Source organism: Xiphophorus maculatus, chromosome 6 (assembly GCF_002775205.1).
Source record: "Xiphophorus maculatus strain JP 163 A chromosome 6, X_maculatus-5.0-male, whole genome shotgun sequence".
Lineage (NCBI taxonomy): Eukaryota > Metazoa > Chordata > Actinopteri > Cyprinodontiformes > Poeciliidae > Xiphophorus > Xiphophorus maculatus.
The window spans coordinates 3686910-3746458 of NC_036448.1; the positions used below are offsets into that span (position 1 = coordinate 3686910).

General features: G+C 41.6%; 3 protein-coding genes across 4 annotated transcripts; 2 read left to right on the top strand and 1 right to left on the bottom strand.

The window, feature by feature from the left end:
• The first annotated feature begins 530 nt into the window (after positions 1 to 530).
• On the top strand, positions 531 to 21422 carry LOC102225882 (phosphatidylinositol 4,5-bisphosphate 3-kinase catalytic subunit alpha isoform). Its single transcript, XM_005802385.2, has 21 exons — positions 531 to 849; positions 3617 to 4021; positions 4110 to 4319; positions 5294 to 5544; positions 5633 to 5878; positions 6080 to 6165; positions 7543 to 7648; positions 8968 to 9120; positions 9989 to 10123; positions 10234 to 10358; positions 11141 to 11222; positions 11318 to 11482; positions 11583 to 11686; positions 12899 to 13070; positions 15478 to 15584; positions 16424 to 16545; positions 16816 to 16894; positions 17048 to 17218; positions 18113 to 18230; positions 18327 to 18478; positions 18749 to 21422. Exons 2-21 carry the CDS (start codon positions 3670 to 3672, stop codon positions 19017 to 19019), a joined length of 3207 nt encoding a protein of 1068 aa, XP_005802442.1. The 5' UTR covers positions 531 to 849; positions 3617 to 3669; the 3' UTR covers positions 19020 to 21422.
• A 2576-nt stretch (positions 21423 to 23998) lies between these two features.
• Positions 23999 to 28025, bottom strand: LOC102235219 (calcium-activated potassium channel subunit beta-3). 2 transcript variants are annotated; one of them, XM_023335480.1, is made up of 4 exons: positions 27965 to 28025; positions 26119 to 26322; positions 25093 to 25264; positions 23999 to 24872 (listed from the first exon to the last, which is right to left on the bottom strand). In XM_023335480.1, the coding sequence occupies exons 1-4, from the start codon at positions 27982 to 27984 to the stop codon at positions 24504 to 24506; spliced, it is 765 nt and encodes a 254-aa protein (XP_023191248.1). In that variant the 5' UTR covers positions 27985 to 28025; the 3' UTR covers positions 23999 to 24503. The 2 variants fall into 2 exon arrangements, with proteins under 2 accessions (XP_023191248.1, XP_023191247.1); XM_023335479.1 differs by lacking the exon at positions 27965 to 28025 and having other exon boundaries at positions 26119 to 27416.
• A 1271-nt stretch (positions 28026 to 29296) lies between these two features.
• LOC102235481 (major facilitator superfamily domain-containing protein 8-like) lies at positions 29297 to 47277 on the top strand. The gene is made up of 12 exons (XM_014470011.2): positions 29297 to 29380; positions 31428 to 31524; positions 32722 to 32907; positions 33130 to 33192; positions 34133 to 34252; positions 34465 to 34544; positions 34903 to 35164; positions 37997 to 38070; positions 41463 to 41676; positions 43396 to 43518; positions 43682 to 43812; positions 44643 to 47277. Exons 2-12 carry the CDS (start codon positions 31449 to 31451, stop codon positions 44721 to 44723), a joined length of 1410 nt encoding a protein of 469 aa, XP_014325497.1. The 5' UTR covers positions 29297 to 29380; positions 31428 to 31448; the 3' UTR covers positions 44724 to 47277.
• The last annotated feature ends 12272 nt before the right edge of the window (positions 47278 to 59549 follow it).

Genomic DNA, 59549 nt, shown 5'->3' on the forward strand with positions numbered 1-59549 from the left:
GTTCATGGTTTTGGTTGGTTCAGAACATTAATTAAATTAATAATTTAATTCGGAAATATTTTGTTACTGTTTTTACATGTATTTTTTTTAGAATTAAAAAATAAACATAGACACTGGATGAGCACACTCTCTGTCAGACTGAATGATTGTGAGATTGAAGTTATGTTTTTAAAAATAAATGTCCACATATAGTCAGTAAATTCTCTCTTACTAAGCAATAAGCTCAAAGATTTTGTTAGTCCTTTACGTTTTCTGTAAGCAAAAACATAACAACCAGTAAAATGAGTTGTTTGTTTAATTCACTTTCTTCCACCATCATCTAAAAAAACCAGCATGGAATTTGTTCATCGTGTCCTATTTTGTTTTTAAAGTCAAATCACGGTACATAAATTTGATCCTGACGGTGTTTACAAACATCATCCTAAAAATATATATTCCAACACTAGGCGTTGAAATATTCACCGAACGGGTCGGCTCTTCTAGAACACAGTTGAGCCGAACGATCCGGATCTCAAAAAAAGGAGCCGAAATTCCCACCAGTCCAGGCTAGCTGTGTGGAGATAGCGCGCTATGAAACAGAACAGTTTGTTTTCAGGACAGCACAATGACGAACAATATGAAGTATGATCAATTAATATCGCTCCAACATGCTGCTAACATCACCGGCAGCTAGGACCGGGGCTTTCTGCTCCACGGTTGTCGTGTACATGGACAGAGGATAACATTAACGTCGCTGCGTGAGACTTCCCGAGTGGGCACGGATGGGATTAACTGGGCTAGCCGCAGCTAATGACGGTGCTGGCTGACTAGCTTCGCGGCTAACCGGTTTGAGTTTGCGGTCCAACTCAGGTACTGTTACCTCGTTTCTCCTTTATTTTGTTCGCTTTCGCTGTCCACCCAAACGACGGTAAAGCCCCTCACACCCAGCCAAGTTTGAGCTCGCGCACATTAAAAATATTAACGTTAGACTAAAATTAGCTCATGTATGAGGCGAGGTTGTCATATTGCCAATGACATTGATCTGCTTAGCGAGCTCGGCTAGTCTGGTCATCTAGCTCCCCGAGAAACGACACCCAGCTAAAGTTTAAGGAAGAAAACGGCAGAAGTGGAGAAAGCGTTTCGTCCAGCTGCCAAAGCTAAGCCGCAGCCGTGTTAGCCTCTGGCCAGCATGCAGCTGAGCTTCAGGAGCTACTGAGTTTGTTTACATGCTGTTTGAAGTTCCTTAAATCCACTTTCCTGGGCACTTTTCGGAGCTTTTGCGTAAACGCGCATAACCATTCTGCGTTGTGTTTTACATATCCAAAACATGTCAGCAGTTTGTTATCGGCACGGTTAGGTCATCTACTCCCAGGTGCCAGCTAAATTAGGTGAAACAAAATCTAAATGACTTAAATTAGCAGAAGGAGCGCTCTCGAGATGATCAATATATAATAAAGCAGCTTTGAAGAATTTGATAAACCCGTTTGGGATATTTTATGGGATTCATAGCTCCTTTTCTTAATAAAAAAAACACATAAAATGGACAAAACTAACACAAATGTGCGATGTTATTATGTAAGCAGTATTTATTCTTAAGTTTTGTAAGTCTGTAAAAAAAAAGTCACATGACCTCCTCCGACCACGATATTCATAGCTTTCAGGGCAAAAATGACTAAAGTCCAGAACATCAGAATACAGTGGATCTTTGCCAGTTTTAGTTTGAGATTATATCTATAATTTTCCATATCATCCATAGATTAACAGAACCCTGTATGTCACAGTTGGGATTAGAGATTCACCAATCGTAAAGTTTGTGGCCAATCTCTCATCTCCAAAACTGTACACCGTATATAACAGTTTTAGCAAATAGATTTTTTTTTTTCTTGGAAGGTATTTAAAATGTACATTTTCCTCACTTTTGTGTGTGAGAATTCAGTTCACTTCAACAGTACTTTTATTCATCCCAAACGGAAATTAAATGACTGAATGATAACTTCAAACTATCTTCAGAGTCGTTTTGGCTGGTGAAGCTGCACACAGGGAGGTTTTCCAGTAGCAGTCGGTCTCGCAACGAATCTGAAAGGGCCTCTGACTACAGACTGTTGCTGTATGACTGCCTCGTGACTGTCATGACATGCTAACAGCTCAGCAGAGATGATATTCCACAGTAACATGTCATGGATAACACCTGCAGTTGTTAGCAAGCTACGCTAATCCACCTGGTTCGCTTTTGCCACCCCTCTTTAATGATTGATGGAGGGGAAGTTTTCAACTTCCTGCTTCTCTCTCTGCATCCATAAAGTTTCCTTTTCAACTCCTCTGGGATTTGGGGTCATAGTTCAGGTATTATTTTAGCTTTTCAGATGCTAATCAGCTGCTCGCAGTTGTAAAAACAATCTTTTGTTGCCCACGGTTACGCATCACAGCACCTTTCCAAAAGTAAAAAGAAAAAAAAAAATGTAATGGCTGTCTGCGTTAGACTTAGACTTAGACTGACTTTATTGTCATTTTGCATGCACAGGGTGTATACAGAACGAAATTTCGTTGCATACGGCTCAGGACAGTGTTTTGAGCTTCCAATGTTGTGAGGTTACTCCAGAATAAAATAAAATACCGTATTAAATATGAATATAAATATAAAGTGCAGGACTGACAGTAAAATAGAAGTTATTTAGCTCTGTACATGTGCAAGGTATAAAGTGGAGACCAGATTTTGAGTGCAGTCCAGTTTACACAGTTAAACAGGATTATCTCAAAACAAACATGACATGAATATAGAGGAGGACATTTTAACATTTTAGCATGAATTAGGCATGTTAGCATGAACAACAGCATTGTGTGTATTCCCTGCAGAATGAAAGAAACTCATCTGAGCTCTGAGGTCTCCAATAAGCTGCCAACATTTCTAAACCCAACATTCTCCTTTCAGAAAGAACCTGGTCAGACAGAACATTTTACTGTAACACATCCACCACCCAAAGGTTCAGGCTTGGGACTTTTGTATGTTAAAAAAAAAAAAAAAAAAGATTAATTACGTAATTAATTAAAGTCTATGTAATGAATTAAAATCCCTGCCCTAAATATTTTTCATTCTAACATACGATTTCTTATCTTTCTATGCAGCACACTCGCATCGGTTCAGTGAAAGTAATGGGTAAAAACAAAAATGCTGTTTGATTCCTGCCTACATCTACAAGGTTTTCATTTACTTAAAATCAAGAAAATTTAAGAACAACTCTGAAAATCCTCTTTATAAGACTGTCATAGAAAAACAGAGTGTCTTCAGTCAGAGGCTTCTTCAAACTCACCGTAATACAGACTACTACAGGAGATCTTTCCTGCCTTCAGCCAGGAAGGATCTTGAATTAATATGATAAATTAAGAACATTTCATTTTCCTTTGAGATCAATAAAGTATTTCTGAATTTGAATTGAATTTCTCCAAACAGTACGCCTTTATTCCTCTATTTCTGAGTTGTTTTTTTGGGGGGGTAAATGTTAATAATATACCCGGAGGTGAACGTGTATTATCTGGGGAAAATGTTAGTATAATATCTGCCGTGTTTAAAAGGTCAGCCGTCGTTCTGTGATTTCTTACATAATTGTCTTTTCTTTTTCTTTTTTTCCTTGCCTCACAGTCAGCTGATAGCTCTCATCTGGAAATCGCCGGGCAGGATTCGCCGGGACCGCCATGCCTCCCCGGCCCTCTTCTGGAGAACTATGGGGGATGCACTTGATGCCCCCCAGCATCCTAGTGGACTGCCTGCTGCCAAACGGCATGATCCTCACGTTGGAGTGCCTCCGGGAGGCTACGCTCATTACGGTCAAGCACGATCTCTTCAAGGAAGCCAGGAAGTACCCCCTCTACCATCTGCTGCAGGAGGAGAGCTCCTACATCTTCGTCAGCGTCACGCAGGAGGCCGAGCGCGAGGAGTTTTACGACGAGACCAGGAGGCTGTGTGATCTCAGGCTCTTCCAGGCTTTCCTCAAAGTTATCGAGCCAGTGGGCAACAGAGAGGAGAAAATCCTCAACAGAGAAATAGGTGGGCCTCCCGTCGGCGCTGCCGGGGTGCGCAACATGCGGCCGTTGAGCATGTATCTGATTGCGATCTGTTCTCCGTTTGTCTGCAGGCTTCGCCATCGGAATGCCCATATGCGAGTTTGATTTGGTGAAGGACTCCGAAGTGCAGGACTTCAGAAGGAACATTTTAAATGTTTGCAAAGAAGCCGTGGACCTCAGAGACAGCAACGGCTCCCACAGCAGAGCGCTGTACGTCTACCCGCCTAACGTGGAATCGTCCGCAGAGCTTCCCAGGCACATCTACAATAAACTAGATAAAGGTGAGACGCTCCACCGAGCGGTCACTGCATCCTGGAGAATTCAACACGTCGGACACGCCTTGCGTCCAGTGTCCTTTGTCGTTTCATTAATTTTGTAAATCTTTGGCGAATTAATGTCAGTTGTTGTCCTCTGTGATTCTTCTTAAGGGGCATTATTATGCAAACTCTTTTTTGAGGTTTATATGACATTATGTTGTTATTCCCTTATCAAAAAACATTCCTGGAATATGGCCTTACATTCACGCATGTTTGAGGAATCCCGGAGTCTCCCATGGCAACCATTCAGGGTGCATTAGCGCTGGTTCATACAAAGCACTGCCTGTTTACCCACAGCTCTGCCTTGGAGCTGGACTCCCTCCTCACAGAACCAGTCTGAAATTTATGTTCCTAAAATTAAGGCCTTTAAATGTCTTAAATTCATCCTTTTTTAAAAAAGTAAGTTGGGCTGAAATACATCAATCAGAGGTCTTACAGGACCGTTTAATCTCGTATATCTTCACCTTCCTAAAAATGATGGCCTACGTGATTTTTGCCAAAAGATATCTTAGGGGGGAAAAAAATCACTTTTGGCAAAAAAAAGACTTAGAATGGTGACTATATGTAGTTTTTTTTACTTGCTGGACTTTCCTGTCACACAATAGTTAGTGTTGAGCGCAGACATCTTTATTGTGTTCAGCAGGTGGATGGTTGATGCCACCAGCTGTTAACATACTCTGGACAGCTAGCTAGGCCAATTTCTAGGCATCAGATGCAAAGTCAAATTTCTGTTAAGTCATATTTGATATAAGCGGCATTTCCGTAGCAACTGAAGGTAACATAGTTAGTTGATTGTGCTATTAAATGGCATTATGTGTCTAGAAAATAGATAAACCCTCATTGTTTTCAAAAAGCTAAAATATAACAATTCAAAAAGAACACTGGAAATTCCCGTTTTACCGAACGGCTTCTGCTGTGCTTTATTTTCTGTCCTTCAGGCCAGATTATCGTGGTGATCTGGGTCATCGTTTCTCCCAGCAACGACAAGCAGAAGTACACCCTGAAGATCAACCACGACTGCGTGCCCGAGCAGGTGATCGCCGAAGCCATCCGGAAGAAGACGCGCAGCATGCTGCTCACTCAGGAGCAGCTGAAGATGTGCGTCCAGGAGTACCAGGGGAAGTACATCCTCAAAGTCTGCGGCTGCGACGAGTACTTACTGGAGAAATACCCCCTGAGTCAGTACAAGGTATCCCACTCTACGCTTTTCAGCCCTCGTTAACGACTGAGTAGGAACTTTGAATTAGCTTCATTTTACCTGTCGCTGTCCTCTACAGTACATCCGCAGCTGCATCATGCTGGGAAGGATGCCCAACCTGATGCTGATGTCCAAAGAGAGCCTGTATTCCCAGCTGCCCATGGAGAACTTCACCATGCCGTCGTACGCCAGGCGGATCTCCACGGCGACGCCCTACATGAACGGCGAGACGGCCACCAAGTGTCTCTGGACAATCAACGGGACGCTGAGGATTAGGATCCTCTGCGCTACCTACGTCAATGTAAACATCAGAGACATAGACAAGGTAGAGCTGCTGGTCTGTCTCTTCTTTTAGCAGATAGAAAACATTTTTGGTAATCCCAGTGAAGCTAAAACGGGGAAAGTTTCATGTCAGACAGCGAGGGAAAAAAATACACTCTTTTTATGTAGTGTATGTAAACTTCTGGTTTCAGCTGTTTTGGTTAGTTTATTACCTGCTTCAAATTTCTCTCGTTTCCTGCTGTAGATCTACGTCAGGACTGGGATCTACCATGGTGGGGAGCAGCTGTGTGACAACGTCAACACTCAGCGCGTTCCCTGCTCTAATCCCAGGTAAGGAGGCGTAAACGACAGCACTTCTGGGATTCTGCGCCGTGCTTCGGCGTTAGCTACGTTTCCATTACAAACGTGCACAAAACTTTGTCAATATTCAGCTAATGTCAATAGACTTAGACTTAGACTTGTACTTTATTGATCCCTTGGGAAGACTCCCTCAGGAAACTGAAGTTACCAGCAGCTCCCAGGCTAATTGAATAGCCTGAATAGCTGACATTCAACATTGAATGTCAGCTATTGACATTAGCAAGCTTTTATTAAATAAAGAGACGCAATTTAAATCACACGTGACTAAATTTGCTCACGTGGTAAGTCATTAAAAAACAAGCCATGCCAATGCCAACTACTTCCTGTCGTGTTCTTGGTCTTTTCTGCCAGTAGTAACCTCTTGTTGTTGATTAAGACTTGTGATTCAGTCACAGTTCATCGAAATACGCTATTTTTGATATGGCTGAAAAAAACCACCTAACGCAAATATTTTTTAATCAAAAATGTGATTTTTTTTTTATTTTTTAAATTGGCGTATTTCCATTAAGCAAATTTATATTTGTAATTCCATTTGCGCAATTATAGAGACTTTGCAACATGATGTCACACGCACAGGGGAAAAAAACTGCTTGCCCACAATGACTACCATTGGTTCTAGCTGCCAAGGTCTCAACAAAACACGCTAAATGGATATTTCAAAGAAAAATTCTACAACACCTTTACACTAGATAACAAAGTGTAAAGGTATCACATTTCTTAAGTCATATAGAAGGTTTTAATTAAGGAAAATAGCAATGGAGAAGGAAGTAGGTCAGTTATGGTAACTTGACTTTGACAACTTTAACATGTAGATGTGCTGCAGAATTCTGTGTTTTGGTTCAGTTAAAAGAAAAAGGCGACCCGAACGCCAACTCTCCGACCAATCATCAGTAGAGCAGCTGTTTAAATTAGCTAATCAACCACAGCTGTGTTCAGACGATCTCTTATTAATAATCGCAAAATACACATCAAGCATGAAAACATAAAAGTGTAACGGACTGAATGTTTCGGTTTTTGAGAGGGAAATGATTGCATGTTTTTTGGTGTTGAGTCCTGACACATACGGGGAACTGTTGTCTGTCAGTTACTATGGCAATGGGACTTTCTGTAGCATAGCCAACACAGAGAGCAAAAAAAAAAAAAAACAATATGAGAAATTTTGAGATATTTTTCAATGTTTCTCTGCGTTATCTTTCCTTTTCTGTGGCGCACTGCACTAAATTAATGATACCTACATCTCCAGGTCTCGTTTTGTTAACGGAGTCGCTCTACGGTGGCAGCGCGGCTGTGAATGGCAAGTAGTAATTGGATCGTAGATGTTGAGGGAACGTCTCCTTTCGATTTCAGGTGGAACGAGTGGCTGACCTACGACATGTACGTCACAGAAATCCCCAGAGCCGCTCGACTCTGCCTCTCCATCTGCTCTGTCAAAGGAAGGAAGGGAGCTAAAGAGGTCAGCCGAGAAACACACAGAAACGTTGACCCTGGGGATTTCTTGGTCATGAATGATTTGATCGAAGAATTGTTGTTAACAATTGTTTTAGAATATGGATCTGAATGTGTGTGTGTCTGCTTGAGCCGCTGGCCGAATGTGGTCTAAATAAACTTCATCCGTTTACCAGTTAGCTATTTTGCTGGGCCTTTATGCGATCAAGAAATAGCTTGTCAAGTGGAGGAAAAATAATCCATTTTTAAGGACATTTTTTATTTTTAAGAAGTAAAAATCTGAAAACATGGCATGCATTCAACTGCCGGAGTCAGTCCTTTGCCTGTAGAAGTTCAAATCTAGACACGCAACAAAAGGGAATTCAACAAAGAACTTTGCAAAAAAAATCTGAAACCTGTCCTGAATCCACAGAGAATGTGTGTAAACATCAGCTTTCATGTGCTGCCATAGATTTTGAACCACATTTAACTCCGTTCTTTGACTAGGCCGTTCTAACACCGGAATGTGCTTCGATCTAAACCACTCTGTCGTAGTGCTGGCTGCATGTGTAGCAGGGCTGCACAGATTCAGAGCGGCCATTAAACTGTTTCGGATGTCATACAGATTGGGATATTGTCTTCTAAATGACAACCTGAAAGCCAGGTGACATTTTTCCTTCCACTCAACATTATTCACTATTTTTTGTTGGCCTGCTACATGCAATAAAACGTCAAGAAAATGCAAGGAAGTTTGTGATTTGGATTTAATATAATGTTCAGGGAAAATAAATATTTTTTTTTGCAAAGATATCTGCATGTCTGAAGTGAACGTGTATATTAGCATATAAAAGGAATTTGAAAAGATAAAATATGGATTTATGTTCTGGGTAAACCTCTGTAGATGAAAACAAGAAGAGTCATATTCATGAATCGATTTTCCGTAATTTAAGGAGCGGCTCAGACAGGCCTTTGTTTTTGGATGGGCTGTAGTTTTCCACAGCGGAATGAAAGGAGCTAAAGATACGCTGCCAGTTATCTGCAGCTCTCCATTTCTCCTCCACCGTCTCACTGCAATAAATTACTGTCAGGACGTTCGAAAGCAACACCTAAACAACCTCTCTCTGTTTTGCCGGCCTGCTTTTCATTCAGACACACGTTTTGACAAAAGGCTCTATACGTTTAACATCTGTTCCTCCTCAGAGCCGACCATCTCGCTCCAATCAGAAGCCAATAAAAGAAGTGTTTTAATGTTTGAACGTTTAAACAGGGATTGTGCTCCGTAGCCCCCGAGCCAGAGCCGTTTGGAAACATTTTCCTACTTATCTCGTCATCGGCGTTTTCCTGCAGGAACATTGTCCCCTGGCCTGGGGCAACATCAACCTGTTTGACTACACACACACGCTGGTAGCGGGGAAGATGGCTCTTAACCTGTGGCCTGTCCCACATGGCCTGGAGGATCTGCTCAACCCCATCGGTGTCACAGGCTCCAACCCCAACAAGGTGAGCGATACGGTTCTTTGGCCTGTGGATACAGTTATAATTCTGACCTTATCCGTAGCGGTTGTTTTGAAAGAAATGGAAATGATGGGCATAAATGTGATTTGTTCATGTCTTTTATGACATGTGTCGGCTGCTTACATTTGAGCCTGATGACTGGATTTCATACGATGGGGGGACGGAGGATGTTTTTTCAAAACTGGCCTTAAGGGGGCAGTATTATGTACAAATTTACCTTTTTTTAGTTTTACATCATGTTGTAATGTTATTCACTCATCAAAAACATACCGGGAGTGTTGCCTTGATGTTTGTTTAATTGTTTAATCTCCCATAGCAACCATTCAGCTGTAAAACACACCTTGGTGGACCTAGCCCCGCCTTTGAGAAAGAAGCTCCTCCTCTGAGTTGTAGTTTCCAAGCTTCAGAGCTTCTGCATTACAGATTCCTCCACTCGGCTCCTTCAGACTAGCCAGCAGCAATTAGCAAACACTTGGTGCAACTGAGCATCTGCTCAGCTGATTATATGAGCCACTTCTCAGTGCAACACTGATAAAAATGTAGTTAAAGGTTTAATAGAGGAGCCATGTTGTGATGACTTCCTGAAGGAGAAAGAGCAGGGGCTTCTTAAAGAGACAGTTGCCCAATTTCAAGGCGTTAAATTAGGAAGTTAAATTTCTTTTAAGTTATATTTGATACATACAGCATTTTTATAACAACTTAAGGAAACATAGTTACTTGATTGTGCTATAAAATTTTATGATGTGGCTGGAAAGCACATAATGCTGCCCTTTAATGAGTAACGCGTTGACGCAGACACCTGCCTGACTGTAGTGAACTCTCTGACTGAGCCCCTTCCCCCTCCCTCACACAGGAAACCCCTTGCTTGGAGCTGGAGTTCGACCACTTCAGCTGCCCAGTCAAGTTCCCCGACATGAGCATGATCGAGGATCACGCCAACTGGAACATTTCCCGGGAGCTCGGCTTTAATTACTCACACCCCGGCTTGGTAAGATAATAACGTCAGGAGAAGCTGGCAAACGCAGGACCGTACAGTAGATTCAGCGTGTTGGTGAAGGAGTTTGGGGTATTAAAGTGTTTGACATCTGGTTTCCGCAGAGCAACCGGCTGGCACGAGACAAACCCCTGACTGAGAGCGATAATGAGCAGCTGCGCCAAGTGTGTAACCGGGACCCTCTGTCTGAGATCACTGAGCAGGAGAAGGACTTTCTGTGGAGTCACAGGTATATCTATCTGTCTGTGCTCTACGTTGAAATGTTAGAAATCTGCTGGTAACCTGTTTTCATCGGTTACCAGTGGTCTTTGGTGTGGAAATCTGCAGCCATTTTCAGTACAATTCGAAAGGCGTTTTTCAGTGAAACATGGCAGCTGTTCATTCAGAACGCCACATTGAGGGAGTTGGACCTCAGGCATTAGATTCTGATGGAGAAACCTGTTCTGTTCATCATGGGAAATGTTAGCAGCTTCTTTTAGGGATGCAGCGATTTGAACATTTGGGCTGATATCGACAACTGATATGAACATATTTATGGCCAATGCCTAATATTTACCAATATCACATTTATGTTATCTCTTTCTACATGGTGCTTGTTATGTTTCCTTTTAGTTTGTGCAGTGTGAACACTGTTCACATCGCACAAATCACATGACCAGCAACCAGATGTTGAAACTGGCACAAAGCAGGAAAAAGACGGGAACAGGAAGTGGTTAGACCATCATGGCAGGTCGTGTTTTATAATGACTTAACGCGTGAACAAATGTATTCATGTGAGTTTAGTTGCCTTTCTTATTGAATGGAATTAGACAGTTTTTAATTTTTTACTTGTGTGTGAAAAACCCCCCAACTTATTTACGGTTGTAAAAGCTGGCTAAAATCTGAATCTTACGACTCGGAAATGAACCACAATCTCTGCTTTTTAAAAAAAATGTTTTGTTTTTTTTTAAGTGATGGAAAATACATCAAGTTGCACATGTGTGACTAACCTCAAACCTTCTTTTCTTCCAGACATTACTGCATCAACATCCCAGATATCCTTCCCAAGATCCTCCTGGCTGTGAAGTGGAACTCTAGAGACGAGGTCGCGCAGGTGAGTGGATGTTCTCACACGCGGACAGACCCGACCGGCTGGAGAGTTTTCAGACAGGCTTGAGTTTAAACCGTTTTATTTCTTTGTAATCCCAGATGTATTGCCTTCTCAAAGACTGGCCTGCCATTAAGCCAGAACAAGCCATGGAGTTGCTGGACTGCAACTTCCCCGACCCCATGATCCGAGAGTTCGCCGTGAAGTGCCTTGAGAAATACCTAACCGACGACAAACTGTCGCAGTACCTCATCCAGCTGGTCCAGGTGAGTCAGGCTGAGGAGGACCGGTTCCCTGCCGCGTCGCCGTCACCAGGAGCCGAGGAGCAGGATGCTGACGTTGTTTTTCCACGTCGTCTGTGTCCAGGTTCTGAAGTACGAGCAGTACCTGGACAACCCGCTCGCACGCTTCCTGCTGAAAAAGGCTTTGACCAATCAGAGGATAGGACACTTCTTCTTCTGGCATTTAAAGTGAGTTCATTTCTGCCTGGAAGTATGTGAACAATTAATCGCACGCTAAATAAAAACAAGCTCAGTAATTTCCGAAGGGTAATTTTGTTTGCGGAGTCTTTATAATCCATTACATTGATGCTTTTTTTGTGTGTGTGCTTTTTATTTTCTCTTTATTTGGTGGTTTTGGTTGTTGTGGTTTATGTTTTGGATACTTTAAATGTCTTCCAGGTCCAGTTTTGGAGTGATCTGTGCAAACTTTAACTTTTTTAGTTTTTGAGAGGGTAAACTTGCATTATGCCGTTATAAATATATTAGTTGAAAATAGTCTCAAAACGACATTATTATCATTTGTCACAATAACTCCTGGGTCCAGGGCTAAATCAGGGTGTCCAAAGTGTGGCCCTTTAAAATTATTTTGTTCAGCCCTCCTGACCACAAGTCAACTATGGTTAAAAAAAGATACACATCAAATGGTGATCCAAAGAATTTTGGAAATCATTTGTTTTTCTGTTAATATGGCAACAGTCTGAATCCCTTTTTATGTTTCAGATTTTTGATATACAGATTTCATAAAACTTTTGTTTATTGTTGAGCAGGTAAAAAAAAAATCGCAAATAACTCATTTTTGCATTCTTTATTTAATCAATTTTGTATTATTAATCATATCATTTACAGTTTGTTGTGATAAATTTCTTGTCATGATAGGAATTTTGATTTATTGTTGCCATGGTAAATTTCTATTAAAAACTGTCCGTATTGTCGGTATTATTTGTACTACTTTCTCCAGTAGAGTATTAATAAATATTGATAAACTTGAAAATATAATTTAATGCAGTTACTGTGCAGTTTAATGTGACTGGCCTCCACAAAGTGGAAAGTTTTCCAAGGGAAGTGGGGCTACGATTGCTGTGACACATAGTTGCAGCCATACCGTTTCCTTAAAAAGAAGTAAGAAATTGTTCTTATGGTCATTTCTTTATTATCACAATCATACCACAAAATATCATAATGAAACTTTAAGTCCATATCATCCCCCTCTAGTTAAAGTTTGCCAGTTTTCGCATCTGGGGCCAAATATTTTGACAAAATGTGTTTTTTTGTATGTCACCTAGCGATCCAAAGGCAGTTTTCCAAATCATCCGTCCACGATTTCCACGCTGGACACGATAGCATCATCTCCTAACCTCCTAAAACTTCCTTCCTCTTTTTTTTCTTCTTGTGTGTGTGAAGATCAGAGATGCACAACAAGACGGTGAGCCAGCGCTTCGGCCTCCTGCTGGAGTCGTACTGCCGGGCGTGCGGCATGTATCTGAAGCACCTGAGCCGGCAGGTGGAGGCCATGGAGAAGCTCATCAATCTCACCGACCTGCTCAAGCAGGAGAAAAAAGACGAGGCGCAGAAGGTAACCCGACAGCCAGCAGCTGCTTCCCTTTCATCCACGCAGGGTGCAGGTTCAACCTCCGCAACATCTGGGCCGATCCAGAGGCATAGATGCCACAAGAGTTTGAGATCTCCGCTAACTGGAGGATAGACGGTTCTTGAATGGGAACAGTAAATATTATTAGATTTGTGCAGGCTTTAGTGTATTGAATTTTCAGTGAGTATTGAACATTGAATATTCTTAGCCTCACTCCACTCAAGGCTAGGTGGGGGTAATACCAGGTTTTCACGCTGTTCACACAAAAATATAAAACAAGGATGTATGACATGATTAGATTTTAGGACTGCATGATGTTCTAAAACAAATCATGCAATAATATTGGCAAATATTGCGATATCAAGTGCATTATATGTCGGTTTTCTCTCCATCTTTCTAGTCCGTGCTTCCAACTCTGACGCTTAGCATTTTCACTGTAGTTTGAGCTTCTGCTGCTGCGAGACTTGGCATTGGAGACATGGACTGAAAGTTTTATCACAATATTTTGTGGTGCTATTGCGATAACGATAAAAGTGACATTTCAGACCATTAATTACTTATTTTTTTTTATAATGGCTGTGACTACATGCCACAGTAATTATAGAACCACAAACACAAATGCAGCACTTGAAAAACATTCCCATTTATTATGAGCTTCTTTAGGACACCCGTCACATAAAGAAGTGTGATTTGTATTGCTAAATAGGACTTAATCATATTTTCAAATTCACTGTTATTCATTAACACTCTTATCAAATAAACAGCAGAAAATACTGAAACCTACAATACGGACAGAGTCTTTCTACAGACATGAATATCATATTTATATGTTTAACGTAGAAACGATGGCCACTTTAGATAGTTTGATCTCACGATGCACCAATCTGATGTTTAGTATAGACTGCCTGAATTCATTTAAAATGTTCTTATTTTTTTAAACACAGGCATAAATGTTGTGAATTAAGAATGTATTTGGTAACTCTGCACCAGTGCAGCTCATTTCAATACACCAGTAGCTCCACTAGTTTAAGAACTAGAACTTTGGTTTGGAAATCGTAAAATATATTGGCCAACAAATTCCTCAGTCCTTTGCGATATGATATCGAAGTGCCGATATACTTGCAGTATATTGTCCAGCCCTAATCTAATTGTTTACATTTAAAATGGATAACAATTATTCCACTGCTAAAACAACATACCACATTTTCCGGACTGTAAGTCCAGTCAGTCACAAAATGCGACATGAAGTGAAAAAACATACACAAGATGCTCCGGAGCATAAGTCACATGTATTTAGAGATTGTTAAACTTGAGCGGGGCTTCGTCCATGTTCATGATCTGATCTGGTGACGCGTTGAGTTCAGTTGCTTTACAACAGACTCACAATAAAAATACAAAGTCACACAGTATAGTTGTCTAGTTTCTTTCTCAGACATTTTGTACACTTACAATAAGACACACTAACTTACAAGTACTTTTTCAGCAAGATATACTAGCATATTGTAGCTAATACTGCTTTAATATTGATTTTTAAAAAAGTACTCCACTAGCAGATTATTTCATTCATAACATGAAAAGAACATCTTGTTACAAATGAAATAATTTGCCAGTGGAACTAGAACTTTCAAATATTAAGGAATTATGTACTTAAAACGAGCTACTGTGTTTTGCTGAAAAATTATTTTTAAGTTAGTTTCAAGAGTGCAAAAACATTTTCTCTAGAAACTAGAAGGAGGGGAAAAAAAACATGGTAAGATTTTGTGTTTTTACAGTGTGGGCTTTTGCTCGGATGTCTGCTATGCACATATTTATGGCTGTAGGAAATGCGCTTTTAGTGTATCGCACAGCTCTAGTCGCAGCTTTTAAATGCACATGAGAGAAATCGCATGATAAGCTGCTGTTGCAGCGTTTAAGCTTACCTCCACTTTTGCTCACATCTTCTTGTGAAAGTCAGCTCTTGTAGTTAGGATGTCCGTGTCTGTGACACCGTTCTGCTTTCTGTGGTTACTTGTGTCCAAACTCCAAGCTGCGGCTGCCAAAGCGAATTGTCCTGATTGTGTCCCAGCCAAGTGGACCTGTGGAGCAGGAGAGGATGTGTGCAACGCTCTCTGTTAATCGTGAAATAAATCTGAATGCCGATCAGCAGCCAAACTCAGATTCTTGACTTCATGAAACTGTAGACTGTAGTTAAATTTTGAATTATTTGTAGATCAAAATCTTACAATCAACACTGTGGCTGTAATTCTCACATATGACCACCAGGGGGTGCATTCTCATACAATAAAACAAAACATCAACGTGTTGTAAACGGTAAATGTTGGAGATGAGTTTGAGGTGTAGCGTTTACGTCAGAGTTATGGAAGTGACTGATTTGTCTTTCATCTCCTAAAAGGTCCAAATGAAGTTTCTGGTCGAGCAGATGAAGAGGCCTGACTACATGGATGCACTACAGAGCTTTACCTCTCCGCTCAACCCGGCACATCAGCTGGGAAACCTCCGGTACGCCCTCTGACCTCTCACAGCAAAACAACACCGTCTGGGGTCTAGGGCCAAAACGATTAATCGGATTAATGGAGGTTAATTGAATTAATTGTGATTAATCCAATTAACCTCTGATCAACTGATCTGATTAATCGGATCAGTTGTGATTAATTGGATCAATCATGATTAATCAAATTAATTGTGATTAATTGGGATTTGTTGGATTAATTCTGATTAATTTTAATTTATTGTGATTAATCGGAACAATCGTAATTAATCAGTTTACCCAAAACATCAACACTTTGCACTCGAGATAAAAGAAAACAACAACCTTCGTCTGTAAAAATATTCTACTTAGAACAGTTTTAGCTTCATCTGGTTAAAATTCAGTAAAAAAAAAAAAAAAAGTAAAAATTTTAAACATGTTGGATGTAATTTTTTAGCAGCAGATCCAGTTTTTACCTCAAATGATCAAGTGTTCACTAAAGGAATCCTATGTGATTGCATGTTGGGCAATAGAATGTTTTTTCTTATTTGAAAAAGAAATGTAAATATTTGTGCCTTTTCAATGTATTTCTAATGTTGTATAAAATAAGGTTAAGTGGTCAAATGAAAACTGCAGAATGAGTAAATTTTTCATCTGATTAATTGTCAGAATAATCGATCTCAAAGGTAATTATTATTTATGTTATTGGGAACATAATGAACCGACTGCTTGGAGGATGCAGACGTCCAGTCAGCCCTACAGCTGCAGCACTCATGAGTAGAGACATAGTTCTGAAAAGCTCACTGTCTTTTTTACTTGCTTTTTTCTGAAAAATTTTGCTTTTCTTTTTTTCTTTTTGCTTTGGTTTCAGCCTGGAGGAATGCCGGATGATGTCATCGGCAAAGCGACCTCTCTGGCTGAACTGGGAAAACCCGGACATGATGTCCGAACTCCTCTTCCAGAACAACGAAATCATCTTCAAAAATGGAGACGGTGAGTCCTGCCTCTCTTGCTCTCTCTCACTCGGTGCAGCATCCAGTTAAATCCTGCAGGGTGTGTCACGGCGCGCACACGCATACACACGCCCACACACACACACACATATCTGTCTCCCCTGCTCTTTTAGAAGCGTGTCTGATTCACACTCGGCTGCGGCTCGTGTGAGATCGGCCTGACTTTAACGGCTCCGCTCCCACAAAGAGCGGCGCAGAGCTGCTGATCAAAGCGGCTAATATTCAGTTGTTCACCTCGGTGCTTCCACAGATCTGAGGCAGGACATGCTGACGCTGCAGATCATTAGGATAATGGAGAACATCTGGCAGAACCAGGGCCTTGATCTCAGGTAGGCCGCTCACTTCCTCATGACAGCGGGAGACGCAGGCGCACGCTTTCAGTCCCGTTTCTTTTCTTTCTACGTGCTAGCAGATTCGTCGGCCCCTCCCGTTCTGTGAACAAGCCCGTCATCTCTGTCCGCGTTTCCGTGTTTTTCTCCCAGGATGCTGCCGTACGGCTGCCTGTCTATCGGCGACTGCGTGGGGTTGATCGAAGTGGTGAGGAACTCTCACACCATCATGCAGATCCAGTGCAAAGGAGGCCTGAAGGGGGCGCTGCAGTTCAACAGCCACGCTCTGCACCAGTGGCTCAAGGATAAGAACAAGGGGGAAATGTGAGCAGCGTGAAAACGTGATATGTAGAAAGTATTCACACCCTTTGAATCATTTTTTTATTTATTTTTTTCACACAAACTTATTGGGTTTTCTGTGACGGAGCAACAGGAAGTGGTTCACACTGTGAAGGAAATCCACACTTTCCATCTGACTGAACAAGATTTAGCACAGATTCTTAATTGGATTTAGGTCTGAGCTTTGACTGGGCCGTTTTAACACATGAATGTGCGCTGATCTGACTTGTAGCTCTGGCTGGCATGCTACCCATTAGTTCCAGCTGAAGACAAAGGCATCCCCACAGCATGATGCTGCCACCGCCATGTCTCACTGTGTGTCTGCTTTCGGACCCAACTCGATCAGCTGAGCAGCCACTTCCACATGTTTCTGCTCTTCCAAATCAATTTTATCGATTGATGAGATTTTCTGTTACATTTTATGGAAAGTCTAAAAAAAAAATTGTAACAATTGAAATATAAAGCAAGTTTTTGAAAATATTTTCTGATATTTTAAGAAATAGTCACAACTTTGTTCTCATAATATTGGGACTTTTGTCGTACGGCTTTTTTTTCCTCACATTATTACAACTTAATATTGTGTCGTCAATCTCGTACGACTTTTTCTTACAATATTATGAATTTTTTCTCTTAATTATTTTTCCTTAGCATTATACTTGCGGAATGCTATTTATTTTTGATTTTATTTTGAAAACCATATTTTTCCTTTAATTTCAGAGGAATACTTTGCTTGCTGTTGGTCTGCCACCTAAAATTCAAACTTGAAAAAAAGTTTTTAATTCGGTGTGAATACTTTTGCAAGCCACTTTTCAGCACAAACACACTAACAGTTTGAATTGAACAATTATTTCTGTGTTGTTTTGTTTTTCCCTCCGTTAGGTACGACCAGGCCATCGATCTGTTCACCCGGTCGTGCGCCGGCTACTGCGTGGCCACCTTCATCCTCGGCATTGGAGACAGACACAACAGCAACATCATGGTGAAAGACGACGGACAGGTGGGAAGACCTCTGCTTGACTCGTTGTCAAAAACTCCCTTTTTCTTTCTTTTCTTTTTTTTAAATAATCAAACGTTTCTGCATGTGCGTTCGCAGCTGTTCCACATCGACTTCGGCCATTTCCTCGACCACAAAAAGAAGAAGTTCGGGTACAAGAGAGAGCGGGTCCCTTTTGTTCTCACGCAGGACTTCTTGATCGTCATCAGCAAAGGAACGCAAGAGTGTACAAAAACCAGAGAGTTCGAAAGGTGAGACTGCTGGAGTGGACCGAAGGGGAACGATCCGGGACGCAGACATGGGGGAATTTATCGGCAGCTCTGGGAAAGATGAAAAGCACATTTAGCTTTTTTTTTTCCAGCAGCACAATATCAAACTGAAACAATAATGAAAAGTCCAGCTTTTAATTTTGAGAACGTATATCTACTGGAGACAAATACAATTCTCTTTTATTGTGCGATTAATTGTTTTATTGCTTATTGTGACCCCGACCCCCCCACCCCACTGACCAACCCTCTCAGATTCCAGGAGATGTGCTACAAGGCATACCTGGCCATCCGGCAGCACGCCAACCTCTTCATCAACCTGTTCTCCATGATGCTGGGCTCGGGCATGCCAGAGCTGCAGTCGTTCGACGACATCGCCTACATCAGGAAGACCCTGGCCCTGGACAAATCCGAGCAGGAGGCGCTCGACTACTTCATGAAGCAGATGAACGACGCCCATCACGGCGGCTGGACCACCAAGATGGACTGGATCTTCCACACCATCCGCCAGCACGCCATGAACTGAGAGGACTCCGTTTCCTTCCCAAAGCCACGTGAAGGTCTGGTTATTGCCGCCGAGCTAGACGACAAAAAACAAAGATGCTTAAAAAACCACCCAAAAACGTCTGCATCTATTAATCCAAGTCAAGATATTCTTTCCCCTTAATAATGACTTTGAGAAACAACGGTGACGTTTCTCATATGAACAGAATGAGCGGAGAGGACCTGAACGGCGCCGATCTTTATATATATATATATATATTATGTACACATACAGACACAAAAGAATATTTTCTTACTCTTTATTCCTTCCCGTACATCTCCAACCATCGGCCGGAGCTTTCCCTGAAGACGACCTGACTGAACCGTTTTCTACTACCTTGTTTTGATGAAGGTGACCTCTGACCCCTGAAAAGGACAGAACGCCTCTTGGTTTACGACGCGGAGGAACCGTCAACAACACTCAACGATCTGTGGTCTGAAAAATTTCACGTTTCCTGCAGCACACTACGAGACTGAACCCGGAACTCGTCGGCGAGCGCGCCGCCTAACTTGAGTTTTCTACAGCACTATATCTTTGCTTATATGCATTTGGTGCACATATTTCTATATAACAGAATTTTCTACTGAGCCAAAGTACCATATATATATATATATATATATTTGTGTGTGTGTGTGTGTGTGTGTGTGTTCAAAACCCCACTACAGAGCAGTCTTATTTTAATCAGCCTAAAAAAAAATCCCAGCCACCACTATTCCATGTTTTGTGTGTACACATAGCACTGATCTCTGCAGTATTTGTTTTGTCTGTCAGTATTACCGTCACACCCACCCAGCAGAGCTAGAGGAACCTCCCCCACATCACCTAGCTCCAATCAGAGTCTTCTGTTTTTTGTGTGTGTCCAGCGTTGAAACATAGGATGAAGAAAAAGAAAAAAGTGTGTGTAATGTTCCTTTAGCTTGATGTTCTGTTTCACTATGCAAGTTGTGGCTCTAACATGCACTGTATACTAGAAAATGAACGAAAGCTCCCTAAGGATACTCAGAACCGTGACGGTGAAGGACGGACAGACGGCTCGTCTCTGGGGGGGAGAGTAGAAGAAGCAAAACTGTTTCCCCGGAACACTAAAGTCTACTTCTACTTCCTCCCAGCAGAACGAACTGTGTGGAGGAAACGCTTTGGAACCCCGCCCCTTTTTGTTTCTCTCTTCCTCTTCGCCGGAGCCATGTGCGTTATTGTGCCTCATTCTGTTTCTTCGTCTTCCGATTTAGAAAGAAAGGTGACATTCTTTGACGCTTTCAAGTAGGCATGGGTGGAGTTAGGCGCCGCTCCTAAAAAAAAGTTACAGAAATGTTCAAATGTTAAAGCTGCAGCATGTTTTAAAAGCATGTCACTATGTCGCAACAGTGTAATATGAGAGAGGTAATCTGAAAAAATGAAGCTCCTCTGTCTTCTCCAGGTAGCGAATCAGATGTTCTGGAGCAGGGCCTTGGTGCTGTCAATCACACTCATGTAGGCTAGCTGTGCTAATGGTGGAAAAACAACTTCCCGCTACAGAAAACTATTCACCACCACTGGTTAGCTGCTAGTTAGCTTCTACTCTACAGCTAGCTAGCTGTAGAGTAGCAGCGAGCAAGGGGGAAGGTTGTGAGCAGCGCGTACAAGAGTATGATTGACATCACTAAGATCCTCCTCCTGACTCTGGTTGGTTGTTTCTGACCAAGTTATTTCTGCAGATGACACTATGACCACAGTTTTTTTCCCCCCATTATTTTCTGTCATACTGTCAGGACATAAAGACAAAAATGTTTAATAATAGTCGGATAAGGTCGTTTCAAAGTCCTTTGAATGACTTAAAAGGTCCTTTTTAAGAGATTTTAAAAAGGACCATGATTACTCGGGGAAACCACACGTTTGCCCGAGTGCTCTAGCCAATAATTACAGTGGCGACCTGATACCAGCCCATGTCTTACTTGCAAACCTTTCATTTCCTTTCCCCGGTGGATCAGTCGGTCTCCACGCTTTTAGGAAGCTCCTCATCTCCAACACGACGTCCTCTTGGCCTTTTCTGCTGCTCAGGAAGCCAAAGCCCATCATGGCGAAGCGCGATCCCGAAGCCCCTCTCCCTCTAAACGACCATCTCCTGTCGTCTCTACGTTGTCGCGTACGAACTGCCCAAACATGAACTCCTCCCCCGGGCCCCTCCCCCCCCTTTTCTCGTCTGACGTCATTTACTTGAATTTCATGTACAGAAACGATCTCGTTGCTCGTGTGAGGTACAGCCCGAATGAAGGTAACAAGACGCTATTACATGTGCAAATGCTTTCCTTGAATAACTACAGAGGTAATATATATTTTTGTATTTTTGAAATGTAGACAAACTCATGTATGTAACCGCTAAAAGAAAAGAAACAAAGAACAAACAAACAAAAAAAAAAAGAGGCAGCAGTGAGTTGCCTTATCCAGGCTCCTACCAAGTCCAGCTGCCTTCCTCCATTAGTGGTGAGGACGGAGTGACTGACGGACAAGTTCTCATGTACCATCGTCTTCTCCTTGCCCCCTGAAGTGGAACTCTGTAAGCACAAAACATTTTTGGAAGAACCATACGTTGCATGTTTTAAAGGAGACCAGTTTTTGGGTTTCTTCTATACTCGCTCGTCTAGAACCCGTAGAGCTTCGGATTACTTGCATCATGCATCCTCATATGATCATGTCTGTTAAGAAACTATACATTCATTTATTGTGCTGTTGAATAAAAAAAAAAAAACATGCTTCGATAATTAGATTTTGCTCTGAAATTCAATTTACGCGTTTTAAGCGTGTGCAGAACCGACAAGAATTTACAAAATGGTTTCATTAACAACGCGGCTTAGAACTCAGTTACAGTTGAAATCAGAAGTTTACATACACCAGATAAGAATACTTCTTTTTCTTTTTTTTCCACTGAAGTGAAATCGGACCACATTTCTCCTGTTTTGCATCGGTGAGAATTACGAAACATTTATTTAACAAATGCCACAAAATATGAGAGAGAATATGTCAGAGATTTATTTCTAAATTTTGACATGCATTTCCTCATCGTTCGGGAAATCTTTCTGCCATCATTCGAGAGCACACATTTTCCGTCTGAAAGCAAGATTTCATGTCTTTTGTTCTCAAAACTTTGAATAGTTGTGCAGCACAACTGAAAATGTAAGGACAACTTGTGCCTACATTTTCAGTTTGAAAGCAGGACTTTGTGTTTTTCTTCTCAAAACTTGTAATGCTTGTGCTCAAAACTTCTGCTGACTTTCAAATATTCACTGTGCTCTCTCAAACCTTTCCCCTCGCGCTCAAAATTTGTCTCCGCTCGCAGAGAGGTTTGCATGCAGAGATGTGATCTGAGCAGAGAAAATTTGAATGTAATGTAAGCAATGTGTAAGCAAAAGTATTAAAAGTTTTGAGGACAAAGGACACAAAGCCCTGCTTTCAGATTCAAAATCTGTGCTCGAATTACAGCAGACAAATTCCCCCATACTCATTTGAATGTGTCAGCTAACCTATCAGAAGTTTCCAAAGCCATGACATCATCCTCTGGACTTAAAGAGACAGGAATCACTGTGGATGTAAGCTTTAGATTTCAAAGACATCAAGTCATTAAATTTTTTCAATAGATTTGTCACTTTAATAGATTCTGTTTGATGTGATTTAACTTCATATATATATATATATATATATATATATATATATATATATATATATATATATATTATATATAATATATATACTGTATATACAGTATATATATTATAGATAAACTTCTGGTTTCTGTTTTTTAATTTTCCCGCTCTGATCTCTGCAGATCAACTTTTAAATATTTAAAACGATCTCCAGCAGACTTCGCCTCAGGACTTTTGCCGTAAAACGTCTAAACAGTTGTGAAAAGACGTTTTGTAGTTGAAAGCTAAGCTGATAAAAAATGTGTAGTTTTTTTTAAAAAAAAAAGAAATATTCAGAAACAAATTGCAGAAATGGTGCTGTTTAATTTTGCAGTGATGATCCCGGTTTGTTTCTCCACCATGTTTTTTTTTAAACGAATCATCAGTCGTGTTAAAATATTTCAAGAGAGCCACTTCTTCTTTCCTTGTGACGGTTCTGCTCCAACATGCTGGTTGCTCCCGGGTTGCTGGAAGAAGTTGCTCCCGGAGGACGCTTCTATCCAGCTCTTTATTCATGGCGGCGTTCTTGGACCGAGCTTGAAGGAGGCGCGCAGCCTTGGATGAGAAGCAGCCCTTACACATTGTACCAGGATTCTTCAGCGTTGGCACAGCACAGGACTCATGGGGTTGCTCTTTTTTCCCCCCCTCCTCCTCCTTCTTCTACTTGCTGATTTTCTGTCAGTACTCGATGTTTTTCTGGGGTCGGAAGTAGCTTCTTGTCGCATCATTCTCTGCAAGTGGGTGTGAGTAGCAGATCCACTCACCCGTTCCTGTTACAAGTGTTGGGCGAGTTCTGCCACGGAGCCAGCGTGATTCTTGCGGCCTCCTCGGGAGGAGACACTCGTATCGTCCTGAAGTGTTGCTCACCGCCACTGAACCACATCTGCTCCTCTACGGTCGCAGTCATTCAGCTTATCCGATTGGTGGCTTCAGATGGACTCATGAGATGCTCATTATGGGATAAAGTTAACGGATCATTTCATGACAAGACAGAACGGCGTGTGATGCTGGAAATGTTTTTTTGATGCGATATGGAGCGAACACGAGGCCAGTATCGCCGATACCGATAACGTTTTATTTTTAAATGTCGTCATTGAATAATTAGGTGATTTGACTTCAGTTAGTTAATCATGATTATGAAAAATTACAGGACAAACATTTTAAACAATTGAGTGTTTTTTTTAATTAATAATATAAAACAATGTACACTGCCAAAACACAAAATCTTGCCATGTATTTTTAGTCTATTTTTTTGGTGCAAATATCTTTGAATAAGACAAAGCTAACTTTGTTTGTTTTAAGTTAAAAAAAATCCTCAATATTGATGAAAAAGTACTGGTTCCACTAGTAGATTATTTCACTTATAACATGGGAAAGATGCTTTGTTATAATAATCAGCCAATTGAAATAGTACTTTGTCATCAATATGAATTAATTTGTAACTTAAAACAAGCTACCAGATCTTTCTGAAAAGTTACTTGTAAGAACAACATTAAGGCATCACTGGTAAAGCATACTTAGACTTGACAGGTTTTGTTTCTATTACTTTACCACCATTGGCTCAAACTGAAGTGAGATTAAATAATCGCCATAAGATTTTGATCTTATCAGATTAGGCCTGACCTGGTCAATAACCAGCTCCTCAGGTATAACAGGATTTAGAAATATGTAGATCTCTGGGGATTTAAACCGTAAACTCTTTTTTTTGACCAGTCAAGTGGTACTCTCAACCTTCTTTTTCTTTTGTGATCTCAAAGACCACAAAATGTCTCACTTCCTCAAATCCAACCGGTGTGTGTTCCGCCATAAGTCACAAGGTAGATTGCATGCTTGACCTCCGGAGGAGTTTGTACATTTTGCCCTGAGTGTATTTCAAAGTCCGCCTTCCTCCTCTGGAATAACTTCTCACATCAGTGGACAGACGGGCCAAGCACTGTGTCAGCTTCACAAGTCCCACCAATAAAGATCCGCCAGCCAGCATCAGACAGGGCCACAGCAGTCCGAACAGCGCCCTCCGCAGGGTATACTTCCTGTTCAGGATGACATGGTGGGGGTGCCCTTTTTGGTCACTGAAACACATGGAGCTGTTCTTCAGGTGGCCGTCCACCCACTTTTTCACTTTCTGCACTTCGTCCTGAAGCCCTTTTCTGTCCAGTTGGCACTTGGGGAGATAGAAACACTGGAACAGAAGAAAAACAATCCAAGTCGCTTGTTGCCTCAGGATCTGCTAAAACGGATGAGTCATCAATTCATGGACTTCAAGTCTTTAATTTCGCATCTATCCCGTCAGAACTAGCGCGACCATCTTTGGCCATTATGATCTCAGTAAGCTTTGGTGCAGAGTTGCACGTAACGTCAAGAGACCCAGGAAGTTTTGAATGATTTAAAAAAACATGTACCTCGTTTGGAAGGAAGACGGAATCCTCGTCAAACTGGAGAAAGGCCGACTCGTTGGAGCCGGTGACGCTGACGGTCACGGTAAGGCAGGGCACCGTGCTCACCCCTCTGCAGTCCACCCACTCTTCCAGGATATGAGTCTGAGGCAGGACACAACTAGCCTCCTCCCAGCAACTGGAGAACAGTCACCAGGGACATTTTAGAGAAGAATGACCAAAACCCTCTGGCATTGTAAACTATCACCAGTATGACAATAATTCTAGTATGTCAGATAGAATATTGGCATAAGAGGAACCAACTGAGTGAGCTCAAGCAAACCTTGCATAGAGACGCAACACTTTGGAGAAGAAGAGAAGAGTTTGCAGATGTGGTGTAGCAGTTCCTTGACAAACTGAATGGAGTGAAATAATGGACTATGTGGTCTTGAGCAATCTGTTACTTAAGCTCATTTTGTTGGCAGTTCTGTTTAATTTTCCACTGAGGTACCGTTTGGACTAAACTATCTTTTTTGCCGAATGAGATGACCTACCATCAGATAACGAGTACCTCAGCCAAAAGCTCTCCTGTAAGTATGGACTAACAAATCTCATTAGCTTCACACCCTTACAGACTTTAAAGGGTTACAAAAGATTTTGAGTAAGGGTAGCATCTTATTCAACTTGGTCTCCCAACTTTTTTTTTTTCCTTAATCACTTTAGTCTGTGCTTTTAAGGACTAAGTAGTGCTACATCTGCCATGGGAGGTTCAGTTGTTAGCACTTCTACCTCGCAACAACAACGTCCCGGGTTTAAATCTTCTATGGAGGTCTTCTTATTTGGAGTCTGCTTGTTCTTCCTTCTTTCCCTGTGGTCTGCCAAAGAAGGTATAGTAAACGGGTAGATACATGGCACCTATTGTAGAGCCTTATTTTTACTCCAGCAGAGCAAAGACACATTCCAGAGTAGCCCACCCCGCTGGCGAGCAATGCGTGTTAAATACGATGTAATATCTCAGCCCCACCGACAGCTTGGATGTGAACACCAGCGTACCTGTCAATGTAAGGCTTGACCGTGGTAATGCCAACCACAAAGAACATGAGCACAGAGAAAGCCATCATGGTGAAGCCCAACAAGATGGCTCGTTCTTCTCCGACACTAGATGTAGGCATCTGACTCCGGGCCCCCTGGGGACCCCTTCCCTCCCCTCTTTGGCTCCTGTCCTGCTCCTGCGGCGCAGATGTATGCTGGATCTCCCTGTGTCTCACACACACACACGAGGACATAAATCAAGCTTAAGCAACACAGCTTTATGCCTCTCGACCTCAGATTTTATGCTGTGTATTGATTTACACTGTAAAAAATGTCTGCTTCATATTCTTTGAAGCAAACAAAGAATCTGAGGATGTTTAATCCACTTGAGGGTTAAACACCAAAATCATCTGCCAGTTTAGGACTTCAACTCTGACATTATATATATATATTTTGTAAATATGTATAGGAAGCTTTAAAATATATTAATTTGTTTTTACAGTAGCACAATCTTGCACAAAAAAAATGCTTGAACACAAAACAAACAGAACAAATCAATGGATTTCACAGGATTCGTGCCGCCCACTGAGTTTGATGTGTTAAATTATTTCACAGGAGCCATGAAATGAATGAATACACTGTGAAATTATTGTTAGATTATTGAATAAAGGATTTCTTTAATAAGAAATAAACACAAATTTTATGATTTAATTCATTATCTAACAAGGTAGATTTAATTATTTTATGGGGCATCTGATTATTTAATTGCAATTTCAAAATTTCATGGTATATTGATATATTTAATAATCTAATGACATAATTTAGTGCTAAATTGAATAATCTGTATGTTTTTATTTAATTCTGTCATTTTTATTTATACCCATCTGTTGTTAGTAGGTAGGAAATATAAGCAAATATAGGCATCTTCTTCTAGAAGAATGTTTTTCCCTCTACTTTCAAACCTAAAATTAGGAGTAAAACTGTGCTAGACATTCCTCCCCCCCAAAAAACATAAGTTATCTTTTCTCTAAAAGGTCACATAACACTCGAGGCTCTGAAACAGTTTTATTTAGCCAGACCGAGGGCAACAGATTGCCTCTTTGGACTGCAAAGGTTGCCACAGACATCCAAATGTAGATCTGGAACAAATAAGTCGCAGTGTTGGGCAGTTTCGCTCGATGCAAACTTGAGCCGTCCGTGTTACTATTTTCACGCCGTCCCCAACGTCTCGCCAGCAGAATTTATTTGGTGAAGCTCTGCCTGCATTTCCAAGTGTTTTCCAGCCGTAATGAACTCCCAGCTGTGTTTCCTCCAGGCCCTCGCCGCCAGGCCCAGTCGATCATTTGCTCTTACCGTGTCTGCCGCCTGCGAGCACCGTGCAGGTTGATGTTAATGGGGATGCTAAACGACCTCCGGGGAGAAGCCGTGTTCAAGAACATGCCCGGCTCTATCTTGAGCCGCCTCCCTCGGCCCGCCGGTACCTGTATCCTCCTAACAAGGCTGTATTTTTTTTCTCTCTCTCTCTGTATCTGGAAGTCAAATGTCCTTCCTGCGCCCTAAAAAAATCATCTCATGTCTTCCAGCGGGCAGCGAGGGGGATTAATGCACCGGGTTCCAGTTAATTCACCGGGGAACTTCCTGTTGTTTACCAAAGCTCAAAGGTGAGTGCAAAATCTTCCACCCTTGTGTGTGTTTCTATAGAAACTGGTACAGGTAAGGCAGGTAGCATGTTAATAGGCTCTCACTTGGCCTGTGACACTCAGCTGGAGCTGTTTGCCATGAAAAGGCTGAGCTTGCCTTTTACTTTTTAGACAGATTCAAAGCTTTCAAACAGGATAAAAAGTAAAAAATAAAAATAAAAACTCACCTGAGCACGTGAGTCCTCATCTTAATCCCTCTGACCTGGTGAGGCGTCTCAGATTGTCTGGATGCACTGGCTCCAGCGCAGGAAGGCGAGCATGTTTATATGCGTTATTCAAACAGTCAGACTCCCTTATATTATTTATGAATTTCTGAAAAGCAGATGGAGGTATTAACCTGTTGACAGTCGAGTTTAACAAAAGCCGCCCGAGGCTACGAGCGGCCCGGAAACACAGCAGCCATGTCTCACCCGCTTCACTCACTATTGAATTTATTTAAGCTTTTTCCTTTATAAACTGTATTATGTAGATAGCCGGAGGCGCGCCTCATTACTTCGTGTTTTGTTTCCTATAAATTTTAAAGTAGATTTGATCAATAATCCGCCAGGCTTTCTGAAGGTCACCGAAACTTTTTTTTTTTTTTTTTTGTGCAAATTTTCCAACAGTTTCTGGTTATATCTACCTGAGCTAAATAAAAAAACATATTTCTTAATGTGAAAGCAAATAATAGTAATAATCTAACATGCTTGACACGGAAAGCGTTCATGCAGGGGGCCCCGGGTAGGCCAGCAAAAATGTTAGGGGTGCACAGCTTAAAATAAATAAAAAAAATTTTAAATTCCTACATTTCTATTAACTTTTTAATCTGATTTGTAATTTTATACATTTGTTTATTTATTGGGTGTTACATTTATGTGGTGTGAATTACATTTTTCAAGCTCATCTCTTTCACTTACATTTTGCAACTTTCCAACCACAAGCTTCTGTGTACTTTATGAGACACACATACTGTAATGATGTAGAAGGACAATAATCTATTATTATTAGTAGAAGTAGTAGTATTATTAAGGAGACACTTTGACTAATAGCAGCCAGTGCTGTAGCTCCACCCAGGTTCATCGCACACTGTGCGTGGGGCACCAAGTGGCCCCTGAAGGAACCAAAAGAATCAGGCTCAATCACTGTTAATTAATCATATTGATAATACATTTGACTAGAAATGTGTGAAGCAAGTTAATAGATATAAGAAATACATAAATACACAAATTTTGCGCCAGTCTCCCCTGTGATCTTTATTTGTAAAGAATTTTGAAAACGTGTATTATTTTCCTTCCTCTGCACTACTTTGTGCTGGTTGGCCACATCAAATCTCACTAACACACGTCAACGTTTGCAGTTGTACTGTGACAAAAGCTGGAAAAGTTCCAGGCGTACGACTAGCTGTGGAAGACACTGCATGTGTTTTCTTCACCTTAATAATTAATAGTTGGATGTCTCAGAAATCTTAAAACACCACTTCTCTCTGCACTGAGAGGTTCTGAAAGGAGCCGACGTTCGAAGGAAGACTCTCAGAACGCCTCAAGAACCGCTGCTAACAGAACGTCTGGCCGCTTTGAAGCAAAACACAAAGACTGCCGATAAAGGTAAGAAGCAGGGAGATCAACCGCAAACTAAAAGCTCCAGAGGGTTTAAAAACAGACCAGCTAGTTTTGTAGATGCAAATATTTATGACCAACCTGGTGTTGGATACCAAACTAGAAAAGTTCTGGTCATAGAAGGAGCAATAATGATAACCCTTTACTACTTTTTTAGAAGTCTGCATTTGAAGTATTTGGGATAATTGCCTATAAAACTTTAATATTTTGGGTTTCCTTCCACAATCGTACACGTTTGCTAGAATTTTGGTCCTCTCCTCCTGGTGGAACTGAGTCAGATTTGATATCGGACTCGCTCACACACACACTCCATTGTGCTGACTTACGGCAAGTAAGTCAGCACAATGGAGACACACACACACCCACACCCCTTTCAGCTCTGCCCATCAACTTTCTGTCCGCCTGAGATCAGAAATTTGTGATGGCCACTCCAGAACATTGACTGCGCTGTTCTTAACAGTAATAACACTGGTCATTATGGCCAAACAATAATGACCAATACTACAAACAATATTGTGGCCAAACAATAATGTGGTGTGATTGTGGTTTAATCAGACCACAAAATATATCTCTACAAAGTGTAATTTAACCCCCTTGTGAAACCATAACCCCACACCCAGACAGATTTTGAAAAATTGCCCCAGAGTGGGCGGAGCCAGGATACTTTGGGGCGTGGCCAAGGCAGAGGGGTGATGAGTGTGGGTCTTGTCAGGATGAGGGAAAGCCCTGTTGCCAGCTTAATGATGTTGTTGCTATTGTTGGCGATCTTTCAGATCCCTCTAGTGACTTTATTTTTTAAAGAAGTGACTAGCAGCAAATCTAGCACCATTTTTTGCATGTTTTAGAGAGATTTATGGTGACGTGTGAAAGAGGGTTTTAGGCCAGACATTGCAGAATGAAACTCATTTACACCAAAATACCAACATTTGTACAGAAACAAAACCGTAGCACCCTTAAGAACTAATTTAGGCAGCTTATTTGGGGAAAAAAGTTTGGATTTAGTTTACTGTCCAAGCTCTGTTCTCCTAGGGTGCATTTGCAAACTGTAAACTGGCTTTTTGTTTCTTTTGAAGTGATGGACAGCTCTGTGTTGATCCTATTAGATCTTAAGTCATTCTACCTTAAGAATGAGACTCTCCTATGCCCCCTTAACTTGTGGGGTGCCACGAGGATCAGTTCTGCATCTTCGCAAGAGCGTTAGCATTTGCTCTGGGCTGACTGTGGACATTAATGTGGCATTTTTAAGGCATCGGGAAATTGTACCCAAGGCTGAACCAGTCTTGTGGCGTTCTCTTTCAAATGTTTTTGTCACAAATGTCACGATGTCACACAAGAAGCGATGTGTTTTAGGTATTGTCATATTGTAAGAACACTTTGGATTTTGCAGAAAGTGACCGACTTGAGAGAGGAAACATTTGTCTGATTTATGTCAAAAATTTGAAAGAAAGAAAAGTTTTGTGTGACGTATTCTAAATTATATGTATACACCTTGTTTCAACTGTATATGTTTATTTGGACTTTTTTGTTGTTGAGTTAAGTTGGTACTAAACTCCTTTTTCTGTAATAAATAAAAGCAAACACCTTTGCACGCATACTGCATGCTGCGCCCACTTCCTTACAGGACGGCAGCAGAATCTGATGCTTTTGATGTAACTGAAGAAAACAAGATTAAAAATGCATTAAGCGCCGAGTTCTCTGCCTCACCTGGCAACCCGAGACCTTGCCTTGACCGTGAGGCTCGCAGCTTGGTCCTGCACTCGAGCAGAATTTCATCGTTAGCACAAATGCCTAATGGAGTTGTACCGCCGCAATTATTTCAAGTCGGGCTGAACTGTTTCTGTGCTGCTGTGATATCTTCACACAGCGAAGTCCTCGCTTCTGTTGTCTTGTCTTTACGAAGCCGTGCTGTGATCCTGTACAATGGTGTGACTTATTCCTCCAATTATCCGGGCCAGAGGCTGTAAGTGGACGCATGGTGTGTCTTGTTATCTTGTGGCGCCGCTGAACATTTCACGACAACATGTACTCGGTTCAGGGCGGCGAGTAAGTCAGCACAATGGAGAATCACCAGAAGAGGACTCTAACTTTCCTTACCATCGGATTGATATTCATGCTGAGCGGGATAGAGTACGGTAAGTTTTTTCATATATTACCGTTGAAACATTCTGCTGGTAGTGCACATCACAGATAACATGGCTGCTGTTTGAATGTCCGGTGTGCAGTGCTGCGTTAACAACCCTCCACCAACCTTCACATTGCAACCACAAGCTGAAGGGTTTCATTAGGGTTCTATGTGACAGACCAACACAACGTAATGCGTCACTATAGTTGCGCTTCCATTACAAATGTGGGCAAATTTTTTTCTTTTTAAGAAAACAAATTTTGAAAAACACAATTTCACAATTGCAGTGGTTCCATTAAATAAGAAACGCGATTAAAGTCACACGTGAATAACGATAAGTTCGCACGATAAGTCATTTGCTAGCATGCTGCGTCATCCTCCTCCTACCACTTCCTGTCTTCTTATTTGTCTTTTCCGCCAGCAGTAACGTCCCAATTATTCATGACGACTTGTGTGATGTGAAAAAAGTGTTTCACATCACTCTTTTCGGCCGTATCGATTTCGCAATCGATACGGCCGAAAAACCACCTCATCCTGGCGCCAAAACATTTTTATTGAAAAATACGTCTGTTTTGACTGGATTGCAACGCAGGGCATTCTGGGTAAATACAACCAAAACAAACGCTAGTGGGAGAAATGACTCATGTCTGGTTTTTTTTGTGTTTTTTTTAAACCGAAGACATAGAAGAACTGCCCCAACCACTGAAATCGGATACGGATTCCATTTTTGTTTAAGTTTCGTGAAAAATGAAGTTGTGCCTAGTGTGTTCTTCAGAGGTTTTCATGTTGTCTCCTTCAGTAGTTATTGAGGAGGTGACCAGGTTTTTCAAACAGTTTGGTTGGTTTGACATAGTGAAGTCTGAAAAACGACCACGCCAGCTGAAAATGTAACAAATGTTGCAATTTTGGTCTCCAATGGAACCGATTCTAAAGGACTATCAAGTCTACAGAGTCTAACCCAGGGTTGTTGGGGGGGTAAATACGTAAGAACAACATGCTTTTCAAAGCTCATTTAGTTTTTTTTAATTATTATTTTTAGAAATAAAAATGTGCTTTTTCCTTCCATTTTACCTTCCCTGCACCACTTTGTGTTGTCACATAAAATCCCAACAAAGAATGTAAAAAAGGTGGAGCGGTATCGGTATTTTTGCACCAATTTCATGTGTAAGAACTCTTCTCTTCCCCTGTTCCTCTGCTGCGGTCCCAGCCGTCATTCTACCCACAATATGGAGGTATCTGCAGATTCTGGAGGCTCCACCTTACTTCTTAGGTCTGGGCCTGTCTGCCTTCAGCCTGAGCGCGCTGCTCACCGGTCCTCTTTTTGGAGTCTGGTCGGATCGAAGCAAAACCACCAAATCCATCATCCTGTTCTCCAACCTCTTTGAAATCGCTGGTGAGACTTTTACTTTTCACTGAATGCTACGTTATGAGATCTTGACATGTCGTCTCCTTTCACCAGGAGGTTATGTGATACTTAAAATCAAAAAAATATGGTTCTATAATATCAGCAAAGACTCAAACTAAACATACATCCAGAATTATACTTTCTAAGTGAAGCCTTCGCTGTCATTGTAGAGTCTGAATGCTAGCATTGTTCTTTTTTATTTGTCCCCAGGTAACTTCATGTATTTTATTGGCTATTCAAAGTGGCTGTTATTATGCAGTCGGCTTGTAGCAGGTAACACACTCACTAATACACACAAACGCTCACATTGGCAAGCATGTGAGTCATGGATTACTCACCATCAAGGACATTGTTGAACTGTGCCAGGTGTTTTGGTTGGAGTTGTTGGCACTTTGAGTCTTCAGAGGCAATTTGGTGTGAAGTTTGCAGGTTGTTAAAACATTTTTTCCGTTACATCTGGTCCAACTACATCCGCCTTAGAAGTAGAGGAGTTGGAGACCTTAGGTGACTCTTACCTTTTTTTGCGTGCTGGAATTAGATCCAGTACTTCTGAAAACCCGAACAAATCAATGCGGTCACAATAAACACACTATTCACTCTCTATTTTTGTACAAATCAAGTTTGAGTTTGTTCAACTTTTCTATCGGTAGCATTTGATAAAAAAGAAAGAAGAGAAAAAAGTACATTCTCTTCATTATGTCATAATGTTATTCCTTCATCAAAAGTGCTGCCTTGATTCTTTAATGCATGTTTGGGGAAATCCTCGAATCTCCCGTGGCAACCATCCAGCTGTCCAAAAACGCCTGGGTGGACCTAGCCTTCAAGGGCGAAGCTACCAGTTTGCAAGCTTCTGTCTCACAGAGCACACATCCTCAGTGACTCCCCCATCAGCTCCTTCAGACTAGCCAGCAGCAATTAGCAAACGCCTGGTAAAACTGTGCATCTGCTGAGCTCATTATAGGAGCTACTTCTCAGTGCAACACTGGTAAAAACGTTAAAGGGTTAATAAAGGAGCCCTGTTGTGATGACTTCCTGAAGGCGGAGTTTCAGAAAGAATTGGGGTTTCTGAAGAGATAGAGGCAAAAATTTTAAGGCGTTAAACTACTAAGTCAATTTTTTTAAGCCAAATTTATATATATACAGCAACAACTGCAGAGGGATAATACTGCCCCTTTAAGCTGAGATGAATAGAAATATACTGTTTTTCTTTCAGGTGTGGGTGCAGGAGCAGGCTCCTCCATCTTTGGCTTCCTAACCCGGAGCACTCTGCCAGAGGAGCGCGCCGGTATCTTCGCAGCCATCATGGCCTGTCGTCAGGCCGGCCTTCTCGTCGGTCAGTTCCTTTCCTCCCTCTCCCACCTCTCCTCACCCTGCTCTGTATTCCGGTGAAACATCAGACACCGGGAAGGATCCTTTGGCTTTGATGTGCGGTTTGATCTGTGAGGAGAAGAGGCTATTCTACAAAATCACCTAGGTGTACAGCTAGTGTCTTGTGCACGTCCTCCGTTTGTCTTACCTTTAAAGCTCTTCCTCCTGTCTCTCCAGGCCCGGCGTTCAACTTGTTCCTGCGGCTGTGTGATTTCAAACTGGGGCCCTTTGCTGTGAACAAGTACACGTCTCCTGGGGTAACCGCATCCACACAATCAGTAATCTGAGGTTCTCCGAAAGGCTCATGAATAAAGAAACGAGCCATAGAAATAGTCGCTCTGCATTCTTGAACTCTTATGGATCCCTCCCGCCCCCGCATTGTTCTCTCAACAATAGAAATAAAACAATATGCGGCAAAGCTCAGGCTTGTAACAACCCGTGTCTGTCTGTTTCCATCCCACCATGCCTTAATGAAACACCTGTTGCACCGATTCAGCCAAAATGAAATGTAGAGGCCCCTCCTTCAACGCTTGCTTCAATTTTCCACATAATTCGTAGCTGATCTCGCGTCTCGATGTTTCAGACGTCTAGGATTCAGACGTGTGTCTTTTTCAGATCTTCATGTGTCTGCTGTGGACGCTGCTTCAGTTCGTCGTCCTGGCCGGGTACTGGGACGTACCGCCCATAAGCTCGCAGGGGGGAGTCGTCCTGTTGGAGATGAAACAAGAGGAGGAAGAGGAGGCGCCCCTGATGGGGTCAGACGAGGAGGAGGCGCGTACCTACAGAGCCGTCGACTCCGACCAATCGGAGACTTCGTTCGCGTCGCAGAGAGCCCATGAAACCTCAAACCCTTTTAAAAACTTCAGCATCAGCAATGGTGAGCGAATGGCTTGGCTCGGACTGACTGAGCACTGACTCTCTACTTTCCTCCAGGCTATTGGAGGCTTCGTGTAGGAAGAGGCGTCACAGCCGATGCACAAGTTCTGAATCTGCTTTATTGACTTTCCTTGCAGTCACACAAACGTGCTCACAGAGTTACATTGACTTTCTCTGCTCAGAAGGATTTTGCGCAGCGTATCAAATCAGATTCTCTTGTATTGACAGGACTTCTGTGTGTATGGAAAAGCAGAAAATACATATAAATGATGTTAGGCGTCCTACTGCATTAGCCTCAGTAATGATACATACAAGACGAGCGGTGATTGGCTGTCATCATTGATTATCTTTTGTTGCTCTTTGAACGGTTGTGTGCAGGCGTGTGTGTGTTGTGTGTACTTGTATATGCTACACACAGAGGACCGGTTTCACAATATTTACCAACCAAAGCAGGCCATATGTGGAAAGTGAGGACCTGTTTTCTCTGTCCTCACTTTTTTTGTTTGTTTCACTTTGTGACATCACCGCATCGAATGCATCTTCCATTACCGGCTGTTACACGTGTGCTTAAAGAATTGAGGAAGGATATTTTTACCCATCACATGATTCATTTCTTGTTTTCTGCTTGCCTTTCACAAGATCTGGCAACGCTGATCAGTGGGCGCTGACTGGACACATTTGGGAACAGCATACTTACATACTGCAAGAACAGGAAGCAATGCTAGAACTAACTAAGTAAGTAGGATGTGGTTGACTTTTACTAGTTGGAAACGACTAGTAAAAGTTGTTTCCAAATGGGGCTAGGTTTTGTCTAGACCAGGGTTCTATGATCCAAGAAGCCATTTTTACTCTCCTCATTTTGGTGTAATCTCTTTTAAGGACTGAATGGGTGACTACTCTAGAAAACATCTCATCGTCAGTCTGAATGTTTGGAGAGGTTTAAGGTCATGGTTGTCGGTCAGGCCCTCTACTGCTGATGAAAGTCAATACGGTGTCCCAGTAAGGATAGTTGTAAATGACTGTGTGTGTGTGTGTGTGTGTGTGTGTGTGTGTATGTATGTGTCAAACCCTCTTTATTGATCTTCTCACTCTTTGAAGTTGAGGCAAAGAGAAGGCATGCAGACCTTGTTTATTGACTGGCCTGCTGTGGTTGACTCGTGGATGAAATTCAGACAGAATTGGTAAAGTGACCAGAGTTCCCATCGATTCCTGTTTGTTCTGAAGAGAATCTGCCACACTAGAAACCCCGTCGCTCTGTTTAGCTGTTACAGTGTGTCTGGTATTCGCTCCCTTGAATTATTGATTCTCCTGGACTTTTTTTTTCTATAGCTGTGGAGAACCTTTGAAAATGTGGCAGAGCATACGTTTTCTTTCATTAAGTCCTGTCTCTGTCAGGGGCCAAGGAGAAGAAAAATAGTTAAAAATAAAATCACTGTGATTTTGTTTAATTTTTTTTTACTTTTTGGCTTTTGAACTGCTATGGTGGGTTTTTTTTAATAGTTTGCTTGTGGCCTTTACAGTTCATTTGGTTAGAACTGGATCGACCTTCCTGTGCATTTACAGAAAACTGCAGCATTTTGGTTATTTTCTGAGAACATCTTCAACACTTATTGATCCAGTGAGAAATGCTACAACGATTCTTAAAAGAAGAACTGAATGAAAAAGTTTGAATTTATTGTAGATGTTCTCTAATACACATTGGAATCATTATAATACATAAAAACGATCCATCCATCAATCATTTTTATTTGCTGTTCATCAGTCTCATCTTATCTATCTGTGAATGGAAGGAAGAAATCAGGATCACCACTCTGGATGTCTGTCAGGGGAAGCTTCTGACCTTTCGACATGTGAAATGTGTAGGAAATACATTATCGAGTAACTTTATCGAGAAAATCTGTAGTCAACATTTGAACCTATTCTGACTCGTATTTGCGCAAAACAGCAGCTGCTTTAAGACAGCATATATATATACAGTACAGACCAAAAGTTTGGACACACCTTTTAATTCATTGAGTTTCCTTTATTTTCATGACTATTGACATTGTAGATTCACACTGAAGGCATCAAAACTATGAATAACACATGTGGAAATATGCACTAAACAAAAAAGTGTAAAACAACTGAAAATAGCCCTTATATTCTAGTTTCTTCAAAGTAGCAACCTTTTGCTGTGATTACTGCTTTGCACACACTCTGCATTTTCTTGATGAGCTTCAAGAGGTCGTCACCTGAAATGGTTTTCACTTCATAGGTCAACCTGTCCTGTCAGGTTAATAAGTGGGATTTATTGCTTATAAATAGTCATGAAAATAAAGAAAACCCATTGAATTAGAAAGGTGTGTCCAAACTTTTGGTCTGTACTGTATATATATATATATATATATATATATATATATATATATATATATATATATACACATACACAGTAAAAGAGCAATTTACAAAAGCTGAACTTCAGTAAACAACAGAGGAGGGAACAAAGACATCTGAACCAGAGCGGACCACTCGCTGTAATATGGAGGCTTTTCTCCAGCCATCTGGTGAGAACATCCAAATTTAGCTGCGACTCGTTTTCCAACCCCGCTTCGTCCATACGGAAGCTTCTGTTCCAGGAAAAGATGGGACAGAGACATGGAATTAACTAAGATCTATTTATCTCTCATTCTCACAAGAGGAAAACCTCAAATTCACACTTGTCCAACGCAGAAGAAGTTTGGGCGAGGCTCTCGAGTTTTCACTCCGCACCAAACTTTTATCTCCGCATCGCGTGCCAGTCGAGAGCTTTTCCAGTCGATCTTGTTTGCTGATTTTTCTGTCTTCAACATTACAGAGTTCCTGAGAGAAGAAGTGGTTGTTCTCCTTACGGCTCAGTTCATCACTCTATTCAACCAGACAGCGCTGGAGGTGAGGAGCAACCGTTTCGATCTATCAGCCAAAGCTTGCAAACATTCTGCTCGGTTTTTTCACTCGGGGCTAGAGCAGGAGCGAATCCCTCCGTGAAAAACTCAAGACACTTAATTTAGTTTTTATAGATTCTTGATCAAATAAACACAAAGGAAAAAATCAAGTAACCTTTTCTCAATGTTAGGGTGAATTGGGGTGAACGGTGCTAAAAAGTGTTTTTGCTCTTTTACAAATATATTCTGTTGTGGATTTTTGTTCATTCTGCACCTAAATGTTTCAGATCATAAAAGCATTTTTACAGTTTTTCTTTTTGGTGCATTTCTCAGCGTAGAAATGAAATTCTCAAAACTACTTGTTCAATAAAAAAATAGAAGCAGTTTCTAATTTCTGTGAGCAAGAGGCAAATGAACGGCCGCGCGCGCGATTATCAATTATGTCATGCTGATCAGTCTGTTGAATAGTCTCGACCTCCACAACAAGCGGGAACATGCAAAACACTTGAACGGGTTATCGTAAAATGTCAATCGCATTTTAATTCATTTTCATTAAACTCTTTTTTTTTTTTCTAAATCTGTCCTGAATTGGTAAATAACTGCTTGGTGAATCCAGGTTTTCGTCAACATAGGTAAACGTTTGAAGCATCAGATCAACAAATGATCGACCGGTTGTCTGAAAACCTCAAAGGTACAACATGTCTTGAACCGTCAGTTGGCAAGTATATAGTGTATATAGCCAGAGAAAAACACCGTGTTACATTTCGGACAATGGAAGGACGAGTAGTTGGATGGGGTCAGCACCCAGACAGGAGAGGAAGAGGAGTGAGGCTGTGGCAGAGGAGTTAGAAGGTAAAAGAGAAGAAGAGGCTGAGCACATCTGCCAGTTCCCACCAATCTGACATCATCACATTATGGTTTTGTGATCCACAACGAGATGCTAATGGAGTTCCTCTCACCCTACTCCTTATTCCTTAACTTCATAAAGGAGTTTTTCTCATCATGGAGACGGAACGTATAAGAAGTTCATCAACAAATTACCTTCTCTTGCCATTGATCTCTCATAATTACAACAGTTCTTGTCATCAAAACTGTAGCCATAGTTTACGACAGATCATCCCTCCAGAGCACACTGTTATATTGACAACTTGACTAATCAGTTTGACTGTAAGCAAATATGTGTTCATTGTTACAGACATTTACTTTTGAGAGATGAACTGTGGCTTTTGCAGACAATCCATGGCGTTTTGCTGTTCATATGGATAGTTTGGAGAAACGCACTTACTCTGTTTTGCGAATGTCTGAAACGATTCGAGAAATGCACCGAAGCGGCTGATGAAAACCTGTCAAATTTGTTTGGTGACGTGAGACCCTTAAAATTGTTTGATTAAAAAGCAAGCAGACAAAAAAAATCTGTGAGCGGGGAAGCAGTCTACAGCATGCGTCACATGCCTCCTGTGTAATTGTCTTTAATTAGTTCAAGGTACCCGAAGCCATTTGTATCCTTTTGGACTCGCATCGATTTCTCACCCAGATCGTGTGCTGATGACGGGACGCTCGGACTGCTGTGTGAAGTCCTCTGGAGCACATCCTAAAGATTTTCAATAGAGTTCAGGTCGGGGCTCTGCGGAGGCCAATCCATGTGTGAAAATGATACCTTCATGATGCCTGAATCAGTCTTTCCCAGTTTCATCCCCAGTAGGCCCATCACTCCCATTGTCAAACATCCCACTTCCCTTTGGGAAAAGTAGAAATCCGACTATGTGAAACCTGGAAGTCAGCTGACTTTAATATTGACACCAAACATTTGAGTCCAAAGCTGACCGATTACAGCAGCTCCAAATCATTACATTGCCCACTCGCTATGATAAACCCATCATTTCTTCTTCTAATGTGCTTATCACTCTGAAACTCATTATACCACACGACCTTATTCCATTGACCAGGGTTCTGTCTTTACTCCCCACATAACGAAACCATTTCTTTATTTGCCTCACAGATTAGTGGCTCTCGGGAGGTCAAACAGTTATTTAGTCACAGTACACTGAGTTCTCTTCACACGACACGTTAAACTCTATACTGGACTTCTTTTGATTATATTTAACTAGACCTTTAGATGGTTTCCAAACACAAGTACGCCACTCGAGTCTCCTGTCAGCCGGGTTTTTTCCCCTCAACGTTTCTGGTTCTGTATTTTCAATTTTAGAATTTCATTTGAAACTGTACTTAATCCAATTTTACTTACAGACTTTTATTTCGCTTGTAGCACCTTATGAAACTGAGTGACATGGTTTATTTTAAGGACATCAGAAAAGGTCGAATAATTTTCCCGAACTGCGTCATTGACAGAAGTATTGATGAGAAAAGTTGGAAACAGCTAGCTCAGAAACCGACCCGCACTTTCTCTCTCCTGACGTGTTTGGTTTGATCAAGTTGCCTGAATTCACGCCACATCATTTGTACCTGTAGGCCATGAACGGCGTTTTCTCTAACACTGAAGAACACCTACAAAAGTCTAGATGCTAGACCATTTTATTCGAACATGGTGTCGGCTACGTGATCATGTGACACTTTCTCCATGGTTACTATTGATTAGATGTGTACCTTTTCCATAGCGCTGCATTTGATTATATTTTACCAGACTTACGTTCTAATGAAGAATATGAACGTTAATCGTGTTACCTTGCCAGGTCTTCCAACTGACGGCAGCTATCCATCTCCGTCTTTTTTCCTCGTCAAAGGAAATAAGTTTGCTTTGCGTCCTTGTCTGTTTGTGCAGAAAACTGCGCACAACTCTTCGACCATTTTTACAGTGAAATCAACTAAATAAAAGCAATATTACGCTACCACCTGTGCCCTTCTGGTGCCATGGGAGGAAAAAAAAAATTGTGGCAATGACCCAACTTGTGGGAACGACTTGTTTCATTCGTGAGAATGATTTCATATCTCTTGGGAACGACTTGTTTCATTCGTGGGCACGACCCACGAATGAAACAAGTCATAAGTAACTGAGTTGTCGATGCGAGTTTGGTTTTTTTTCTCCGTCTGGTGACTTAGGAGAGACAAAAAGACTTGTGGCCACGACTTAATATCTCATGGCCACAACTTGTAATCGTTAAGTCGTTCCCATGAAATAAATAAGTCGTTCCTATTAGATATTAAGCTGTGCCCACAAATTAAACAGGTCGTTTCCACTTGTTATGAAGTCGTAGCCACGAGATGTTAAGATGTGGGCATGAATTGATTTATTTTTCCTCCCATTTCACCAGACGGGCTCTGTAGGTGCACTTTCTCTGTACAATGACGTTTTGCAATCTTGTTAGAACCAATTTCACTTTTGCCTCCAATTTCTACTAAATCTAACCCTGTCTGTTTATCTTTAACCCCCTCCCCCTCCAGACCATGGTGACCCCTCTGACGCAGCGCTACTTCAGCTTCGGCGAGCTGGGCAACAGCGTGATGTACGGCCTGTGTGGGGTTGAGGTCATCACGGGCTTCTTCTTCGTGCGCTGGCTGAGCAGCAGGGTTGCGGACCGCGTGGTGCTGGCCGCTGGCCTGGTCATCTGCTCCACCGCCTGTATCTGGTGCCTCGTTTTCGTCTGCAAGCCCCGAGGTGCTGACCTGCCCACGAAAACACGCAGACACACCCGACGAGCGCGCAAGTACACTCAGGGAGGGACTGTCTCGGAGCCAAGTTGTCTTTGTCTGACCGGTTGTTGGTGTGCGGAGCTGGAACTGGGTCACCCGGCAGATGAAATGAATGAGCTCTTTAAATGATATCATTCAGGCTCTGGTGGGCCAGCAGGAGCTCACGCAGGCAGGCAGGCAGGCCGGATCCTGTGTGCTCGTGTTGGCCTGCGTCTGTTGCAGCTCGTCACGTTTATCGCTCTGATTAACAGTGACAGGTGCTGGAGCCGGGTGCAGCCTGGGTACATTTAACAGGATTACAGTAATCTAATTAAAGGGGGTGGGGGAAAGCTATTTGTTAGAGCGTAGCCTACATTTGTTCTGTATTTGTTTCAGTTCCACTTAAACAAACAATAGCGTCAAACTTATGGCAGATAGATAGATACCTGAGCAGAGAAAAAAAAAAAAGGATTTCCAGACTCGGTCCTCTGAGGGAGCGGCTTAATTTGCAGAACTGCCTTTTCATCGTAAGATCATAGACGTTCAAGTCGAACAGGAACATCCAACCGTTCGAGTGGGCACAGATTCCCACAAACATGTGCATGATGCAAGGCAGCACAGAGCAGAAACGGAGTGGCCGCCAGCTTGGCAGAGGTTTTATTTTGCAGACAAGAGCTCTCTGTGGAGGAGCCAGCCCGTTTATGGAGGAGAACCTAGAAACCAGTGGAGAGAGAGAGAGGGAAACCGAGATACACCAGCTGCGTTTCCACCACAAATGTGCCCAGATCTTTGTCTATGTTCCACTAACATACACAGAACACAACTTTGCAATTGCAGTGTTGACATTAAATAAGAAGTAAAGTTAAAATCACACGTGAACAAACTTGTTCATGCGTTAAGTCATTAAAAAACATTTGAGTGACAGATGTAAACAGTTACTTGAGATGTATCCATAATTTGGCGCCCATCATCTATCAGCCGTCAGAGGAGACATCGGCGTCGTGTTCAGGCTTTGGCGCGACAAGCCTGGCCTGTATTGGACTTGTGCGCGCCGATTTTTCAGAAGAGCTATGGATTCAAAATGCTTCAATGAGAAACTCGTGACACAGCGTGATTTGTGTGATGCAAGAAAAAAGTGTTGTAGTTTCCATTGTAGTTTCGCGAAATGCAATACGGCTGGAAATACAACCTTTTCCATAAAATGACGCAGATTGAAATAACGAAAATAAATTTGCTTCATGGAAACACGCCAATTAAAAAAAAAAAAAAAACTCACCTTTTTAAATAAAAACGTCTTGTATTTGTGCGTGTCGCAAAACGTAAATGGAAACATTTTGTTCGCATCACACGAGTCACATGATCAACAGCCGGATGTTACTACTGCCGAAAATGACAAAGAAAATGACAGGAAGTAGTAGAAGGATGATGCTTTTTAATGACTTATCCGTGTGATTTTAAATGTGTTTCTCATTTAATGAAACACCACAATTGCAACTGTGTTTTTTCAACATTAGCGGAATATGGACAACGCTTTGCTTTGCGCACATTTGTAACGAAAACGCAGCCAGTCGCTCTGCTCTGGCCGCTGTCTGTGGACACTTAGCTGAAGAACAAAAACAAGCAAATCTATTCGACAAAAACCTGAAAAAAAAAAAAGTTGTACAGAACATCGATTTCATTCCTCCGTATTTCCCGTGCCTTCCAGGTGGATTTGAGTGGCAGCTTTCAACTTTCATAGTGGGAGTTTTCCTGCAGCTGCTGGGGCTTCCGTTCGTGGCTGTGTCTCAGGTGTCGCTCTTCTCCAAGGTCACTGCTGAGAAAACTCAAGGTGTGCTCATGTTATGTTGTCAAGATGTGCAAACAACAGAGTGTTGCTGTGCACATAGGATTGTAAAAAAAACAACCTCGCAAATATGGTATGTCAAAGCCATATTTTAATGTCGGCACAAGTGAAATAAAAATGAATAATTTTTGTTTTGCTTCTCTAAAAGGGTTCAGCCAAGGTGTCCGGCGCTCCGTCGGAGGCCTGGCTACCATCTTGGGTCCTTTGTGGGCCGGAGGATTGACCAACAACTTGTACATAATGCTGGGCCTGATGCTGGCTCTGCTTGTCATGATCACAGTAAGTAGAGCTGGAGCCTTTGACTGACTGGTGAAAACCTTGTTAAAGGGTTAATAGCAGAGCGATGTTGCGATGACTTCCTGTAGGCGGAGTTTTGGAAAGAGCCGGCGTTTTTAAAGAGCCAGAGTCCCAATTTTAAGGCGTTAACTTAAAAAGTCACATTTCTTTTAAGTCGTATTTGTTATATACAGCGTTTTCATAACAAGTGAATGTAACATAGTTACTTGATTGTGCTATAAAATGGCACTATGTGCCTGGAAAACAGGATTCTGCACCTTTCAGGTTTTGGCTGTTGTGTTTTGGCTTTTGAAAACAAAAGCCAAAACACATACATGGGCCACTGTATGTAGCAAAGATGCATCTGGTCATCAATCCTAAAGCACACGACCACATTTTCAGGACTCAAAGGAAAAGCTAACCTCACTTTAGCAGACAAAGTGAAATACGAGCTGCAATCTATTCTTAGATTATGGCCTGTAGACATGGTCTCTTGGGGAAACCTGGTTTTTGTGGTCACCGCATTGTCTGCTTCTCCTCTAGACCTTAAATCCCTTTTTTTTTTTTTCCAGTGTTTAAACTTAAACATCCCATTCATTGGGCCTTTAACCGGCCCGCTGTGATTAATAGTTAATTGCCTCGATCAATAGCACTTTGTCTACGTGGGGATAATGGTGCGACCCAATGAGTTAAAAAGCAGTTACCGCTAGGTTGTTTTTTTTTTTCATTTTAAAGCAAAATCCTTTGCTCAGCATGTCATTAATAGCCCACGCGTGTTTTTTACTCAAAGGCCTCTGTTCTCTGTAGCCACATGCCGCTGTTTGTGTCTGCAGGTTATGACAGTCCTGTCCTACGAGCGGCTGGCCGAGCCGAGGGTGGTGCAGTGTGCCCAGAGCGCCGACAGCGGAGGGTAGAGGGGAGAGGAGCGGGCCGAGACGGACCGGGGCCGGGGGGGGGGGACGTCCTTCACTTCAGAGAGAATAAATCCAAGTTTCCTGAAGAGGAAAGCGCATGAGCGCGGAATAAAGACGATCAAAAAGCTTTGCACACCGTCTCCCCCACCAGCCTGCATTAGGATGAACCGCATTATTCATATTACCACCAGATAATTAATTACATTTTACACAAGGGGGCACCATTGCTCTCACGTTGAGTACTTACAGACATAATTGTAGATGAAAGCTATTATTTTTAAGGAGAACTATTTATACTCCCCTGTGTAAGTGGGAAAAAAAAGCTGTTTTTTTTTTTCTTTCTTCCTTTCCTGTGCGACCCGTGTATCAGAAATGTGTTTTTTTTTCTTCCCCCTGTGAAGAGGAAAGCGCGGAAAATGAAACGGTTGACACAATGAGTGCAGAAAGTGGAGTTGTCAACATCTCAGCGGCTTCGTGTCAAGAAAGCTGACAGGAGAAGAGGGTCAAAGACAGTGATTCTTCACCGATTTATACCTTTCTCTTTTTTTTCCTAAAAAGAGGGGGGGAAAAGCGGAACACACACACACACACACACACACACACCCAAAAAGACTTGCATGTAATTACACCATGTTATCTGAATTCCTTCCTGTTCGGCTTGCACAAATGAGACACTCATGAAGTTTCAAAAAAAAAAAAAAAACTCAATACAATAAAAAATACTTGCTAAATTGCCAATTCTATCCTTTTAACTAAAGGGAGCAAATAAAATTTTAACAATATACATTCATAATTTACTTTTTGACAAGGTGTGAGTAGTGTACAGTCAGCTGTTCTTGCCTGTGTTCTCCTCTAGGATGTGCTGCGCTACACATCAGCAGACGAGGGAGCAATGCTGTAAGCAACATCAAGGCATTGTCGATTCTCTTTGTAGAAACGAGTGTTGGTTCGGCTAGTCTCTGTGTTTTTGCATAATTGCAGATAAGGCTCAGTAACCTTTCCAGTTTTCCTCGCTCAGCATGTGATATTTGCCTCCTTTTTTTTTTTTTTTTTTGCCCAAAATGGAAATTCTAATCTCTGGGACTCAAGGACATAATATATATAAGTACTTTTCTGCCCTGATCAGCGTATTGAGGTGCTTGACATTTTAAGGGAGATAACAGAGTGCACAGATTCGGGTCAGGCTAGAATGTGACTCACTTTGAACAGCGGCTCTGTCTTCCAGGACGCGTCTCTCCTTTCCACTGACGAAAACAGACAGTTTACGGTGAACCTGCATTTCAATCTGCGGGGATTTATTTTTCATTTGGATATTTATGGCTGAGAAGAAGAAGGGGGGGAAAAAGCACAGCTAGATAGCATTTAGAAATAAATAAACAAAACTGCTTTATTCTGCTCTGACAGAAGCTTAACAAACCTGCTGAGTAACTCGCGTCGCTGCTGTCTTTTTGTTTGCTGTTTTGCCATCATTCTGTGAACATTTCAAAAGCAACGCGGCGTTTTTAAAAGGCGGCATGCGGTTCGCTCCACGTCCAAACGGAGATAAACGAGGAAGTCGGAGGGCCTTCGTGGCTTCACATGAACCGAACCAGCCGGCTCAGCAGCCGCGGCGATGAACATTTTTTTAAAAAAAAGATACACAGAACAACCATTTGATGTAGGGGCAACCAATTATTTCTGTTAGCCAAGGACAGGCGTGCGTCGCTATGGAGATGGGACTTTGCAAAGGATGGTGGTGGTGGTGGGGGAGTTAGCCAGGGAGAGTGGACGCAGTGGATGTTTTGGTGGAACCTGTTCCTGCCACTGAGATGAAGCAGATACGGCGCAGTAATTACAGTTTTCCTCCTCTGCTGGAAGGAACGTTTCTTCTTTCAGTTCAACATTCCATTAGGAAGACAATAAATAAAAGGCTCTGTACACTGTACTGGGTTTTCAACCCTTTTTAAAAAATATATATATATATATGATGACAATGTTCTGATGAATGAAGGTCTGCACGGTGGAAAGAATAGGTCAGATAATTACAGAAAGAGGAAGCTTGGATCGTCTCAAGTGGGTTCTGTAAAGAAGTTGTGAATCATTACTATCTTACCTTCGGTAGATAAGCGTTTTATATACAGTTTGGATTAAAGAAAAGAAAATGCGCAGCCTGGGAGAGCTGGTGATTTGTCAGGGCCGCAAATTTCTTCCATCTGAAAAGAGTGGAAACAGATTAGCAAACACTATATTACTGCAGTCTGCACAGGCCTGCAGCTCGCCACACACTATGTCACCTACTGCAAAATTGAACAGATTAAGTGTTTCTAGCGAGATAAAAAAAAAGGAGAAGAAAATCAATAAAATAGCAACCGTTCTATAATATCTTTATTTTTTTACCCTACATGTCTGCTTTGTTGCACAATTTGTGTTTCACCCAAGTATTCTGTACTGTGAAGTTTCACTGTCTTTGTTGGACGGATGTTCCGATCCAGTCCAAGGCATCATCTCAGGTTTCCAATCAAGGCCTTTTAAATTACTTTTGTCCGAACATCTCATTAAACTTTTGGACCCTTTTTTTAATGTACTGTCAGTGATTTTGTCAGAATCAACCGCTGCAAGCTATGTGATAATATATATACATATACAGTACAGACCAAAGGTTTGGACACACCTTTTAATTCAATGAGTTTCCTTTATTTTCATAACTATTGACATTGTAGATTCACACTGAAGGCATCAAAACTATGAATAACACATGTGGAAATATGCACTAAACAAAAAAGTGTAAAACAACTGAAAATAGCCCTTATATTCTAGTTTCTTCAAAGTATCAACCTTTTGCTGTGATTACTGCTTTGCACACACTCTGCATTTTCTTGATGAGCTTCAAGAGGTCGTCACCTGAAACGGTTTTCACTTCATAGGTCAACCTGTCCTGTCAGGTTAATAAGTGGGATTTCTTGCCTTATAAATAGTCATGAAAATAAAGAAAACCCATTGAATTAGAAGGTGTGTCCAAACTTTTGGTCTGTACTGTATATACTGTATATACTGTATATTATATTCTTTAGGTCAATTTTGCAAAATCTAAGTGTATTTTCAGGTTCGCAGCTTTTATTGACTGTGCACATCACTTTGATAGTTCAATAAATCTATCCCCCCCCTAAAGCAATTACATGTTTTCAGTTTTTACAGTGAAGCTGAAGGTTGAAGAAGCTCCTGGTCTATTTGTGTCTTGGCATTTTCTGACCAGAGAGCATCTGAAACGCTACACGTTCAGTTTTTAGATGAACAAAACAAGTTTATGACGCTCATAGCCTCTATCTTCCCATAGAAGCTCAAAGTATGCAAAGTTGCTTTGAACAAGTCAAACTGAAACATGGTGGAATTCTCTAACACAGAAGCAAAACATAGGATTTTCACAGGACACATTTCACTGTGATGAGGAATATTGTGTCTGGTCCAAAGGTTACCAGACACTGAGGCCTGACTGAGTTCAGTGGTATCACCTCGGTAAATGCTGATGTGTTCGTGTGTAACTGCACTGATGTACATTTGAGAACAGAAAGGACTGGATTTTTTTCAGCTTGAATTGTTTTTATAAAGAAGCAACAAAAAAAAAAAACAGGAAGAAAAATCCTCCTGCCAGTCACCGTTGTATGTTTTGGTTGAAGAAACGGGTTTTATAGTGCATTCAATTTTTACTCAAAAGCTTAAAAAGAACAAGGAAAATGGTCACAAAGCAAACAAACTTCATATTCTCAGTGGAGAACTTGAAGATTTCTCATCAGTCCTCATCAGGCGACTACTAGTTCACAATGCAGTAATAGCGTTGGTTTTAAGCTAGTTTTTAACACTTTAGTCAGTTTGTATCACATTAAATCTGTCACATATTATACCAAACAACCTCTGCTGGTAAAAAGATTAGTTTAGTTTTGGAATTTACCAAATATACTAAAGAAATACCCCACTGTTAGCATGTATCGCTAACAGTAGTTAGATTGTCACTGAGTCCAGCTGTTAGCATATCCGCCCCTCATTTAGAACATGTTTAAATCGGGCTTCAGAGCTAACCAAGTAGCCACTGGCACTTCCTGTTTGTTCACCGACGTCTGCTTCAGTTTCTAAGGGAGTTCTTGAAATACATGCTCATCATTTTTGAGTGTTTCTGCTGAGTACTTGCCAGAAAATGAGCTTTGTTTGATATCAAGCTGTCCTCAGAGTATGATTAAAAGGAAACCCAAGAACAGCAGCGCATATTTGTGAACCATTAGACAACATTATTAACACTTGATTGATAGAAGGCCATTTTGGGTTCCTGAGTTACCTGGTGATGAAACCAAAGAGTAGTCAATAATGCAATACTGTAAATATGACCGGACCTATTTCATATTTTAGTAATATTCTGTGAAATTGAGTATTCTATCTGATAATTTCTTAATTACTCAAGTAATCGATGTACCTGCATCACACCTAGTGTTTCTTTTTCCAATAGACCCTTTTCACAGTGACGTCAGACAATGGCCGCCATAACTCAAAACTGGGTATCTTTACTTCCGGTGTGATTTTGCCTTGGGAACCAAGCTGAAAACTTCCCGCATTCTCATAATCTTAAGGATATAATAAAAGGTAAGTTTAATAATAACAGCATTTAAGTGTTAGATAGCTGTTACTAATCATTGTAAATTCACCATTCTCTATCTGTGTATAAAATAAACAGCCTCCGATCGGAGAGTAAACCACCTAGCAGCAGCTTTAGCCACATTTAGGAAAAATATACTCTCTGTCAGCGCTGTAACGTTTAGAGGTTCACTTTCTGTGTTTTATAAAACGGTGTTTACGTGTTAGATAACCGTTATCAGTCATTGTCAATTTACCATTCTCCAACTGTATTCAAAGGAACCAGCTTCCGATCATGAGTAAACCAGCTAGCAGCAGCTTTAGCCACAGTTAGGAAACATATACACCGCCGCCTGTCAGTGATGTAACGTTTAGAGGTTCGTTTTCTGTATTAATGGAAAATAAAAACAAGACAAAAGCCACAAATAACAGTTGGGCTTGACGATATTTCTGTTTTTCCAGCAACAAAATGCGCATCTCCATGCACTGTTCATGTTTCTGTCACTGCTAACTGTCACAGAGTCTCTCCCAAAGACGCAAAGAAGGAATAAAAATAAATACACAAGAAAATATTAATGTGCAATGATTTGGATAAATAACTTTAATCTGATTACTGGATTTGAAATACGAACTCGTTAGATTATTCGTTACCGAAAAAGTGGTCCGATTAAAGGCATTACAAAGCAGCGGCGGCACCGGACATCTCTGCTTATAACAAACAAATCCCTATTTTATGGGATGAGTGGCAACTCCAGTCTATAATTTAATAATCTGATCAAGATTAGAGCCTAAAACGTTATAGTTCAAAAACAGTAAAAAGGTTTGGTTAAGGAACAGTTATGTCACGTAGTTAGCTAGCTAACAAAATTCACTAATGCTAAGCTAACGGTTACGCAAAACAAAAATACCTACCTTCATAGTCAAACAGGTATTGTTCGGTGAAGAATTTGTAGCCTTTGTCTAATTTAGATTTTTTTGTCAGAGAGAACTGGTTTGCAAATCGTGATATATCTTCAAATCTTATTTTAGGCAAATGTTTTAGAGACTGTGTAAACTCCATGCTCCGGTGATCTGTCTGATCAACATATGCTGTCAGATTTATACATCTCTCTCTCTCTCTCTCTCTCTCTCTCTCTCTCTCTCTATATATATATATATATATATATATATATATATATATATATATATATATATATATATATATATATATATGAAATAGACAACTTTATCATTACTTACTATGTACACCGGAACTAAGGATACACAGCTTCGAGCCAAAACGGAAGTTGTGTGACGTCATGTGAAAAGGGTCTATAAGAACTACGCATGCTCATATACCAGTAGACCAGCTTCTAAAGTTCTTTTTTCTCAGATTGTCCTTTCTCTGAAAATTGTGACCAGGCGACGCATCGACTCAGACATATTTGCGTCAAGTATTCTTTTGAATCAATTCATTCAAGGATTCAGTTCAGCCCCCGTTGTGAAGATTACAGCCGCTGTTGTTGGACGTACCGAGTCCTTGTTAATCCTTCATGTCCATTCATTCTGGGGGGGGGGGGTTTTCAGAGACTTCCTGTCTTCATTTAGAACCTACCTCATATACCGGTCTCCACTTCCTGCCTGGGGGTCCTCAAGTCACACACCAAAGTTTCAAGGTTATGAATCCAGCACCCTATAGAAAAAAAAAAATAGAGTATGTTGGAGATTCTAAAGAAAGTTCCTCAGAAGCAAAATTCTTTGAATGTCACGCAGAGTGATAAAAACACGAAAAGCACAATCGACGCCCATCAACTTTGAAAGCTGAAATTTAGATTTGGTGCATCTTTGACACCTTGCTGCGAGGCAGCATTGGGTAATTACACACCAAATGCATCGGGAATTTACAGGAAACTGCTAAATGTTTCCCAGTGGCTAAAAGCATCTGCTTTTTATGGTAATGCGAAACCACGACAATGGGCGCACCCGAATGTGAACGCCTGCCTGCAATTTCGCAGCGTTTCTATACCTGAAAGAACCCGCGCCGGCTGACATGAAATGCGAGGTGGGGTCATGTTGGTATTCAGCGCTTGCATTTAAAAATTAGATCTCCTAATTTATGCAGCAGACCAAACCGCTTGTATCGAGGGATACATTTAGAGGCTGTTATTCTGGCATTGACGCGCTTTAAAGCTAAATTGGCGATGTCATCTGACAAAAGATAACAGGTCTGCGCTTCTGAAGGGAAAACCAGTGTCCGACTGGAGCCAATATGTAGCAATTATGCTACCAGCAGCCGAGTGGCTCTCCTCTTCCTGATGGGATTAGCCGGACTGAGGCTGCTTGTTAATAGGTTGGAGATGATAGATGAGTTATTAGTTGTGAAGGAGGGGGGATGAAATAGTGCAGCGCAGCTATATTCATTCCACGGTTGTCCTTTTTTTTTCCTTCCCCCTCTTTAACTGTCATCTATATTTTATGTAGAAAGGTTTGTCCTTCCAAATCATTTATTAAGAGCTTATATATATATATATATATATATATATATATATATATATATATATATATATATATCAGGGTGTGATTTTGTTTCTCCACAGAAGACTGTTGATCAACAGATAAAAAAAAAAAGTATCAGCCCTTGGTGTTGCACCAAATAGGTAAACGATTTACAGTTTTACCCACATTTGCTGACTTGGGAATGAAACCTGTGGATGATTTTTGTCAGGGTGTGGCTCTGCAGACAGAGAAATGGGTGTTTCTAAAAGAGCAAACACTGACTGGATAGTACCAGCAGCGGAAATGTTCAGGAACTTACAGAAATGATCTGCTGCATTAAAAAGTTCAACAAGAAGATAAGAAGTTATGGTTACAATTTCTTTGTCTTTAGACAACTTTAAGTAACATTATTATTATTATTTTCATATTGTATTTCTTCATATATATTTTTTAACTGCTTATGTCTGTTTCAAATTATTTCTGTAGCCAAAACGGATTTCATTTTTAGTTTATTTATTAAAACAATGTGCTTTATGTTGATGCTCATATTTTGAAATTCAACCTTACGCAGACATCCCCAACGAGACTCCCCCGCTAATGTCGGACTGGCTAAAGCAGATTTTATTTTTAATGTAATGGCAAGGTATCAATATTTAGCTCTCCCAACTTATAAACAGATCTGGAAAAATCGACACCGTGAAATATGAAAACAGTGTGACTTATGTTGCTGCTCTTATTTTGAAATGTAACCGGAAGTTTTACTGTTAACATAGCCGGAAGGAGAAGTTATGGGAACGCCGCTAATGTCGGACTGGCTAACACAATATGCCTGTCGTTTTTTTGTCGAAGTTCTTAACGTGAAGCTAACCCTCCAAGTCTCTTGATATTTTGAGTTACATCAGCGAGATTGTGAAATTAAAAGCATAAATGAAAGTTCGATATACCAGAAAAGTGAGCTAACATGGCGGCACACAGAGATGACTCGACGTAGCCGTCCCGAGTTCGAGTCCCGTCCTTGGTTCTCTTGCTGTATGTCTTTCCCTTTTCTCTCTGCCCCATTACTGTAACAAAAAAAAAAAAAACTTAAGAAAGAAAAAGTAAAAATGACAGACATTAATTTCGCCCAATCAGGTGTGTCTCTTGAGAAACACCTTCCTTTCTAAAGGCCTACTGTGACTGCAGACATACCTACTTGAGTTCTCTGTCTCTAGGCGAGAGATTAACACTCAAGGAGGAATATATATATATATATATTTTTTTTCTCTCCAACTAATTATGCAAAAGTTTTGCTTTATCTAATTCACAGTTTTGCCTGTGTTCAGGCATAATTAGATGAGAGTTTGGATCCACACCTTGAAGCAATATCGAGACGGGCGACTAATGAGCTGACAGGGGAGCGGGAGCAGAGAGGGGACAGTATCGATGAGTGCAAATCACCATTTTTCGCACGTTCCCCTCCTCATAAGTGGCTCCGGAATCAGAAAAACCAGGACTGGCTCGCGGCGGGGAAATTATTTGATTTATTGCACGTGACAGTCGCATTTGAGGGGAGCATCTGCAGGCCCCCCGATCGCCGTCCCTTCTGGATTCCGTGCGGCTTGGCGTCGCCTCGGATGCTCTGCATCAATTGCGTCCACCCACACTAAGCTTCCACCCCCGAACTAATATGTAGGTGAAATTAATGCCTGTGGGACACGCGCGTGTTCCGAGTTGAAGACAGCCGCGCTCGCTGATTGGAGCCGCTTGTAATGGCGATGGAAATGTATGCAGATAATCATCGGGCTCATTTGGGTGTGTGGCTTGCTTATGAACCTGCTGTTGCTTTGTGGAGACGGGCCTGATTCTCGGGAAGCGGGAGGAGAACCAGGAGAGCCCGAGCGCTGACGGCCAAATTTGCTCATCAACCCGTTTCGTTCCAGTGCGAGGTAAAAAAAAAAAAAAATTAGCAGATATTTCACGGTCTGGCCCTTTGAAGGTGGCGTTGCTCGGCAGAGAACTGAGGAGCGGAGAGGGGTGGGAAGGACTGGATGAGACAGCTAGGCAGTCTGGAAATGGACGGAAGATGACGGGTTTTTCAGGGCTGGAGAAGAGTGGAAATTAGGATGGAGTACAAAAATATTTGTTTTTCCATATTTAAAGGGGCATTATTATATGAAATCAACATTTTTTTTTAGCTTTACCTCATGTTATAGTATTATTTCCTCATCGAAAACCTGGAGTGTTGCCTTTATTCTTTCATGCATGTTTGAGAAATCCTTGAATCTCCCCTGGCAACCATTCCGCTGTCCAAAACGCCTTGGTGGGCCTAGCTCCGCCTTCGAGGCACAGCTCCTCCTCAGAACTGCAGTTTCTAAGCTTCACGGCTTCCGCCTCACAGAGAGACTCCCCCGCTGAGCTCCTTCAGACTAGCCAGCGGCAATTGGCAAACACCTGGTGGAACTGTTCATCTGCTCAGCTCATAATAGGAGCTACTTTTCAATGCAACGCTGGTAAATACGTTATTAAAGGGTTAATAGAGGAGCCATGTTGTGATGACTTCCTGAAGGCGGAGTTTCAGAAAGAGTAGGAGTTTTTAAAGAGACAGAGAACCAATTTCAAGGTGCTAATGTCCAAAGTCAAATTTCTTTTAAGTCATTTTTTGATATTTGTAGCATTTTTATGACAGATGAAGGTAACAGAGTTACTCGATGGGCTATAAAATGATTGTATGTGCCTGGAAAATACATAACACTCCCTCTTTATAGTGTATATTCTACTGTTTTCTTCCGTCCATCCATCCAACCCATTCTTTTATTTTTTCATTTGTCTGTCCATTGATCAATAATCTTTAATCCTTCCTTTTTGTTTTTTTCTGTCCTGCTATAAAATCTGCCATAAAATCATGTAGAATTGTTGGATTTTCGCTTTAAGTCTTGGTAAAAAGACAAAAACAAACAAACAGAGAAAAAATAGAAAACGTCCTGAGACCTCCAGACATTCGAGTCTGGCGCAGTATGGAATGTTGCCTGGAGACACGCGTAGGAACCCTGACTGGAGAAAACCAGGCAAACGCCCAAATTCTGCCGGTTGTGGTCGGACGGCGTTGAGGTCAAGGTTTTTCTGTGCGCAGGGCTGCGGGGAGCACACTGAGCTCATTAACGGCGTGTGTGGAGAATATTATCCAATGATGAGAACTTCATAGGAGGTCAGCCGAGGATCAATATTAAATCCTATCTCATTTATAATCCTGCTGGGCAGAGAGGCTCCGCGGGGCTTTGGCTGCTTGAAGGAAGACGCCGTCTGTCAATTTACCTTTAATACCAATACGAATAAATGGAATGACACACAAATGCTTTGAGATGAGATTTTTTGTTGTTGTCTGTTTGCAATGCAGTTCAGAGCCTTTTTTTTCCCCGGTGTCAACGAATGCACTAAAAATACACAGATGACGGCTGATGAGGCCTGACCGCAAAGCGCTGCCACACGCACACGGAGAAACGTGATCAAGGGGAGTATTGACATGGAAGCAATATGAAATTATTTGTTTGAAATCAATTCATCAAATGTCCGTTGGATCTCCTGGCAGATTACTGCGGCGTCCTCGGCTATTTTAAGGAGATTTGTCTGCTCTTATCTGCCATCGTTACCCTCGTTCACACGCCATCCTCAGATCAAGGGTTTGGCTTTGACTGCCTTACAGAAGTATTCATACCCCCAAGAACGCATTTACATTTGCTCATGTTCTCTCTGGATTTTATGTGCACGACTAGATGGAAAATAAAAGGTAGTTTTTGAAGGTTTTTGCAAATTAAAATCCGAAAAATGTGCCGTGCGTTTAGCCCCCTTTGTTTTTTTGCGCCTGAGCGAAACGCAGCGAAGCCAAAACAAAGTCTTCCAGTAAAACAGCTCACGTGTTTAATTTCGTTCCAGTGTACAGTAGACCCAGCTCTTCGGCGACGGCCTGAGGAGTTCTGTGGAACTTTGGAGAACAAACGGCATCATGGAGGCCGAGGAGCACGGCAGACGGATCTGGGAGAACGCTGTGCAGGCAGGGTGTGGTTATTATATGACATCTCAAGCTTTGGATATTTACAGAGCTCTACATTTTCTTGTGTGTATTCAAATAGTTACAATTAGACTGAATTGTATTTTAATTTAACCAAAGGGTTTATTTCTTATTGTAATTCAGATGTCTTACAAAAGAAAGGACCGTCTTCAAGAGGTATTTTGAAGGAAAGAAAAGCTGTTTTGTTTATATTTCATGAAAATATTGTGTGTCAAAAATGACGTATCCTCTTCGCAGTCATCAGAGTAAAAGCCTTTATTGAGGTTTTTTCTTTAGAATTACAACAACTAAACGCTTCTGATGGTCTTTTTTCATTGGTATTTTTGACCATTAAACTTTTGCAACAAACTACAAGTCTTAAGTGGCGCCCCCAACAGGGCACCGGGCGGGTAAGACTGTTAAACTAATTACTAAATTTAAAAAATTGTATGCATAATTTTTTTGTGTGTCATGCTAAAATTCTGACTTCTCTGGCCACCCCTATGAACAGTTTTTTAAGGGATGTAAATCTGATATGAATTATTTTGGGCTTGACTGTATGTGTGATGGGAAAGCAGCATTTCACATCTACTGGGTGAAACACGGTGGTGGTGGCGGCATCATGGTGGGAGAACATTTTCCTTCAGCAGGAACAAGGAAGTGAGTCAGAGTTGATAGGAAGATTGGTGGATCTAACCATAGAACAATCTGGGAAGAAAAGAAGAGGCTGGAGAAGACTTGAATGTCGTGTTAAAGTGGACCAGTCCAAGTCCAGACCTAAATCCAATTGAATATTGGGGGGGGGGCAGGGAGAAATCCAACTCCTGTAATTTGACTTGGTTTGGGCTATTTTACAAATAAGAATGGGGGGTGGGGGGGTGTCAGTCTGGTAGAAATCTGAGAAAAAAAAATAGTACAAACTATTGAGATGGACAGCACACTTTATAGATTTTGATTTGTAAAAAATATGTTGAGAACTGTTTAGTTTCCATTGGCGTCAAAACTGTTCTCCACTCATGTCGCATAAAATTTCTTTTACTGTCAAGTTCATTTGTGCCGCACTTTTCAGCAACAAGACGGGTCAAAGTGCTGCACACCATGAAAACGGCACACAGTCATCAATTATGAAACGAGCAATAAACCTTACATCTTGTCAAATGCCCATCGTCAAATTACTCAAGCAAATATACATCAGACATATCAATCAGTGTTCTAGTTAGTTTCAGTCAAAGACGGCTCTGAACAGGTGGGAGTTTTAGCCTTGATTCTAAGGAACTCTGTGTTTCAGCTGTTTTGTAAGTTTTCTGGAATTTGTTCCAGCTGAATCCTGCTTCTCCATGCCTGGTAAGGCGTTGTTCATTTTAACTTAAAAGGTTACACTTTTTATAAGCATACCTGTCTGCTACAAACCCCAACGAGAAACGCTTCAGGATGTAAGTTCCCTGACGCAGCTGCAAAACAAACAAACAACAAAAAACCCCCAACCCATCCCAAACCCTTTATTTATTATCTTCATACTCTCCCAAATCTTGGAATTTAACCTTTGCTTCAAAACCATTCCTGAGCCAATTAGGCCGTGAGAGTTATTTGAAGTAGTGCACCGAACGGCCGCTTCCAGCCCCCCGGAACAGCGAACGGAGACCGTAGGGGTCCGGGTTCCCAGAGGCTGCATGTGTAATCCAGTCTAAGACGCATGCAAATCTCATCGGTGGGCCGCACACAATGGCCAGTCTCTGTGGAGGAGGGAGGAAGGAAGCAGAGAGATGGTGAAAGCTGGAAGTGATGTGGTGGCTTATAGTAGAACAAGACAAAATAAAGTTCCCAGACTGGTGAGAAACTGTTTAAAGGGGTAGTGTCATGTAAAAAAGACTTTTTAAAATTCATTTTCACGTCGTTTTATGATGTTATTCCCTCACCAAAAACATACCTGGAGTGTTGCTTTGACTCATTAGTGCATGTTTGAGAAATTCTTGATTCTCCCGTGGCAACCATTCAGCTGTGCAAAACGCCTGGGTGGACCTAGCTCTGCCTTCGAGGGCAAAACTCCTCCTCAGAGCTGCAGTTTCCAAGCCTCCGCGTTTCAAAACAGATTCTTCCTCCTCTGTGACTCCCCCACTCCTACAGACTAGCCAGCAGCAATTAGCAAACACCTGGTGGATATGCACATCCGCTGAGCTCATTATGTGAGCCACGTCTGAGTGCAACGCAGGTAAAAACGTTCTTAAAGGGTAAATAGAGGTGAGATGTTGTGATGACTTCCTGGAGGCGGAGTTTCAGAACCAGCAGGAGCTTGTTAAAGAGACAGAAGCCCAATTTCAATGCGTTAAATTATGAAGTCAAATTTCTTTTAAGTTATATTTTGATATTTGTAGCATTTTTATAAAAACTGAAGGTAACATTGACTGTGCTATAAAGTAGTGCCATGTGCCTGGAAAATACATAATACTGCCCTTTGAAACATCAGCATAGGTAATCTAATAAATGAGGAAGAAAATAAAGCAGTGTTACCCATATTCTGCTAATTTCTTCTCTGAGTGCACTTCATCTTTGGCGTATGAAAACAAAAGTAAGCAACCTGCGATCCTGTGGGAAATTAAAAATCTTCGTCCGATCCCAGTCAATTAAATGAAACGCACTTTTTTTTTTTCTTGTACTTGCCCGGCCCCAGAAATCTATTTTTGACGACGTTCACTTCAAATATGCCCTTCAGAGAAGCTTGAAATCAGAGCTCTGAGGTGAGAGATGCATGGATTATTCTCTCTCTCTCTCTCTTCCCCCCCCCCCCCCCCCCCCCGCAGACGCAAAGAAACAGAAAAGTTTCCTTTCCGTCTGTCTCGATCTTATAGATTCCCGGGATTACGGCGAACAGCGAGGAGGAGGCTGGGCTCCTCGTGTGAAACACCGGATTAGGTCGCCTTTTGTCTCTCCTCCTTCTATGGCGTCTTTCTTAATCGTCTTTATAGTTTAGTTTGTAGAATCTTTCAGGATCCCTTGAACCTTATTACATTTTGACAACTTCATACGTGTGTGTCTTTTTTCCCTCGAGCCGGCACCCCTGCTCCATTGAGTGCAGGCTGCAGCCCAGCGGGGGGCCTTCACTCCAATTTGCCATCGTTTGTCACCATTTGTTGGACCTGACAAACAAAACGCCGGGCCCCGCTCGCCTCCCGTTTGGCCACAGCACACACAGCTGCTCCGATCCCTTTTAGCAGGATCCCGTTCTTCTTTTCCCCCTGTTAACAATCCTGCTGCTCATACTGGTAGGGGAGAACAAGCGCTTAAAATAGCATCCCGTCTAATTACCTCATTCCATCTGACATCAATATTGTAGCATGTTGCTGCTGCATTATTGAGGGTGTGTTTGTTTTGGTGTGTGAGATGTTAATTAAAAGATACAGTGGGAGCCGCGGCTGGATGACAGGTTCTTTATATCCCAGAGTCAGGGGGCTTTCATCCCGTCTCCCAGTCTATTGTTCTTCCAGGCAGTCTTTTTTTTTTCTATTTCTTTTTTTCGGCTTCTGAGTCTAAAACATCTCTATTACATCCCCCTTTGATTTCAAGGTAAGTGTGTAATGCACTTTAAAGCCTATTTTTATGATCAACTGTAGCTGGAAAGACTTCCATTTGCAGGGCTGAGCCGCGGAATAAAGCCGTGATGTTAAAGGCTGATACGGCTGAAGGACGGTAAACCTCCTCCTCGGGAAGATGGCTGGGACTGATGTGGCTCT

Coding starts and splice junctions, on each gene's coding strand:
- LOC102225882 (XM_005802385.2), top strand. CDS start 3,670: ATGCCTCCCCGGCCCTCTTCTGGAGAACTATGGGGGATGCACTTGATG. Junction 10,124..10,233: donor ATTACTCACACCCCGGCTTG/GTAAGATAATAA, acceptor TGGTTTCCGCAG/AGCAACCGGCTGGCACGAGA. Junction 16,546..16,815: donor CATCTTCAAAAATGGAGACG/GTGAGTCCTGCC, acceptor GTGCTTCCACAG/ATCTGAGGCAGGACATGCTG.
- LOC102235219 (XM_023335479.1), bottom strand. CDS start 26,351: ATGTCCTCGTGTGTGTGTGTGAGACACAGGGAGATCCAGCATACATCT. Junction 25,265..26,118: donor GTCAAGCCTTACATTGACAG/GTACGCTGGTGT, acceptor ACTGTTCTCCAG/TTGCTGGGAGGAGGCTAGTT. Junction 24,873..25,092: donor CCGTCTTCCTTCCAAACGAG/GTACATGTTTTT, acceptor CTTCTGTTCCAG/TGTTTCTATCTCCCCAAGTG.
- LOC102235481 (XM_014470011.2), top strand. CDS start 31,449: ATGGAGAATCACCAGAAGAGGACTCTAACTTTCCTTACCATCGGATTG. Junction 31,525..32,721: donor GCTGAGCGGGATAGAGTACG/GTAAGTTTTTTC, acceptor CTGCGGTCCCAG/CCGTCATTCTACCCACAATA. Junction 35,165..37,996: donor AAACTTCAGCATCAGCAATG/GTGAGCGAATGG, acceptor TCAACATTACAG/AGTTCCTGAGAGAAGAAGTG.